The 71,551-nt window shown below is 48.4% G+C and overlaps 1 protein-coding gene across 1 annotated transcript; it reads left to right on the top strand.

Moving 5' to 3' along the window:
• The first annotated feature begins 5,129 nt into the window (after positions 1-5,129).
• Positions 5,130-45,144, top strand: Jcad (junctional cadherin 5 associated). Its single transcript, XM_055629394.1, has 4 exons — positions 5,130-5,201; positions 19,060-19,396; positions 35,174-38,832; positions 42,565-45,144. The coding sequence occupies exons 2-4, from the start codon at positions 19,116-19,118 to the stop codon at positions 42,597-42,599; spliced, it is 3,975 nt and encodes a 1,324-aa protein (XP_055485369.1). The 5' UTR covers positions 5,130-5,201; positions 19,060-19,115; the 3' UTR covers positions 42,600-45,144.
• Positions 45,145-71,551: the final 26,407 nt, after the last annotated feature.

Raw genomic sequence — 71,551 nt, forward strand, 5'->3', positions numbered from 1 at the left:
AACTGAGTTTTTAAAGAAACCAAAGCTCCCACTACAGTCTTGGTCAGCCAGAAGGTAGAAAGTTCTAGGGGATGCTCCAATCATCAGCCTTTATCGGGGCTTCCTTCTAAAAGGCCTGGCCAGGCAGGGCATGGCTCCCTGATGCTTAGTTAGCTAGCATCATTTCAGAGAGATTTGGGAAGTTAGTTGCAACTGCCACTTCTTCCACTGTGAAGAATCCACACATCTTGCTTTATGTCACAGATTTAGCAAAACCTGTCACATATTCTCTCTTAAAGGAAGCGTTATTTGTTTGTTTGTTTGTTTGTCATGGGGCCTCATGTAACCCAGGATGGCCTCAATTTGACTATGTAGTTTATGCCCAAAGACAACCTTGATCTTCTGGTCTTCCAGTCTCCACTTCCTGGAACTATAAGTAAGCTTCCTCACATTAAGTTTTATGCAGGGCTGGAGACTGAATCCAGGGCAAGCATTTTGTGAACATCTCCAGCCCAAAAGCATTCTTTTTGTAAATAATATTTGGTAAACAACTTGGCTCCAGATTATTCAAGGTTTTCCGTTGTTTGCAGTGCTGGGGATGAAACCCAGGGCCTCAAGAATACTAGGTAGGCATTTCACTATTGCACTGCCAGCCCTCTTCAGTTGCTCACATCATTCCCACTTTAATTTTTATTTACATTAATTTACCTTTGTGTTTGTGTGTGTGTGAGAGAGAGAGAGAGAGAGAGAGAGAGAGCACTTGCATGCATGCCACATGTACAGACTGAGGTCAGAGGACAACTTACTGGAACCAGGTCACGCCTTCCACCGTGTGAGTCCCGGGATCAAACCCAGGTTGTCAAGATTGACAGCAAGAGCCCTCACCTACTGAGTCATCTTGCTGACTCCCACATATTTCTTATTTAAAAAATAAAGTCATGTGGGCTTAAAAAGTACTGAACTAATCCTGATTGATTCTTGATTGATTGGCTGGTGTGAGAAGTAAAAGAGGAGCTTGAGGTGCCCCTCTACCACTCATCATACCTCCTTCTGATAAAAGCCACACTGCCAGCATCTCTCTACCCCAGTGGGATACCAGCCAGAAACTACCATTCCCAGGAGGGACCAGCACTCAAGAATTTTCCTTAAGAATCTGGCAAGGAGTGATGGAGTGCAGGCCAGAGGTGCCTGGAGCATCCCACCCACCACTAGTGAACAGCAGCTCTGCTGTGGTGAGTGTTGACAGAGGCTGGGAGACAGGGAGAAGCTGTTTTCTGTTATTAATGTGTAGCCCTATATGGGAAAAATCTGACACCCAGATAGCCAATAATTAAAAATGGCTTTTTTTTTCCTTCTATACTAACCATGTAGATTCAACTTCTTCAAGTTGAATCTTGTCAATCTTATAATTGCAAAGCGTTTACTTTTCTTTAGTCCCCCAAGTTTGTGAATTACGTTTTAGTGTTAAGTCTAAGGCAATGTAGAACACACTACTGTGGGTCTCTTTATGTTCATACGGTGATGCCAACGCCTACTGCATTCCTAGTGTGTGCTAAATGCCAATCATTCCTCTATGCTCTCAACACAGGTCATTTCCAACAGGTCCTTTTTTCTTGGTCTGGAGATTGAACTTGGGGCTCACATGTGGTAGGTGTTTCCAATTTTCGTGTTCGGTCCTTGTCTCTCAAAGTTTGGTGTGTTTGGAAATGATCTGGACATTTGAAGTATGGATTCCAGAAACTCACACATACAGTGGGAACTCTGGTCATGTTCCTTGTCGATAAATCCCACCAATGTGTTAATCAAACCCTTCTAGTGCATCCTGGACTAGAGACACCTCAGGAAAACTGATGTCTAGTCTATAGTAAAGGGTCATGAGACAGAGGAATTACTGTAACACATATTGTTATCTAACCAGGTTTTATGGCACTGCTGACACAAACCCTTTCTTCTCTGTACATAACCACCATTGTTTGCCTTTCCACAAGTCAACAGACAGAAATCAAGCTTTGACCAAGAACATTAATCTTTTTAAATAAACATGATGTTCGGTAGTGTTTTACAGACGAAAGGGGAAAAATCAGAGTATTTAAATTAACCAAAGGACACAGTATGGTCATCAGAGAAGAGCCCTGAAGGAAGGGCACAGGGCGGTTGCTCTAGGTCCTTGAAAAAGCATTGAATTAAAGAAACGAGGGTTTGGTCTTTTTTTTTTTTTTTAATTTCCTTTAGCAGACTCTTAAGTATTCTTTCTCTGGTCATTGCACATCTGCCCCATGACTCAATAATCTAAGTTCCTTCCTGAGTCTGTGAAATCTCTTGTCTAAGACTCGGAGGAAGGTGGGAACACTGAGCATCCAGGCTGTGCTCTCCAGCATGTGCTCTCCAGCCAGTGTTTGTAGCACAGTTGTGATAAAGATTGTTTTCCACCATATCCTACATTTTACAAAGTATAACCAGTGGGTATGTCCTCCCACATTTTAATCCTCCAGCATCAAGCAGATGAGGGAAAAAGAGCTGACAATTCTGGAAAGTGACGGCTGAGAGGCTAGGAGTGTGGGAGAGGGCAAACTATTCCTCTTATGGTTGAAGTAAAATATGTACAGGTGTCTTCTGAATTGCCAAGATCTGCCTCGTGAAGAAATGTCTAATATAAAACCACAATCACAAATGTGTGTGTGCATATAAAATAGACTGCATGCATATATACGTATACTTACTTTTATAAATGTTTTCACAGACTGTTTACATTTTACTTATTTATATATTTATGTGTTTATTCGTTTTCACGACAGAGTCTTATGGAGTTTGGCTGACGTGAGCTAGTCATACTCCTGCCTCCGTCTCCTAAGTGGTGGGGCACAGGCTCTAGATATTTATTAATATATGTCTGTTTTCACACCACATCTGCACACAGGCTACCAGTGTGGAAATTGGCCAAATATGGCTTTCTCCATACCTTTCCCCTTCACCTGTCACCTTTTATACCTTGCTGTTCCGATGGACACCTGGTCACACTCATCTGTTCGTTTTCAACCTTAGCTTCCTATTCTTAGATCTTCAAAATCTCCCCACCTCTGTCCTTGACCCTCTTCCCCAACTCCACCCTGATCCATGCTACTACTGTCTCCTCTGTTAACAGTTTGTCTTCTGATTCTTGTGTGAAACACGGCCTAAGGCACTGCCAGGGGCAAGGGATACGCCAGTTTCAAAGGAGAAGCCAAAGACTTAGAGAGGGCCTAACAGACACAAAAATCTTTGCAATTGTGAAGTTGCCTTCTTTTTGAATGGAAGGATTTCAGTCTCACTTCTTTTCCTAATGGAAACTGTCTTGCCAGTCTTTCTGCTAAACATTATTCTTTATTCCTTTTTGCTCCAGCTTCTTAGTATCTCTTCAATATTGCCTTCTACTGCAACAATGTGGCATCTAAGCTCCATGATGAAACTTTGGTGGAGGTGACCCACACACTCAGTAACATGATGTTGTTTTCTGAGGAGACCCATCATCATCTTGGTTCAGTCACTGGCCTTGCAGAACGCTTGGCTGCCCATGAGCAAGACAGATACAAAGAAGTCTAACAAGGACGTAGGTACACGGAGTCTGTGAATACACACACACACACACACGCTTGTGGTTGTGTGCCTAGGAAAGAGGTGCTTGAGGGTGTGTGCAGAGGCTAATTCTGGTTGTCAACTTGACCACATGTGGAATTAGCTAAAACCTAAGCAGCTGGGCACACCTGCCTGTGAGGGGTTTTTCTTGGTTGGCTCAGCTGAGGTCAGAAGGCCCACCCTAAATCTGGACACACCTTCTGGTGGCAGGCCACGTAAAAGGGCGTGGAAGAAGGAAACTCCTGCTTTTGCCTGCTTGCCCTCACTCCGACCGGACAGTTCATCTGTTCTCCCCTTTTGATCCATTTCTCCACTGGTTTGAGAGCCTATTTCTTCAGAATTCCAGTGTAGACGAGAAATCTGAAGCTCTCTAGGACCTCCCTGGGAGTCCAGCACCACCTTGGGAGCACTGAGACATCCAGTCTTGTGGGCCGAACAACTACCAGACCCTTGGCCTTTCTGTCTGGAGACAGCCATTGTTGGTTGCTCAGACCTCTGCATGCAGCAACCAAATACGTATGTGGAACATTTTAGATTCTTTGAGAGATTTATTAGGTTCCTTCCTAGAGAGCCCTGACTAACACAGCGTCCCACAACAACTTTGTTAGTTCAGTGAGTTGGCGGTGGCATATGCTAATGAAGCGATACTTCCCTGCACGACGGCTTTATAACAAGAAGTGCCAACACTGTTGGTCCCTTGCCTTGGTGGATCTGGGTTAGACAATGTTCCCGCACTCTCCCCAACTCCTCAGCAAGTTCACCATTTTATGTCCTCTCTTTGCCCTCCAAACTCTGAGCCTCAGCAGGTCTGGACTGAAGTTTGAGCTCTCTGCCCTGCTGTTGCAAGAGAGAAATAAGCGGCCAGGCTGGTGTCAGGAAGTGTTCAGTGTGGTCTGAACTCTCCCACAAAGCACCTCCTATGTCCACACCCTGCACGTGGCAAATCCTTCCCAAACTTGTCTAACTGAGTTCTCCAGTGAGAGAATGGGACAGTGGACCTCCACGGCTTTAGTCCCTGAAAGACTAAGCTGATGTCATATCAGTGCTTTCTGCCCTTCATGCCATCGTGTGTGTGTGTGTGTGTGTGTGTGTGTGTGTGTGTGTGTGTGTAGCTGACGCCCATGTCTGTACTTTATGTGTGTCTGTTTATGTGTATCTATGTGTGCATCCGTGTGTGATGGAATATAAGTGTATCTGTGTTCTTGTGTCTCGGTGCATATGTGGATATTTGCCCGGGGTTGACATGGTCCAAACACAAGTGACAGGAAAAGGGGCGGCGGGGGGTGGGGAGAGGACGGACAGCCCTGTGCCATCTGCGCTTTTCTCTGACTTGGTCTCCGAAGCACTCGCACCCAGCCTGGGGCCAGGTGCAGCCTTCTCCTTCCAGATGCCTGCTCAGCCAGGAGGGAACCCTGCCGGGCGGTGGGCGGGGCGAGTCTGGGCGGTGGGCGGAGCGAGTCTGGGCGGTGGGAGGGGCGAGGCTGGCGGCGGGAGGGGCGTGCGGCTGAGCTCGGAGCATGCTCCGCGAGGTAGTAGCAGGCGGGGCAGCTCGCGCTGGTCCCCGGCCGGCCGAGCGGCTGCGGCGCGGGACAGTATGAGGGAACCGCTCGGTAAGTCCCGGCAGCCGTCCGTTTGGCTCGCTCCCACGGCGTCCCGCGGGCCCCGCTTCAGCCTCCCCCGCGCGGCCCCAACTTCTCCAGCCTGGTTGGGTCCCCGTCTCGGCGTGAGGCAGGTCGCCCGCGCCGCGGGTGGCAGCCCGGCCCCACGTCCCGAGGGCTGCAGCCCCCGTTCAGGTGCCCGGCGCGGGGAGGAGGCCCGGCTGATGTTGGCTCCCGTGGGCGCGGGTCTCGCGTGGGCCTCCCCGCTCGTCCCGTGCCGCGACCTGGCGGACCCTCCGTTCCAGGACTGACAGCCCCGGTTCCCACGTCGCCCTGGCCCGCCGGACCGGCCGTTGGACGTCGGGAGTGGCCGCGCCCGCTGGGTCCCCCGCCGGCCCCGCCACCCGCCGGGGAGTGGCTGGCGGTCCGCTAAGCGGCTCAGCGGGACGGAGCCGCCCACGCCTAGACCAGCCACAGCCTCCCCGCGCCACCCCCAGACCCGGTGACCTGGGACCCCGGCCTCCGCCGCACCCGCACCCTCTTGTCTCTGGCCGAAGAGGCTGAGCGCCTCGGGCTCCTCTTGGGGAGGAAAATGTCTAGCGGGAACTTCAGCCAGCGCAGCCTGGCCGTGCCCGGCCGGGTCTCATCCACGCTCCCCTGAGGTCTCCCTTGCCCAAGTCTGCGTGTCTGGCCCAGGCTGGACCACACAACTCCTAGGCTTTTCCTGTCTGGGACAGTTTAATCTGTTTCTCCCACAGATTTGTGTTTTCTTCCGTTGGATTTTTTTTTTTTTTTTCAGACTCGCAAAGAAAAGATATCTAGGGGTTGGGAGTGAGCGTTAGAAGACGGGAGGAGCCCTGAGAGGGAGGTGAGAGGTGAGATTCTGGCATCCAGAAATGCTCTGTATGGGAGATACAAAAGAAAAAGTAGACTAGATTCCCTGGTGCAATCACAGCCCGAGTTGGTAAAACTCCAGGAACCAGCCATTTGTCAGGTGATTTTAGAACTGTAGCTGGCTGGACTGAGACTAACGACAGAAAACACCTACAGAAAGGACTTAGGGAGTGTTGTGGAGGTTCCGTTTCACAGGAGTTATGTTGGACGTTTTCTGTGAAACTGGGAGTTTGAGAAGTTTCTTCGTTTTTCCAGAGTGTTCGTCTGTGTCTTTGGATTTGCCTTGGTAGTATGTCTAACTCCTCATCACCCTTTGAATAAGCTTCCTGAAGGTCTCCCTGTTACTCTGGGCACACTTTCACTCCCCCTGGGGTGGGCAAACAAATATTTGTTGAACAGAGGCCTTTAGTCTGGGGCCTTCCTCCTGCACACCGGCTGCCCTGAGCTGGGAGGTGAAAGGGCCCAGGGAGCCCACGGGACTCGGGGAAATAGGGGAGTGGAAGAAGTCTGTTGTAGGGGAGGGAAAGTTTGTCTGCCCAGACACTTGGAACATAGGCCATGCCTGAGCAGCCACATGCTCCTCCGGAGGGCTTGACAGGCTTAGCAGAGTTATCTGATAACTCATCTGAGAGGTCACAGCTTCCAGAGGCTGGCTTGGGTACTGTTCCCTCACTATAAAATGTTAACTGGCCTTTGGAGATACCCAAGGCAAATAAATACAAGGCAGTTTTTAGGCTTAAAAAAAAGGCACGTCTGAGAAGATAGTAGAAATATGCTTTGTGGGGTGAAATTGAAAGATAAATCCGGTCTTTACTGTCAGTGCTGGGTTCCTGGAGTCAACAGCTCCTACAGATCCCTCTGTCCTTGCTGGGAAGGTGTCTCCTTCTGCAGAAGAGCAAACAGGGAGCGTGGTCGGAGGCCAGTTTCTGTGTTAATGAGCTTGGCGAGACTTGACGGTAATTAATCTGGAGAGTTCAGAACATAGTGTTGGGGTGAAATGATTGTTCTGTTGTGGGTTTTACTTGATAAGCCAAGACTTTATCTCTGAACTCCCCCTGGGCTGTGGCGAAAGTCTCTGCTGCTGCTGCTGTGTTTCTTTGTAGCAGATGTTCGTTTACACCTCTTGGGTGGGGAGGATTAGCTCCCTCATGGAGCCTTATTTCCACAGCCTGGCTGGCTTGCTGAAGCTGAGAGACTCTAGTTTGTTAAAGCCAGCAGCCAGGGAAAGGAAGCCCCATTTTCTGGCTCTTTGCTGCATTCTTAAACACAGAATATAGCCCCTGCCCCTGTTTGCATTAATTTTCATTTGGAGGACCTTGTTTAAAATGTATTTGTTGCTTTTATTTTCTAAAAATACCTTTCCTGATGACTTTTTATAGATGATGTGATTTAGCTACACAAAAAAGTATTTTCAGAATACTTTCTTATATGAGACTTTAGCGCATAACTGCTGAAGCTTGGCTTTTCGGCATGAGCAGGCACCAAGGTACGTGTGGAGAAAAAAGAATGGAAGCAAGCATGTGCTGGGGAAGGTGGGGAATCGGCAGCTGACCCTGCTGTCACAGCGAGGTTACCTGGAACTTCTTCCTTTTACCGAATCATACAAGTTTTGCAATGTTTATTTTTGAAATAACTTCATGATTTTTATAATTAGTGAGTAAAAATTACATGAAATAATTTGAGCCTTCATGCTTTTATAAAGTGTTGTTTTTTTTTCTATTCTAAAGAGATTTTAAAATTAAAGAAAAGAACTAATACAGTAAAAGTGTAATAGAAGCTTGTCCTGGGACAGATGGCATATCATAATGGGATAAAACTAGAAATTTTCAAACTATTTCAAACTTTATATCCCCTCCCCCAACAGCCCCAGGTTCTAGAGAATTAAAAATTAATTCTTCCTCAGTTTTGTCTTTTCTTAATGACATGTAATCTTGCAGAAATGTTAATGAGGTACTTAGGGTCTCATAAAAATGGAGTGAAGTAACCAAAGTATTAATTCTGTGACACAGTTTAGAGGTGAAAGGGAAGGTGTGTGTGTGTATGTTGTATGTGCCTGTGTTTGTATGTATGCATTTGTGTGTGTGGTATGTATGTATCTCTGACCCTGGTAGAGAAAAAGGAAATAAGGAGTTAAAAGAGGCAGCACATATATTTGACACTGTATTCCCCCTTTCTTTTTTCTAAAACCCACTTTCTTAGCACCAGTCCCACTCACCACTCTTAACAGTGTTCAAAGACCTTTTTTAACCAGTTTTCCGTCTGTTTTTTTTTCTTGTCACCTTAAAAAAAAAAGTCATGCCAATGATGCTTGTCTTACGAAAACGTTACATCACAGAGTGCATATGCTTCCATAAGTTGAACAACTTGAGCGCCCTGCCATGGCAGGTCATCACTGTGAGGGATGGAAACAAGTTCATCAGAACTTCTTGTCTCAGGACTTAAAATAGAACTGTGCAGTTATTTATTTAATAATTAAGATTAGAGAAGAAAATGACAGCCTCATTGTTCATGATAAAGCACACAGTTCTACCACTGGAGGAGAAAGCTGCAGAAAGCTTTATAAATGCACATATCATGAGCAACATTTCCCATTCTGGCTTGCTTTCTGTCTTGGCTATTTACCCCTTGTTTAAAGAAAGCACTTTGTTATATATTAATCATAACATTAGACCTAAATGTTGTCAGTTGAGGAAATATTTACACTGAACTGCCAACAGTTTAAGGGACCAATTACATCTTCAGTGTGGAATGTCAGTGGATACAGATGAGGAGTTTGGGGTATTTTTTAGAGAGGAACATCATCTACGGGACTGTTAGAATGTGAGCTGTGATCATGTGTTGGATTACATCATCATGTGATTTGAGGTTTCAGGAAGCAGATAAGGTGCCTCTCACAGACGGGACATATACCAGAACCTCATCATTTCCTAGTCCTTTATTCTTTTCTCCAACATTCCTTTTACAGGCATTGAGTCTTCCTGTTATGAAATATATTCTCAAAGATATCTATAGTTAATTGTATCTATGCAATCTTTTGCTTTCAAAAGTTTTTTTTAACTAGACTACAAACTGAAAATTACTAGAAAAAGACAAACAATTATTCATTTTTCAGATTATTAAAGTTTTTAGAAGTCAATATTATCAGTGTAAACTGCATTAGGAGCTACATTATTAACTTGTTGACAATGTAACTAATTATATTAAACAGCTTACATTGATGTAATTTAAGTTGCAATCTAATGTATTACTAAGTTATAAGTGTGATAACTACTTGTGAGTACTGATTAATGATAAAATAGTATATCAAGGGCTAAAAAGATGGCTCAGGGGTTAAGAACAGTTACTGCTCTTGCAGAAGATCCAAGTTCCATTTTCCACACCAATGTCAGGTGGGACACTTCTATGCTTCAAAAGCCTAAAAATACAATTTTATACATGTTTGTTTGTTCAAACTTCAACATCCCCACATACTTAATGTCCCATTAAGAAGACATTTAATTCCATGCGTTATTATGAATAAAACAAATAACCAGTGTTAAATGTGTATGTATGCACCTCTGCATATGTCATTAGGATAGATCCCAAGAAATGAAGCTATCAATCCTTGGGATATCAGAGCTCTTGCTCCTTATCATCTAGTCATTTGATTATGTTATTTACTGAGAGGGAATCTGGCTGTGTTGTCCAGCCTGACCTGTTGAGCCTCTTTGTCTCAGTCTCCCATTGGCTGTGATTAAAGGCAGGTGTCATTTGTTGGGGCTCCTAATCACTGTTGGATAAGGAAGTATCCATTTGCACAAGCCCCTCCAAACACACACACTCAAAACACAAGATTTCTGCATCCTCATCAGCAACAAACATGCTTTCACGAATGTTTGGGGTTGGAGAGGTGGCTCAGCAGTTCAGAGGATGTCCTGCTTTTGCAGAGGACCCGAAGTTCCCAGCATGCATAGCAGGTGGCTTGCAACTCCTTGACAGCCTCTTCTGGTGCTCCAAAGACACATACACGTGTGCGCACACACATAAGCAAAACTTAATTACTTTTTACACTTTGATAATCTGGGATGTGAGTGGTCACAATTTGGTTTAATTTGCACGTCTTCATCAATTGGCTTAATTTTTATTTCTGTGATCTTAGATGACTGAGTTTCTTTCAGATTCGTAATTGAGTATTTGTTTTTTAATGTTCAGGTCATATTCTAAGCACATTTTTAAAAGAAAAGTTCTGGTTTTGGTTAATGAGTTTATTGATATTTTGTTCCCCTTACTGTCTTGGGAGGATTTATGATTAAAAATATGAGAATAAAATATTGTTATTTTTGGAAATGAGAAGAGATTGGTCACTATTAATTGGCATCCCTTTACTGTTCTGTCCTCCAAGTGATGGGACTTAGCATAATTGAAATAATACCACCAAAATTGTAGCATCATCACCATGAAGGGTGCGGAGGGATGCATAGGTCTTCCTATTTTCCCGGGCCCGGAGCCAGCAACCTGGTGTCCATCATACCTAGTGCCAAACAAGCACCTTGTTGAATTTAGGCTGGAATAAGTATGTGTTAGGGATGGAGAATTGCTGGTTGCTTCTGTTCCGTGTGTGGCCATTTGCCCCTGCTCTCTGGGGTGGCCTCTGCCTGGGTGCTAATGAGGCCAAGGTCAGAGGTTCTATCTGCATGTGACCTATTTAGCTTTGTTCCATGCCATGGCCATAAGCTGTACTCTCCCCGCCCCTGCGGCCAGTTAACTGGGAAATATGTGCTGTTCATCTCACATGAGGGACAGTTTGGAGGGAGGTCCAGATTTCCCGAGCCGTGAAGAACCTAAGTTGTTCAGTGTGCTCTTCGACGGATCCAAAGCTCTGCTTTTCCCCTGCAGTGTCCCAGGCTCCATCTGGATGGACACACACACATACACACACACACACACACACACACACACAGAGAGAGAGAGAGAGAGAGAGAGAGAGAGAGCTTACACACATACACAAAACCCTCTCAAACAAAACATAAAACTCAAACACAGACACTCATGCATATTCTTTCTCACACGCATATGCTCTGACACACACTCTCCACTCAAACACACACCCTTTTTCTCATGCACATACACACTTAACTCTCTCTCTCTCTCTCTCTCTCTCTCACACACACACACACACGGTAGACATACATACACACTCTCTTTCACCCACACCCCTCTAGATGTGCATTGACAGTGGGGTGGTAAGCACAGCTCTATCCTATTGCAAGGACATTGTTAGCAGCTTCCTATTTTATAATTTACTCATTTGAATATTTAGGACACAGATGATATAAAACTCATAAATCTGTCACAGTGGGTTGGTCTGAGTCAGTGGTCTTCAATTTCCTAAAGCTGTGACCCTTTAATGCAGCTCCTCATGTTGTGGTGACCCCCAACTCTAACATTATTCTCATTGCTGCTGCTTAACTGTGATTTTGCTGCTGTCATGAACTGTAATGTAAATATATTTGGTGCTAGAGGTTTGTCAAAGGGGTTATCTGCGTGGACTCACTCAGGTTCTTTGGAGGGTCAAAAACTGATCTGTGATAAAAATGTATTCACAGTGACTGGGAGGAAAAGGAACTTTGGGGGAATGCTGCTGTCTTAGGGTTAGTCTTGCTGCAAGGAAACACCATGACCAAAAGTAACTTGCGGAGGAAAGGCTTATGTCATTCACAGTTCATCATCAAAAGCAGTGAAGGCAGGAACTCAAGCAGGCAGGGATCTGATGCAGAGGCTATGGAAGGGAGCTGCTTATTGGCTTGCTCCTCATGGCTTGCTCAGCCTGCTTTCTTATAGAACCCAGGACCACCAGCCCAGGGATAGCATCATTTAAAATAGGCTGGCCCTCCCCCACCAATCAGTTAAGAAAATGTCCTCCAGGCCTGCCTAAGGCCTGGTCACATGGAGGCATGTTCTCAGCTGAGGCTCCCTCCCCTCAGATGATTCTAGCTTGTGTCAGGTTGACATAAAAGTAGCCAGCACAGGCTGGTTGCATCAAAATCATATGATTTGTTGTCTTCTGAAACAATACTCTCTACAAATGGTTGACGGTTATCTTAGTCACATAAGTCCAAAATATACGCACTTCCCCCGCAGGCTTACCCATTCCGCATCCCCCTCCTCTTCTCTGCCAGCACCCCTGCGTCTTCCAGTGCAGCAGATTTCTAATGCTCGCCCTGCTCATTCTCACCACGTTGGCCCTTCCATTTCCCATCAGGTTCACCATGCACCAGTCTTACATTTCCTCAAGCCTGCTTGCAGGCCCCGGGAGCTCTGCAGGGTCCAGACTGTCGGCATCGCAGGTGATAGTGGCTGTTTCCAGGCAGGCTCTTCGCCCTCTTTAAGAATGCGGCAGGACGTTTGCTGTTGCCCCTTTCTCATCTGGTGTGGATGTCCTCTTGGCTTGTCTCCTTTTCCCAGTTTTACACAATGGTCTTACTTAGGAAGAACTTGAAATCCATGGCAACTTAAGCAGCCTGTAAAGGTCACCATGCAGTTGAAGGGTGTATCTCCGAGTAACTCACTTTGTTATGTTTCCAAAAATTAACCCTAGTATTGCCATGGAGACAGTCATGGAGAAGTGACACGACACGTGTGAAGAGTGACAAGAGCCACCTTTCGTCTATACAGTAAAACTGGAGTTCTTAAATACATAGTTGGAAGCTTGATGGCCCCACATCTTTTTTTTCTCCTTGTTTATGTATTATTTGGTAAATCGGGAAACTAATTAATTGTAGGGAGGGAGATATATATATATATACACACACACATACATACACACATACACACATACATTCATACATATGTAGAGGGATCTAAAATGGTAGCCTGGACTTCATCCTAGACAGACCTGGGTAAGCCTCGCAGCTGCCACTTAGAATTGGTGCAGCCTTGGACCGCAGTACCTCATCTGTGAGGTAGAAATAGCCGTGTCTACAGCAGGTTCTTCCTGGGAATTCAAAGGGAAGTAAGTGTCCCAGGCAGCTAATGGAAGCTCAGTCACCTGCTGGCACTCACAGGTTGTCCGTTCTCTCTCTCAGGTGTCCTGAGATTTACACATTTACAATGCAAGGCATGCGCTCCCCCACTCTTTCTCTCTCTGGTTTATTACTATTTTTAAAGTGTTTTTCTTTTAACTGTGTGTATGCCTGTGTGTGCGCATGTATGTGTATATGCCTGTGAGTGCAGGGGCCCTTAGAGGCCAGAGGTATCAGGTCACCTGCCTCCTCACCCTGACATGGGTGCTGGGAAACGAACTCAGGTCCTCTGTAAAGTCAATAAGTGCCCCAACTAGTGAACCATCTCTCTGTACCTCTAAAGGCTTATTACTTTTCAACGTGTGTGTGTGTGTGTGTGTGTGTGTGTGTGTGTGTGTGTGTGTGTGTGCATAAGCCTAGAAGAAACCATCAGACTCCTAGGGCTGGAGTTCCTGGAAGCCTCCTGACATGGGTGCCTGAGGAAGCAAACTTGGGTCTTCTAAAAAACCAGCAGTGCCATTCCTACAGAGCCATTTATCAAGCCCCATAAAGCAAGGTCTTTCTTGATATTTGTAGAGGGAGTTTATTGGGTATATGGCGAAAATCGAGTAAAGTGTTGTGGACCTACTGAAGGGTGTTTTGAATAGTTCATAGCTGGTCACAAACATTCCCACGGGGGAAGAGTCGGGCAGTAAGATATAAATTAGATCTCATGAGTGAGTTGCAAAGCCCAGAAAGAAAACCCTGAGTCCTCAGTCTCTTGCTTCTCTAAGTCACCTCTCTCCTCCACCTAAATGAGAGCCTGCGTGCTAATAAGCGGTTCCTTTTTGGTCCCATCTCAGAAAGCACAATTTAAGTCAGTCCAATAGAGGTAAACAAAGGATGTGTGGGGCCTAAACCTAGCCTTCCTTCCTACTCAGTGTTGGTTTGCTTTCTGTGTTTGTTTTCCATAGATATGTAAGATTTTTCTCTGTTTTTTTTTTGCTTGTTCATTCTTTTCCTTCTTTCCTTCCTTCCTTCCTTCCTTCCTTCCTTCCTTCCTTCCTTCCTTCCTTCCTTCTTCCTTCCTTCTTCCTTCCTTTCTTTCTTTTGACAAAAGGTCTCATTATGCAGCTCTAATTGGTCTTGAACATTCACAAATTCTCTTGCTTCTGTTTCCCAAGTGACACACCTACCTTTCTTTTTTTTTTTTTTTCATTTTTTAAACGATTACTTATTTGTACTTTATGGGCATGAGTGTGTGCCCACATGTGTGTCCTCCATGAGCATGTCAGGACCTCCAGAAAAGCAGCCAGTGATCGGAATCAGTCACTACCGTTGCCTTTAAAATGTAAGCTTTAAATGCATAGAAGACAGGAATGAAATTCCCAAAGTTTGCATTATCTTAACTATTTTTAGGATAATTACACGCCCAGAATAAAAGCTTTTATACAAGAAAAGAGAATTTTTATAGATCCAGATTTTTTCTTCTTTGTGTATTTTGCCTTACAAAGTTTATTTTAGTGAAAAGGCTTGTTTGGCCTAGTCCAAGTTGTACAAGACCAAACTAGGGAGGACCATGCGGCTGAAGGCCTCAGAGGAGTTCTCTAAGGCAGCATGCTGGAACACCCCTGCTTGCTCCCGTCTATACAGGGGTGCCACAGAGTCGAGCAGTGCTGATTAAGTTCAAATCCTCCCATTCTCTCTTGGGGTAAGTGGCAGATGAGAAAATGAGGCTTGCATATGAAGGCTGCCAAATACATGAAAATGTGGCTTTTTCTGACGTCTCAACACCATATATGCCCTCTACTTTGGCTGCTGAAGCAGAATATATGCAGTAGCTTCTCTCTGAGATGAAAAACAGGGGAACACGAGTCCCTTCACTAGATGGTCAGTTCTCATCTCTTGACTCCACCACAGACATGCAGAGCTTCTCAGTGGCCTTCTCAAGGCAGACACCCAGAGAGAAAGTGGGTTCTTCTGCATGCTGGCTGTGCCAGTCAGTGGTGGCCAGGAGCCTCAGGCTCAAGCTTCAGTGTGTCTCATGGGGTGATGGAGGAGGCCAGTTTTCCTAGGGAGAATTGTCTTCTTCCACGGGTGTTCTGAAGACCAGAAAAGCAGCAGCATGTGGTGGCTGTGCCTTCCCTGAAAAGCCAAATTTGGATAAGTGGAACAACTGTATTTGCTGTTGAGAGGAGAGCAAGGGACTTGCTAGACCAAGGAATTTGTTATGGGGTAATAGCATCATTGAACTTGAACGTACCTCACAGGCCAGCCTGCCTCACACCCTGACCATCAGAGGGATGGCATGCACATTGGTGGACTTCAAACTCGTGGTTTGTGAAGTTATTTAGTAGGGCATGACCAGCATTCTTAAAAAGTGAACCAGTAGCTGTTTTGATCACTTTCTTAAGCATTTCTATGTGAGCATTTAATTCGAGGAAATAAATATAGCAAAATGTATACTTGTCTCCTTGCTGTGACAAATATCTAAGAAAGAATAAGTTTTATTGTGACTCATAAGAGGGCACATTCCGTCACGGCAGTGAAGTCATGCAGCTGCAGGTGCATAAGGCTGCAGCTTCACTACTCAGGCCAGAGACAGGGCGGGGGCTACTGGGCTCATCCTCAAGTTATTCTTTATTCCTCATTCCTCAGAGGCTCCACAGCCTCTCCAAATAGCAGCAACAACAGTTGGAGAAAACTGCCCAAAACACAAGAACCCGTGGGTGATATCTCACACTCAAGCCCTAATGCGAGCCCCTCTCCCACCCCCCACCCCCCAAAAATGTCTTTTTTGTTGGTGCTCTTTGAGATAGGACTCACTATATTTGCTGGCCTTGAACTTAGGACAGTTTTCTTCTCTCAGCTTCCTGGGTGTTGAGGAGTGAGTCACCACGCCTGACTAGGAAGAAATTTATTGAATGCACTGGATGCAAAGTAACACAGAGTGCACTCTGGGCCGGAGTTTGGTTTGACTGAAAGAGAATTGTCTAGAGGCCTTCGCAATCCCATGAGATTGGATAGGGTCTCTTTCCAGTCATCCTGTCTTCATCCATGTAATGGCACTACAACCCCATGGGAGAGGTGACAGGCTCTGATCATGTCTCTGACACACATGTGCCTATTTTCCTACTGTCTGTTCAGCCAGACAGTAAGACCCTTACTGACGGAGAATGTGTGTTCTTCATTATTGGTTCAGAGCTTGGCACATTCTGTGCTCCTAGGAAATGCGTCTTAATGTTTTGTTCTTACAAAGCAATATTCCATTCTTGGTTACAAGTACATGGTGATACCAAGTGATTATGAGGTTGGAAATCAAGAGTAGCGTACCAAATGATACCAAAGAAGGAAAAAAAAAATGGCAAAAGCACGTGGTGAAAATTGACAGTGTGGCAAAGTGTGGTGTTTGCATGGTGATGTGTCTATGTTCTTATTGGCTCTCAGGACAGTGCAGTAAGATTGTTCATTGCCATTTTGTGTGTAGGAAAGCTTGGGGTAGTTACTCACACACTTCCAGTGCTGCATGTGAAAAGGGTAGCGCACCCGGTCTTGAGTCATGTCTAATCCTGGGTTGTTTTGGCTATATTCTTACCTTTCCAGGGTATGAAACAGCCTTTATGACAGTGACAACCTCAGTGTGGGCCAGCTTTTGTCATGTGTTTGTCCTTGTAGCCACCTCTGAGTGACAGAATTAAATGCCACTGACCTACAATGCTGGTATCTTAAAACTGGAAAGAATGGAAAACTCCTTGGGTACTGAGCCCTGTCTTTGGGCCCCCACTGGTCTGTCTTGGAGGCCACTGCAGTTAATATGAACTGCTACCTCCTGACACAGCCCATTTCATTCTAAAGAAGGGTGACATCAAAGAAGCCAGCCCAACAAACACAGGAGGTTTCAGAATAATAGTGTACAGGAACGCGTGAGGAGAGGGGTCAGCCCTTCACATGGGTATGGAAATGATTAGAGGCCAAGCTGCTGGGTGACAGTGAAGAGTATATGTAAGGGACAGAAGTCTTCCATGAACATGCATGGTGGCGGTGCCTGTGAGGTTATGGGTTAGGCCTGTGGGCTGGCCCTTGCCTCATCCCTGAGCACTGAAGCCTGGACTGTATCCCTACTCCCTATGAGTTGCCAGCCCAGAGAGGACAGATAAGACTTTTGAAATCAGAGCTCCCTTGACCTCAGTCACCTGAGGTCATTTTGGCTTTGATAAAGCTGGCTCCCTTCTGAGGGACATATTTGCCTTAGTGAGGGTGGTTGTCCCTTTGGTTTTTCTGAATATAACTGTAGGTGCATAGGGGTGTTGGACTGATCTACCAAACTTCCGTGGGACAATGATCCACATGAAGTTTTGTGAGGAAGGGCTACAGTGTAACCACCTCTACATGAAGATGCAGACTTGTGGGCATGGGGCTTTTACTCTGGACCACCAGAATTCTGTCTCTAAGCCATGGTTTTGCTCCAAGGTCATTATGTCCAGAGTCTGCTTAAAGTACCAAGTTCCCCACTCCTATATTGACATATTCAGTGTATCTATCCAACTCCTAACTATTCTTCAAAATGTTGCCCTGGAGCCCCTTTTCTTAGTCAGGCATCCATTCAACAAGTATTTCCGGGAAGCATATTAAGTACTGGATGCTGGGGACATAGCCAGGAAACCCCTTGGTTAAATATCCTTCTCCCGTGTTCACACAGCCCTGAGTTGTCTTGCTGCCTTGTGATCTCTTTTTCTCTAGTCCTTAGCCATGGTCGTTGCTAAGCCAACTTGAGCAAGTGTTTGTTCCCGTGATCCTTCTTTGCTGTGTAAGTGAATGACCCATCTATGATGTCCTCAGAATCACATAGTAGTGTCAGGAATGGTGGCAGAGGTTTTTCTGTGAGGACACTACCTTCCAAAGCTTTCCAACCTTCGGAAACCTAGAGGGACACCATGGGCAGCTGAGATCTATAGAGTGTGGGCATCCCCATGCTAAGATGTGTTTCTGTGTGTCCTAAGGGGGACGTGTTCCCAGGGGGCAGCAGAACAGTGCAGGGCCCAGGGAGAGCTCCCACTGGCAAGGAGCACAGATGTCTCCCAGCAGGCACTTCTTGACCATCATTCCTGTGGCCACAGTGGCTCCCTTTCTCCCCACAGCTGAAGTGGCAGGGAATGGAACTCCCTGGCCCACAGGACCCAGGCCAGGGCTTGACCCAGGCTCTGGGAGCTGGCAGCCCCACTCGCTTTGCCCTTGCTGAATGTCATCATTTCCTCTCTTTGGTCTTCTTTCCTCTAGGCCAGTGGTTCTCAACCTGTGGGTTGTGACCCTTTTGGGGGTCAAGTGACCCTTTTACAGGGGTTGCCGAAGACCACCAGAAAACAGATATTTATATTACAATTCTTAACAGCAACAAAATTACAGTTATGAAGTAGCAACAAAGATAATTTTATGGTTGGGGGTCACCACAACACAAGGAACTGTATTAATGGCTCACCATATTAGGAAGGTTGAAAACCACCAGTCTAGTGGTGTAACATGCATAAGCATATGCTGGTCTCCAGGCCAGATTTGCCTATGGCCACCCTTGACTGAGAGAGGGAAACTTTATAGAAAATCATTGGGAAGCTATTTGATTCACAAAAATTTCACATGGACCCGAGCTGGTCTGGTAGTATATGTCTGTGATTCCAGTACTTGGAAAACTGAAGCAGGAGGATTGTAACTTTGCAAAGTCAGCATAAGCTACCTAGTGAGATCCCATCTTTTTGAGACAAGGTCTAGATATGTATCCTTGGCAGAAGCCCCTCCTGACTCTGCCCGCAGAGCACTAAAGGACCTGCAGATGTGACAATGTTCCCAAGGGCCAGTGCTGCATCTTGCTGGCCTCTTCTGGAAAGGGTCTGGATGGATGCTAGAATTAGACTGCACACTCTTCCATGTGGATGCTGGGAGGGTGGCTGTCCACGTTGGTGCAGGTAGGGGGCTGTTCATAAGTGCAGCTCTTGTCCTTTCAGTGACGGGTCCTGCCACCATGATGGTTCGAGCACGTGAGCTTTGACGACACTGCACCATGTACAGCGTGGAAGATCTCCTGATTTCTCATGGATACAAACCCGCCCGAGATGTCTCAGCACCACGCAAAGACAAACCAGAGGGATGCCAGTCAGCGAGGACAAGAACCCGAGCCAGCCAAGGCCTATTGAATGGGTATGAGGATGGCTCTGCAGCCCATGCCCACGGTAGGACAGCCCTGAGGACAGGACATGTGAGCAGCTCTGAAAGCCGCAGCAGCAAGCCAAGAGGCCACGGAGAGCGCCAAAGCACGTCTGCTTCTAGAACTCCTGAGGCGGGGTAAGCTTCTTGTTGGTCCAGCATTTTTTTTTTTTTTTTTTTTTTTTACTTAGGAGTTTGGTGTTGGGTTATATATAAGTAATTCAACTCTTCCTATTCGGCTGGGTTGTGGGGGTGGGAGGAAGGAGAGAGAGTGAGAGCAGTGAGCAAGGAAGAGAGAGAAAGAGGGCGCATTTTGATTGGGCTGTACTTGGGACCTGAGTTCCTGCTGTAGTTAGCACAGGGCTGTAGTAAACAGATTCCACCATGGCAAACAGTGCATCTTCTGGCTCTGTTGTCCTCTTGTAAAGTGCTCAGCCACACAGGAAGCATCCTGGAGCTCTGTAGATCTCATTCACATCTACCTAACGCTCTACACTTGCTTCCTCTCTGATGTATCTCATAATTTGTAGAGTTCAGGAAGTAGGAAAGGGACATGTATGTTCACATTGTGGCTTCTTTTACCTTTGCATCCCTGTCATCCTTCTGTGGCTGTCCCTTCTGAACATAGTTATACCTATGGAGGGGTTTCCTTTGAGACAAGTAAAGTAGGTTGGCTCGGGGAATGGTGGTGAGAACAGAATTTCAACCCACCTAAGAAGGAGTTTCAAAACTTTTCCAAGCAACTTCAGTTCAGGCAAACCAATGCCATCTCTTCATCAAACTGTGCTTATCTTGGGACAGGAAATTATAAAGGAAGCAGAGCTCTGGAGTGCTGGATGCACAGTATACTGTGGAGCTGGGTGTGACCAACCTGAAGGGACAATGTGACAGGAGGGTAAAGTGACAAGTGGGTTAAGTGAATGGGCAAGAACTAGCCATCTGTAGTCACAGGTCCAGAGAAAGCCTCTTGTTTGGTCCCCAGCTTTCGGACAGCAATGGCAGGGCTTCGTTGAAGAGCATTAAGTGCTTTAAATGTTGGACAGCACTAAAGCTTGGCAGGTTCTTCCTGCCTGTGTAGTAAAGGCCTGCTGGAGCCGGGCTCAGGAGGCGCTCCAGGCTGCACGTTAGGAAGGGACTTCTTTAACTTTGCTCTTCAATAGCCATGCCTTTGATGGCTGCTTCTTGGGCTTGTCAGCCATGATGCTCCAGAAACCTTTTGCTGTGGGTTTCCGGAGGGAAGACCCTACCCACAAGCTGGTTGAAGGTTACAAGAACTTTGCTGCCAGGCAAACTTAGCCTCGATTTTCTCCTGTCACCTGTTCTTTCTAGTGTTGTGCTGTCTCTGTCTTTCTTCCAGCTTGGCTCACGAGGCACCAAGGCTGGCCCTGACTCCCGTTTCTTCAGTGTTTCCTACAGAGCTTGAACTGCACACACAAGGCTTGTTTGATTTGTAGAAACCCTTTGAATCCTGGACTCAGGACTTTTCCTTCCCTTGTGTAGGAACAGATTCCTGAGACCCATCAGATATCCCTTCCCAGCCTGCACTCAAGTAGGCAGTCTCTCTGTGCATCCTGAATTGCCCCTATGAGTGGCTGTGTGTCATACTGGCAGGTTGTTTTCATGTGGAAGACAAGGATGCCTCTTCTGTGTGTTCCTGAGGTATGCTGATTAACCCAGAAAATAGATAGTGGCTTCTGGATAGAAAGGGAATCTTAGAGAGCCTTATAGAGAAAATTCATCCATGTCTGCGGAAGTCCATGCCAGTGTAGGCACTCTCTGGATGACCTGCAAAGGCTCACTTCCTTTGGCAGCCAAATGATAGGAAACTAGGAGGCAGGCTATAGGAAGCAGGCATGCAGGGAACTGTTTCCCCATCAGGGAGATACTGCTTTGGGAGGAAATAGACAGGTGCCAGTAGTGAACAGCTCAAACGGTTCAACCTAAAGACGAAACCAAGCACACCACAACATGTGTGGATCCTGCATCCGAATGAATAAAGGCTGCTCTGCCAGCTCCCAGCCTTTGGCCCCTTGACAAGTGCAGCTTCGGGCGTGTAGTAAGTCTCATCCCAACAGTGGCTCTGCTGAGCTGGGCTCCAGGTCTGCTGGGCACGTGGGGCTCAGGATGTCCATCCCAAGCTATGCAGAGACTGGGCGCGCCACAGGGCTGCTCTGGTGACTCCCTCTCTGGCTAAGGTCTGACCTACAGCCGTCCGCACATGTTGAGTTAGGGCCTCAGCCCCTGGATAGCATTCTGGGAAATACGGAGTTCAGTGTAAGCCCGTGGCATGATTGTGGGGGCTTGTTTTATTCCATCAGGTTGTAGAGACAAGGAAGGGTGGTAGTGTGGTCTCATAGAAGAAGAGGAGGAGGCCCAGAGAGTGTTGGTGGCTTGCCAACAGCTACTCTGGGTGGCAGTGGAGGGAGCCTAGAAGCTAGGCACCTTGGCTGCCACTCTGTAGCAGTGAAGTCCCTGACCACTCTTCTAGTGCTAGAGACCTCAGCCTGTGAGCTCTTCCTCCAGATGCCAAGCACTGGACTGTCTTCACCTCGTATTCTCTTCTGGCAGGCCAGGCCGTGTCCCTTCCTGTCAATAGGCATTGAAGGGATGCATGCTACCATGCCTCCATTTGATGATCTGTGTAGCCCTGCCCTTCCGTGGACATTGTTCAGTTACATATACATGGAAGGAAGAGGTACCCACAGTCTGGCGCTCAACTGGAATATCAGCCAAGTTTTGATGTGATTAGCGAACATGCAAGGTCCTTGTTTCCTAACCTCGAAGACATTGCCCAGAGCTCTCACCATCATAAGATCAGGCGGTACTGAGCAGACATGACAGGAGCAGGGGGGAAGAAATGTGTGAACTTGCTAAAAAGCTTTTATGCTCAAGTGGCAGACATAGGACCAAAAGTCAATTCTCACATGTACACACTTTATCCAAATTAACCGCTAAAGAGAACTTGCTTTCTGAAGCTGTGTGTCTGGGACTATCCTATGGCTGGATAGCACAGAAGATATGCTCTGAGCCCAGACTGTGTAACCACTCCCAAGGGCCCAGCCTGGCTCTCTGGCTGGAGTGACCACTCTGGCTCCAGAGCATTAGCCTGGGTGTGCTATTCCTGAGCAGCCTGCCTTTCCTGGCCTCATTGGATGACAGCCATTCCCTACTCACTCTCCAGGCTCTCCTACGGTCCAGTTAGGGAGGGACCTTGGCTTCTCAGCACCATGTCTTCAGGTCCAACCCATGGGAATTCCTCTGTCCCTGAGTTCTCTAGCCTGTCCTCTCAGTCTCTGGGATTGCCATGTCCTGAAGGCTGAACTTTATCTGATATATCAGCAGCCCAGCTAATTCCAGTTGCCAGTGCTTTCACTTCATAAAATTCATTCTTTAATAAATTCACCATGCCAGGCTGGCACTTCCATGACTAGGTATTTGTTGAAATACTAAGTATTTCAGCATGTCAGGCTCATGTGGGACAGGTATGAAGGTCTTGCCAGCATTGAGGCTTTCTGGGGAAGCGTCCATGGTAAGAAAGAGGAGTGTTGGCCTCCAAGCTAGGCATCTGAACTGGCCATCTTCCCCAGCCCTGTGACAGGGCAGCTTAAGGACAGGCTTATTTTGTATCACAGTTCCAGAGAGCACAGTTTACATCATGGTGGGGAAGGCATGGAGACAAGAGGCTGCTCCTGGCAATGGGAGCTTTCGGCACAGCTCGTTCGCGTCCTCTTGGATAGAGCACAGTGACTGGGCTGGAGCCCGAAGTAAGTATAACCCAAGATCTCCCAGCAGTCTCATCTGCTGGCTAGCCTATACCTTATAAGGTCCATAAACCTTGCTGGAGGAATTATCCATCCTGCCTATCCTTGTGGGTGGGCTTGACACTCGTTTCTGTGCAATCCCCTTTGCTCAAGGTGATCATGTTATTTTATTACATGATAGTGTTCCTAGTTTGCTTTCTGTTACTGTGATACAACCAACTCTGGGAGTAATGGTTTGTTATCTCATCAGAGGAAGTCAGGGCAGAGGCTTATTGAAGAACCTGGAGGCAGGAACCGAAGCAGAGGTCACAGAGGAGCCGAAGGGCTTACTCCCAAGCACATACGCAGCTCCTCTTTAGCAGCTCCTCTTTATACAGTCCAGGCCCATCTGCCCAAGGATAGCACAGCCCACATGGGCTAGGCCTTAGCTCTGCTGAAGTGCCCTCATCCAAGGTGACCCTAGGTTTGTGTCAGATTGACAGCTGATGATGACGGTGGTTAATGGCAGCCCACGGCTGTGTTACACCTGAGTCTCTTAAATTTTGAGGAAAAATGGGTGGTGTTGGACCTGGCAAGTGCTTCGGGTATGTCCCTTGCTGCAGCCAACAGCTGTGGAGGCTGGAGCTCCCCATAGTGGGCTGTGCATAAGGACAGCTTCCAGGCCACAAGACACTGAGCATATGGTCCCGCTGTGCTGTGAGTGTGGAAAGCCTTTCTGAGGGCTCTGGTGTTTGAGTTCTTAGCCTCTGGGTGTGGCACTGCTTTGGGAGGTTGTGGGACTTTTAAGAGGTGGAGTCCTCATGTCCCTGCTGCCATCTGAGTGGAGAGAAATTGTCTTTTACGTTGCTTCTGTTAGACATTCTGTCACAGTGGAGAGGAAGTAACAAACATAGCCCTGGACACAAACACAACGTCACTCTTCCTAAGCCCGTTTCACAAGCCTGAGACCTGATGTTTCCCCTCTTCATGTCCCTCTCAGAGAGCTGGCCTGGAGGCTGAGGGTCCCTCAGTGGCCTCTGTTAACAGACTGTGGTGATGACACTGCCAGCAGATTCCACTGAAAGTCACTTAAAGAGAAGGGGAAAACCCACAGGCCTCATCCGAAGCTTGCTTGCCAGCACCCTTAGGAACAATCACACACATTCAGGAGCACATACATGTGAGCACAGATACAATGCACTCATGCATGAGCACACACACAGTAACGTGTATAAGCACACTGCATAGTCACACACACCAGCACATATATGAATGAACACACACATTATACAGGGAGAGTGAGTGGGACGCTGTGGGAGAAGCGGCATGCTTCCGGTGAGGTCGATCCTTAGCTCCCATTAAAATATGTGAAGACAGTTGTCGGTCTTCACGGGTTTCCTTAATGTGTTTCCTGTGGAATAGTGTAATCAGAGGAAGCTGTAAAATAACCTCACAGCGCAGAGGCTTGGGTCTGAGAGGCACGCCTTAATGGGCTCTGCTCTGTTTCAGCCAGGGAATTCTGTTTTGCTTTTTTTTAAGTTTTGTCAGTTAACTGTGAGGCTAACTTGTAATTATCCATCAGCATCGGTATCATGACTAATTAGAGACCGAGCAACCAAGCAAGCCTCTGATGTGGTGCTCCAGGCTCTCCTCCTGGGTGGTTTACATCAGGTGGATAAACATCTGTCCTCATTGGTGCTACTGGGTATGGTAAACACTTCATTTGGATTTTTTTCTTTTCAACTTTTCTCAAAGCATACCCTTCTTATAATGGTATTCTAAAAAAGGAGTGCATAGATGTTTAAATTTAACATCAGACTCTGTGTCTGTCTTTCTCCTTCCAAAATTCTAAGCCCACATACTTTATTTATCTTTTGGGCTTGCTTGATTTCCTCAACACAGGGTGTGTGTCTCAGCCTCCTCAAAGGGAATGGTGTAGATTCCTAAGCTAGCATGCTCTTGAGCAAGCAAAGTCCCAGGCCTCTCTGCCCCTCTCCTCCCTTCTCCTTCGCCCTCCTGCCCTCTTCTCCACTCTCTTCCCTTCTCCTCCCCTCTCCTCCACTCTTCTTCACTCCCCTCTCCTCCACTTTTCTCCACTCTCCTCTCCTCCCCTCCAGGGCACTTGTTCTTGTTCTGGGGCAGCACCTGGGTCCCCAGTATCCCCTGCTCACACTGCCACATTGCCTTGTGCTATAGAATTTGCTCAACTGGAGGGAGCTTAGATCCTTGGACCAGTGTCTTGCAGGAGTATAGTGGTGAGGAAGGACTTCTTAAGACCTTCCTATGTCTTTGCAGCCATGGCGTCACCAAAGGCTTGTTCTTGAGGAGACTTGTGTTTAGCTAGAGACCTGGCTGGGTTTTCGAGGCAGTGAATGCCACTGGCCAGCTTGAGCAGGAAACACAGGGCTGAGCAAATGCTGAGCAGCTCTCTGTGCACCATTGCTTTGCCCGCAGGAAGACCATATGAAAGTCTAGGAGAAACAAACAAGCACACAAAATCCCAGGTGCGTTGCAACTCAGCAGTGGCCATAGGAAGCATCTGGGGTATCCCAGGGTCTTTACAGCCTTGGCCACTCTGTGGTCAGCTTCTCTGCTTCTACTCTACTCTGCCTGCTGTGAGCTCTGCTGCTAAAGATCAGAGGTTCGAGACAGAGAGCACCCACACATCGGCTGAGTGAATGAATACATGGAGGAAAAGAGGCTAGGAAATGGGAAGAGGAAGTGAGAAGCTGGAGTGTTCTTTCCTGCCTTCAGTGGCACTGAGTGTATTATACTGGTCAAGAAAGTTCGACTTGGTAAAAGTGTATTCATTCCAAATAGAGGAAGTAGGGGCTATCCTGGAATGGTCTACCTTACCTGTTGGATTTACATGAGAGCAGATGGGTGGACGCTTGCCCTTCCTGTTTTGTTTTACTAAACCAAACATTGGTTTGCTCCCAATTGTCCTGTGGAAGTAGGTGCAGCGTCTTCCTTAGCGACCAGCCATGCTGGGAGGGGCAGCATCTTGTTATGACACTCAGCTGGGTCATCACTTCCTGCTATTGTCAAGTCTGGTGCATTGCAGCATTGAAAAAGAAAACGAGTACTAAAATAGCCATCCCACCATGACTAGCATTCCGACTCCCCCCTCTCCTCAGTGCTTGCTTGTGCCTTCTTTGCCCTAGGATGGGCAGAAAGAGAGTTGACATTACCTGTCATACAAGAATTTACTATTATTGGGTTAGTAACAGCCACAATATTCTCTGTATTAGGTGCCATGTGAGACATTTTGCATTATTTACCTTTCTTAACAAACTCCCAGAGGCAGAATTGTTACTGTCCCTGCTATAGAAGGGAAACAAAGAGGTTAAGAATTTAGCAGAACTTAAGCATAGTTAGAAAGATGGGATTTTGACACTCAAAACCCATGCCATCCTTTCTAACCCAGGCCAGAAGTGCTCACATGCCTGGCATCTTCAGCTTGGTCCATGTGCTTCCTATCTGGTTCACCACCCTAAAGCTAAAACAGAAAGGTGCAGGTAAATACTGAAAAGCCACATTGAAAGAGTGAGCAGAATCCGCCCTGTGGCTCCCTGGTGCTCTGGCTGGGGAGCCAGTGCTCTGGTGCCCATCTCTCCCTGAAAAGATGCCCCAAGGCTGGTTCTTTGGGCAGGAGCTATCTGCCAGTCCACTGGGGCATGCATGGGATTATTTCTCACTAATTGTGAGAAGTTGTGTGCCATTGGCATCCCTATAGGCACAGGAGCCTCAGCACAAGCCCTTGTAGGAAGACTGCCTCGGGAATAAAGCTGGTAAACGTCTCCTTCCCTTTCATTCCCAAGTCATCCACATGCCCTTGCCGTTTGATCCCTGAGGTGACTCCCTGGCATGACTCCGAGGTGGGGCACATGCGAGACAGCCTCTCTTGTTAAGTATGTTCTCGGGAAGAGCTCTTGTTCCAAGATAGCAGACAGCATAGGCACTGAAGCCCACTCTACCTGTCACCTACCAGCCCCAGGGGCCCACTACCTGCTGCCTTAAATTATTTTTTTTTACTGCCCCTCAGGTCTTAGGCCCCTTCTGTGTCTGTATTCCCACCCTACTTACTGCTTCTCTATCTGTTACCTTAAGAATACTTAATTATTCTGTAGTATTAGGGCATACATGCGTGGCCCACGTGAGTGGGAGTCAGAGAACAGCCTTCCATTCTGCTCTTCCACCTATAAACCAAACTCTGAGCGGCAAGTGTTGGTATCCATTTAGTTATCTCACTGGCCCAAGATTGCTCTCAACTTGATACTGCTCCAACAGGCAGTGAGGAGATTCAGGAGAGTCTTGGCGCTGACATGAGAGCAATTGAGGCCCAGTGCTAGCTCAGTATGGAAGAGACACTGTAGCACTGTGGCAGGGATGGCTTCCACATGCCTGTACTTTTTCCCTCCCCAGTTACTCGTGGTGGAGTATATATACAACAACAACAAATCTTGAGAATGCCATGAGGCGCTCTGTGATAGCAGTCGTTGCTCACATTGTGAGAGCAGGCCTGGCGGTAGGGAGCCATTGGTAGCTTTTCACAGTACGCACCCCCGTGCAATCTTCCGGGTGCGCTGGCTGGATAGTGTGGGGCTCTGCTAGTTTGTGCAGGGTTCTCTGTGCAGCCCTTGCTGTACTGGAACTCATTTGTAGACCAGGCTGGTCTTGTTCTCAGAGATCCACCTGCCTCTGCCTCCTGAGGGCTGGGGTTAAAGGTGTGCACCAGCCCTGCCCGGCCACCTGACTGATTTTTAATTTATGCTAGTCTGTAGACTTCTTTCAGTCTTAGCCTTCTCCCCACTTCCTGTTTCCTCTTTCCATTTGCTTTTCTGTGTTGGAGGGCTGCTTGCTGTGCGGTGTACTGAGTGTCTACAGCATGCTAAACAATGGAAGGACAGGCTTCCAGGCCTGCAGAACTCTACAGGGGAAGATGTCAGCCCCCATAACTGTAGAGCAGTGCCATGCCCTCGGCCACATCAGTTCAGAGAAGGGAGCCGCCCTGGGAGGAGAGTATGCCGATACCTAGGCTCCTTTACGTCTAGCTAATCTACTGACCCCCCAGGAAGGAGGAATAGGCTGGCCCAGAGCATGCAGGGGACTACAACAGTAGGCTGTAGCATCTACCAGGCTACACACTTGGGAACCAAGAAGCCGCCAGTGGACCAGGAGACGTATGTACGGCTTTGGGACCTCCTGTCCCCACCCTGATCTCCACACTGCAGAACAACTGACTGGACCTGGGGAGACCTGAGGGAAGACCAGGTTCAGGATGCTGTTCTCAGAGCAGGAAGGTATGACTGAAGTGCCTGTGCCTTCTCTGCACAGAGCACCCCAGGTTAGCCTGCAAGGCAGCACCCCTCTGCTTGTATTTCTCTAGACCACACCTACATCCTGTGCCCAGATGGTCACAAGTCAGTCATAGCAACCTTGGAATGTACTGAGAAGATAATCCTATCAGAGCATGTGGCAGCAGTGAAAACCAGCGCTTTCCTTCCAAATAGTGCACTTGCCTTTCGGACTTTAGCTTGTGTATGTGCTAGATGTGAGTGTGCCCGTACGCAAGTGTGCATGTATGTATGTGCACTTGTATGCATGTATGTATGTTGGGGGCACCGTATGAGGGTGCGTGTGGAAGCTAGAGGTGCATTGTGTGTCATCCTTGATTGCTCTCCACCTTATATGTTGAGCCTGATTTCTTATGTGAGCCCAAAGCTTGGCGATTCTCTGCTCTACATACCCAACTGGCCCATGGATCCTGTTTCAGCCTCCCTACCTGTGGGGTTACAGGCAGGCTGCCACATGCATCCTGCGTTTTTGTGTGTGACTCTAGTCTTCATGCTTGCTCAGCTTCACCTGGATGCTGAACCATTCTCCTAGCTTCTGGGGCTGCTTTTGGAAAGGAAACAGGCTGCCCAAGCAAGATGACTCAGTGGGGAAAGGGAAAAGGCACCCGCCACCAGGCCGAAGACCTGAGCTCAATCTCAGGAGCTCAAGTGGTATCGGGAGAAAACTCTCCCACAGGTTGTCCTTTGATCTCACGATGCGCCGTGACGTACATGCACAGTCACACAGAATAAAGTAAAACATTCTAAAGGGCAGGGCCGGGTTGTGCTCAGTGGGCGCATGCGTGTGTAAAACTGTAGGTTTGAGCCTAGATAGCTCAGAAACAGTGAAGGGAAAATAGAAGAACCGTCTTTCCTCTGGCTGGAAATGAGACCCCTCCTACCCTTTCTCTTAGTTACCTTTTGGAACCGGGGAGTCGGTGGCCAGTTTCCTTTGGACATGCTGTTTTTCAAATGTTTGCATCTCGGATGTTTTCCAGGTAGTTTTATCAGCTGTTCTGTTGGCTTCATCACTCTGGCCTGTGACAACCAAGGGCTGCTAGAGAAGCTTGCTCTGCCTCCTCCCCACCCTGCCCTCCCTCCGGGAGCTCTGTGTCGCTCAGCTTGTCTTCACACCCGGCCTTTCAGTGTGTGCACGGGAGGTGATGGCTGGGTTCGCACTCACTGTGCCACCTCATCTCTCTCCCACCCCCTGTCTGTGTGCCCAGCAGGGTTATGTGAAGAGTCCACTGTGAACATTGTCTGTGGTAAATCATTAGTTACTTACTGTTTTAAAGAAAAATCTGAGCTCACCTTGTTTTTTTCAAAAGCGTTAGTGAGCATCCTTGTAGCTCTGAAGTGATTTGAGGTCACACTTGATTTGGATGGTACAAGGGAGTTGTCTCAAGGCCGGTAGAGAATCGGTGCATGGTGATGTTACGGGACATTCCCTGGGTGGGCTCTGCTAATGCCTGCTGTGGCCCTGCTCAGACTAGCTTCAAGGTAGACAGACAGATGGTACTTAACTTTATAGATTCTGTGGGGATGGGGACAACTTTCAGGAGCTGGATTTCTATTTCCACCCTGTGGGCTCTAGGAAGAAAACTTAGCTCATCGGGCAGCAAGCATCTTTACTTCCTGAGTCCTGTCCTGGCCCTGGCTTGGTGTTTGGAGGCAGGGTCTCACTATGTAGTCTTGTCTTATCTGGAACGCTCAATCCTCCTGCTTCAGCTTCCACGTGGTGGGGTTCTAGGTGTGCACTGCTATGTCCAGGGATGCTTCATAGCTGTCTGTGTCTTGTGGGCTGATATTTAAAATAGATTATCTATGGGGCTGGAGGATGGCCCCACCATCAGATCACCTGTGACCTGGTGTGTCCCTAGCAGCCACACACAGCTGCTCACGTGGCCTCACTCCAGGGGATCCAATACCCTGTTCTGTCCTGCAAACACCTGTACCCACATGGCAGGCAAACGTACAAACAAACATGCATAAATAAAATTATGAAAATAAAAAACAAAATAAGAGTGTTTAAAACCTCTCAGATGGACCTGGATTTTCTATAACTTGGGATTTGGATGTATTATGCAAATACATTTAACCCAGAATGCTTAGTGATTTTGATTAGTTTTGACAAAGTGTGGATGATAGCGTTTTTTACACAGAGCAGACAACTGACCACATCACAACAGTAGGAAGTCACAGTCTGTTTATATTCTTGCCCCGTTTCTGTCATTCTTACCTTTCTTTTGGTCACGATCATGGCGTATGTGTACGCAAACAGCGCCTTGAGATTTCAACCTCCTCCCTAAGCACCAGGCTTGCTCACTGTGAGCCAGAGCCACACTGTGGCTTCCTCCATACAGTCAGCCATGGCAGAGCATGCTCTGACCACTGAGGAGTGAGAAGGTAAGAGACCACGCCCACCTGCTGTGAGGAACTGAGGGAGGAAGAAGGATGTGTCTGCTGCAAGGTACCAGTCACACACATCCAGTCTGACTGCTGCCTGGAGCGTCTTACTGTGCTGCCTCCTGGGTTCCACAGTCTGCTGCCCTCCAGCCAGTGTCAGTGACACCTGTGCGCACGTCTCCTGCAGGTTCCTCAGGGTAGGACTGCAGCTGCTAGAACTACAAGGCTGGATCTCCTGCATGGTGAGGTGGCATTCAAGGACACCTCTAGCAACGGCCTCCCAAGTGAGGTATCCCAGCAGAACCTAAGCTAAGCAGGACTCTGCTGAGCTAGGAGTGTGAAGAGCAAGATTTAGAAAGCAACTGAGAGGTTGACAGCCTACACTAAGCAGCAGTCGCCAAAGCACGGAGGCCTCTCAGTGAGACACCCTTGACCTCCAGAAACAGTCAAGCTGTGCAGACAGTGGCTGCTTTGTCGGTTATTTGGCCGCTGACTCTGTCCCTTGAGGCAGATAAGTAACTCCCATGGAGAAGAGTAGGAACACGAACACGTAGCTTTAGCAAGGACTCCTTACCTAGCAGCCGAGTTCTGCCCAACCCATTCCAGACCTTTATGTGGTGGTGTGCCTCAGTCACACAGGACTGGTGGCTTTTGAGTACCTCCCCGGCCCTCCTGGCCTTCCTCTGCGGCACCTCCAGACAAATGGTGGGAGAGTACATGGCAGCGGCAGGGGTGGGGTGTTACCAGTAATAAAAACAATGTAAATTAAAATAAGGAGAAGTTAATTTTATCTATCTCATGAGGAAAAAATAATTATTAGTAGAGCCAAAACAGTTGTGCAAGTCTGTCTGCTGCCCACACAGCCAGCGGAGCTATACATTGGAGTGGCTTATCAAGGGGGATTTGACAGCCTGTCCCATGACCTCCTCACTCCTCTGGTAACACTTTGTTCTCCGTGAGCTGAGACCTACATTAAAGTGCTAGGAGTTAGGACAGAATCCGCTTGAGCGCCAGCACTGGTCAGATCATGTGTACATTACGGAATACTGTTTATCCATCACAGTGGAAGGCTGGAGGGGATCTATCTTACAATGGAGGGATTAAAATGCAGTGCTATGGGCTTGGTGGTGTGTGCCTGCAATCCCTGTGCTTGGGAGGGAGAGATGTAGGATCAGGAATTCAAGTCCAGCCTGCATTACCTGAGACCTTGTATCACAAATTAACAATCAAAACAACAACAGCAAAAACTCTAATAATGACTAAAAATAGAATGCAGTGGCTAATTGATTTCATTTCTCTGGTTAAAATTCTTTCCAGATTCTTACAAATGTTGGTTGTAAGATGGTTGATTCTTGCAGAAGCTGATTAACCTTTCGGGGCCCTGGTCTCCGTACCTGCCAAAGAGGGAACTAGTGAACAGTGGCGGTGGTAAAAAAAAGTGTAGAGGAGGTAACTATTTGACACACTTGCTGCTATGGGTTGCACAGCATCACTGTCTGATGAATGTCAGTGTTAAGTTACCCCTGTGCCTCAGTTTCCTCCTTTGTAAAAGAGCAATGATGGTCACCTGAAACTCAGGTGAGTATGTAGGAGCACTTGGTGAACCTGGCTGGCAGGCTGAACCTCCACGCCTTAGTGAAGATGCCCGGCATCAGATGCCTGTGCAACTAGATGCCTGTGAAGCCTCAGGCCTCACACAGCTTCTGGGACGGTGAAGTACTGTCTTCCAACATGGTCTTCCAACAGTCATTTCAGCAAGGAGTATATTTTATTTGTTAATTTATGTTTTAAGAACAATGGTTTTAGAGTGGAAACAGTCTTCTGTTTGGCTAATCCACGCGGCCAAGTTCCCTGAACATCTTGCAGGGAGCAGTTTTCTGAGCTGTGCCCAGCTCTGCTCCTCTGTGGGGAGCACCTGGGTACCTGTGCCGAGCCCAGCAGTGCTGCCCCGTGCTTTCTTCAGTTGTGTGAGAGCTGTGATCTAACTCACTGGGTGTAGGCTAGAATCATTTGGGAAGATTTAACCCTCCATAGACCAATCAAATCCACACATCTGGTGAGCCATAGGCACTGGTAATTTTGGATTTGAGGTTTTTTTTTTTAACTTTATTTTTATTATTTTATGTGTACATATGAGGGCCTTAGTGTATGTATGTGTGCCATGTACTGGTACCCACAAAGGCCAGGAAAGGTCATCAAGTCCTGGGACCTGGAGTTACAGAGAGCTGTAAGCCACCACATGGATGCTGGAAACTGAACCTGTGTCATCTACAAGAGCAGCAAGCGTGCTTGACCACTGAGACATCTCTCCAAGGAAACTGACATGCAGGGAAAACTCCTCACTCCCCCATTTAGAAGTAGTTTTCAGATTATCTGAGAATAAGAGTTTCCTGGGGAGGGTGAGGAGATGACTCATGGCTCGGCAGTTAAAGTACACTCCTTGCAAGCTTGAGAGAGAGTTCAGATCCCTAGCTCTCAAGTAAATGGCATGTGGTGGACTGCTTGTAATTCAGCCTTCAAAGGCTGACACTTGGCGATACTTGGAGCTAGCTGGTTAGCAAGACTAGCCATGTTTGATAAGCTCTCGGTGGGCTTGGGAGACCCTGCCTCAGAGAACAAGGGGAAGAGCAATGAGGGATGATTCCCAGTATCAGCCTTGGTTCCCCACATGCATGCACACACGCATGTACCCTCATGAGTTCACACACATCTATAACATACAAACACACACACACACATACCCACATACACACATATACACATATACACATATACATACACATACACACACACATACACACACACACACACTGGAAAAAGAAAAGAAAAGAAAAGAAAAAACCAAACAGACCCTGATGTACTAGTTAAACATAGAGATGCCTGGGTCAGACCAGATCCACCAAGTTGGAATTGTCACAAGGAGAGACTTTGTAATGTGTATACAGACTTGAACCACTTCAAGGTGGACCATATTCAGAGATATATTGTTATTTGTTTTTTGGCATTGTGCAAATCTGTTATGTAGTAGAGGATGGTGCCTCTTAATGACAGCAAGAAGTCAGCGGATACAAGGTTCTGAGACTGCCCCCAGCACAATACAGCTAACCAGAATTACACCTTAATAATGAAATAACTAAAAACCCACACTCATTTATCATCACATAGCGTGTCTCTATATTCGTCCCTGTTCTTCCTTTGTGTGACTCAGGCAGTAAGCACGCTGACATCGGCATCGCCACAAACACATGAGTAACGCGTTGCACCGTAGTGTTGCTATAGCTGTGATGTCGTGGAAGGGCCTCCTGCTCTATTGCAGTCTTCAGCACCACTGTCCCATGTGCAGGCTGGCATTGACTGAAGCATGGTTGTGCAGTGTGGTGATTCTCACCGTCAGAGAAATGTGGGGACTCTGCCCAGGCTGTGCTCCCGACAGCACCAGGGAGGAGCTGCAGGTGCTCTGGTGCCTGGTCACCCTCAAGCGCCTAGATTCTAACATGGCAATGACACACCTGAGCACTGGGATTTTGAAGTCCCCTGGATTCAGAGCGCAGTCCCCAAGGCTTGCAGCATCACCATGTGGAATCTAACCCATGCAAAGCATGGGACCCTCTCTAGTCACACTGAGAGTGCCTGGGATAGGACCCTGGAGCTTGGCAGTGGGCCTCGTAGGTGTCCCTCAGAGAATCTGACTGTGCTGTAGAGCAGTGCTTTGAAGAGCAGACTCCGTCTGATTGCTCAGTTGGTCTGGCCATGCTGGCCAGTGGTGCTGGTGGGCTAGGACCGCTCATTCAGAGAGAACACTATTCCTCCAGGGTGTCCCCTTAACACAGGAGTTTTGAAGCTGTGATGTTCATATCCTCTCTAGTACAGCCAGCATTCCTGGTGTTCCTGTGGATAGTCTGCTGCTGCCGCTTGGCCCTAGGAGACAATAAACAGGCTGTCTTCTAAACACAACTGGTGGGGCTTGTTTTCCTTATAGTCAGCAAAGTTCTGCAGTCGGGGATTGTCTTAGCCACTGTTCTATTGCTGTGAAGAAACTCCATGATTCATATGGAAGAAAGCATTCAACTGGGGGCTTGCTTATAGAGGGTTACTCCATGATCATCATGGCAGGGAGCATCCTGACAGGCTGGCACTGGAGCAGTAGCTGAGAGCTACATCCTGACACACTGGCAGAGACTCTGGGCTAGTCATGGGCCTTTGATACCTCAAAGTCCATCCCCAGTGATGTACTTCCTCCAACAAGACCATACCTCCTAATCCTTTTAATCCTTTCAAATAATGTCACTCCCTGGTGACTCAGCACTCAATTACATGAGCCTACATGGGACCCTTTTTTCAAAGGTGGTAACCCACGCATGCTCTTGAGCACTGATCATTGGAGCAGACAAGGTGTGCTTGCCTCACGTAACTTCTGCCTCTCTGTTTTGCAGGCTTTTTAATCAACCTTCCTCAGCATGGTCCTCTCAGCCCCAGATTGGTAGTGAACACACCTACTGGAGCAGAGGAAGGCAGGAGGGCAGTGGTTTGCTGGGTCCCAGGGACCGGGAAGACCTGGAAGTCAGAGGAATGGCTCAGGCCCACAGTCTGCCGATCCACATGAGAGAGAGTCCATGGGAAGTTGCAGGGAGGACAGAGCATGTGATAAAGAATGTTGTTTGGGAAGAAGACCTGAGGATGCCAGCTCCTGCTAGGTGGCAGAACGTGAGCATGGAAAGCTGGAAGCAGCCGAGGAAGCCAGAGAGGCAGGTGTCCGATGGCGAGAGAGAGAAGAGGTTCCAGGATCTGTACCAGTTTGTTCATGGGGAGCACATGCTGACATCTCAGAACAAAAAGAAATCTCAGTCGTTGCCTCGTGTTCTTTCTCCTGAGAGCCTGAGTTTCACGGAAATCCCTGTTCCAATACACGATGGACACTTAATAGGTGTCCCCAAAGTGCCGCCATACCCTCCCAACTGCCGGCCACCTGTGGAACCCACAAGGAACCTTGAGAAGGCTGGTTCCTCAGGCCCTTTTCCCCGGCCTAAGTTTGGGAAGCCCCTTAAGACTTCATGCTATGGCTCTCAGCCCAGGGGAGAAGACGGATCTCAGGACCACCAGCACAGGGAGCCACGTGGCTCCCACCTGACAAGAAGTAAGCATCCCAGGCATGAGTTGGGTACGCTGGACACTGGCTTGGAGCCCCCAGTGTATGTGCCTCCACCTTCATACAGGTCACCCCCCCAGCACATTCCAAACCCCTACCTTGAAGATCCCACGCCCAGGCATGCGAGCAACCAGAGTCAACAGCAGCAGCTGCCTGAGAAGGCTGAGGCCAGCTGTCCACTTCCTTCTGGCTCCCTTGCAGCTAGGAACCTCTACGATGCAATGCCTGGCTCTCCCCCTCAAGGGAGATACCCCTATCCTGTGGCCGCCCACGGGGGTTCTATTCAATACATTCCATTTGATGATCCACGGATCCGGCATATCAAACTGGCTCAACCTCCAGAATCCTATGAAGAGGCAAAGGCTGATGGAAGATTCTATGACTCTGGTCTCATCCCTGCCCAGGAACCAGCTCTTGGGAGAAGACAGTACAGTGATGGCCTGTCAGCACCACAGGGACCAACACCCCCACCAGCGAACGAGCGGGGCTCAGCCTTTGCCCATTCCAGCCCCCGGTGGCTGCGGCGTCAGCTCCCCATGGACATTGAACATGGAGGATTCCCTGTCCAAACAGAGCCTCCTGTCATGAGGGGATTAGCAGCTGATGTGAGAGACAGCAGGGCAGAAAGCCATGCCTCTTCCCCACAGCCACAGAATGAAGGTACCTGCCAAACCTACACGAAACTCAGAAAGTTTGAAGCCGGGGTTCAGGGCAAGAAAAGTTCAAAGAAGAAAAGCAATGCGACCATATTTTGTTTGGTTTCTGTCCCAGTGAAATCCGAGTTACTTCTGCCAGATACAGATACGAACAACAATGACTTAAAGCCAGGGACTGATAAGATGGATGGGCTGTGTCAGAGTACAGGCCTAGAGGAGCAAAGCCTGCTGAGTATGTCTTCCACTGACCTAGAGCTGCAAGCCCTCATGGGAAGCATGGCTTGGAGAAGAACATCCCCAGGGCAAGGTCTTGGGGAGCTAGAAGATGGTCACACCGATGACCTCAGAATCCTCCACCTCACCAAACCCAGGGAGCTCCGGGCTTCCAGCTCATGGCCAGGCCACCAGTACAGAGATCAGCAGACCCAAACCAGTTTCCCTGAAGACTCCAAAAGCTCACAGCTCCTTCCTGCCACAAGTCCAGGAGATCCCAGCTATGCAGCACTGGCCCCAACATGCCCAGAACCCACTGGCTCTGAAGCACACCCACGTGCAGCCTTAACATCTGGTGATCAAGATCAGAAGCCCAGTGCACCTCGCCTGCGAGGGCAAATGTCCCTCAGCCCGTCTCGAAACAGTGCATTCTCGAGGACCTCCTCAGCCATAAACCAGGCATCTAAGCCCAGCGGGGCCTCTGGCCAGCCCCCTAGTGTCAGCCCTGTACCCAAGCCAGAGGTGGTGAAAGGGGAGCCCACAGCAGGCCAGTGCAACAGCACACAACTCTTCGGTCAGTTTCTTTTGAAACCAGTTAGCCGGCGGCCCTGGGATCTCATAAGTCAACTAGAAAGTTTTAACAAGGAGCTTCAGGAAGAGGAAGAAAGCCATGAGGCTAGTGGTGGGGGCAGTAATGAGGACAGTGAGGCAGAGCAGCCACAGGACTGTGCTGACCCCAGAGCCAAGACGTGGGGCCGCCATGAAACCAGCCAGGAAGCTAGAGCAGAGCAGCTGCCTGCAGTGCTGGCACTAGAGGAGCTGGTGCCCCAGGAAGGAAGACTTGCCGAGTTGGAGAATTGGAGTGAGGAACCAAAACCTGGCCACCCATGTGTACATCCCCAGTCTCTCAGCCAGTCACAGGAGGAAGACAGCAGAGCTGTTCCCATCCAGCGGGCAGATGGAAGCCTGACTGCAGAGCAGCAAAGCCAGGAGATTCTGAATGGAATGTGTGAGCGAGACAGCGTAAGTCCTCTGAGCAAGACTCCCAGTGACACAAAAGCAGCCCCTTTGTTCTCTCTAAAAGAACCAAGAGGAAGTCAAGAACTCACCAAAGTCAGCGATGCATTAGAGTCTGTGCAGCTGGGCCAAGAGATTCCTCCAAAGTTGGATAGCGGTGAGGAAAGGGACACAGAGCTCTTACTGCCCCTTGCTGGCAAATATCAAGGCCTCCCCACACCAGACTTGCAGTCTTTGGGACTCACACTGGGACAAAAGCAGAGTGCCTATAAATCGGAGCCTCTGGGTCTAGAGAGTGCCGTGGAAGTCCTCCCAAGTGAGACTCTTCAGGAAAGGGCAGAGAGGATTCTGGGCATCGAGGTGGCCGTGGAGTCCCTTCTGCCAAGTGCCAGGAGAGGAGGGCAGAGCCCACTCCCTGAGCCCGATACAAGTGCCTACAGCCCAGAGTCATCCAGGGAGGACTCACCACCCAGCTTGACACCACCAGGGCCCCCGACAGTGGCCGCTGATGCCTTCTATGGCAGGAGAAAGTGCGGCTGGACTGAGAGTCCCCTCTTTGTAGGAGAAAGGGCCCCCCAGGTTTCTATCTTCTCAGCTGTGGATGGGCTCTCGGCAAGCCAGGCCACCAGTCCTGAGCCTGAGCAAAAGGATGAGGGGTCAAAGCCCCCTTTCAGGTCCACTCTGTCCCATGTCATGGAGAAGACCACAGGTGCAGTGGGCTCTGAAAAGAGGCTCAGAGGTCCTTCCAAAGTGATTGAAAGTTTACAAGAGAAACTGTCATCACCCCCAAAGAGGGCAGACTCAGTTCGCTTGATAAGAATGAGAGAGGTGAACTCCCTGTCTCGGATGAGGAGCCTGAGCTCCAGGAGTGCAGACTCCGTGGAGGAGCCTGACCAACTAAAGGCCGCCAAAAGTCAGGCCTGGCCGTCAGGAGGCCTCATGTCCCCGACCAGTGAAGAGCAGGCCTGGCAAGCAAGGCATCTGCCCTTCGTCTCTCAAGAAGAAAATGGGCACCCTGAGTTGCCCAGGGAGATCTTGGAGCAGGACTTGTGCTGTGCAGGTGAGGAGCTGGGCTGGAGGCCAGGTGTTCGGGGTGAGTTTGGAGTCAGGTGATCACCAGAAGCGTGACTAGTTGGTGGGTGCTCAGCTTAATGCTGCCAGTGGTTTCATAGATGGTGGCACACGCGTGCAGTCCTGGCATTTAGGAGGCTGATGCAGGCAAAACTTGAAGGCCAGCCGCTGTTACGTAGCAAGATATCGTCCCTTAAAAAAATAAAATAAAAAAGTCTGACAAAGTCAGGGCGAGCTTGGTGACTGAGCCCCGTCTCTGAGACCGAGGTAAAGGTCCTAGGAGAAAGCCCAGGCCACAGTGTTGTGGACCTTCACACATTCACACAAGAATAATGAATACATTAAAGAAATAAACTCATTGTCAAAGAATCACCCAGAAGCCTTCTCAATTAAGAATCCAGATCGTGTCGTGTGTTCTGGATGATTATGCCATTGTGGAGTTTGGCCAAGAAAGCAGCTACATACAGTTACCCTTCCAAACAAGGCCTCAGTGTGAGTGTGCTGCAGAGGTGAGACGGTCCACAAAGTTCTCCAGCCGGGCCAGCTCGGGGCTCCTGCTGCACTCAACATTTCTGCTCCCGTGCTCTCCCAGCATTGTAGACATTCATCCAGATGCCCCTGTTGATTGCTCTTTGCTAACTTTTTTTTTTTTCTGAGACAAGGCCTCTCTCTGTGGTATAGGCTGGCCTCAGTCTCATGGAGTTCTACCTTCCTCTTCCTTCTGAGTGCTGGGATTTACAGCATGGGCCACCACACCCAGGCTTTTTTTCTTTTAAGATTTTTTTTGAAAAAATTTTTTTTCATACAATATAGTCTGAATACTTTTCCTCCCCCAGCTCCTCCTAGATCCTTCCCACATCCGGACTCGTTCAGATTCATTTTTATCTTAAGACTGTGGGTGTTTTATTTTGTGTACCACATGTGTGCTGTACCTACAGAGGCCAGAAGAGGGCATCAGAGCCCCAAAATAGAAGAGCAAGACAGTTGTATAGGTATAAAATACACACCAGGTTTTGAAATCTCAATACAGGAAACTCTGTTACATGTTGAAGTGATTAATATTCTGGACATGGCTAGTAGAATATATTTTGGACATATTTGGTGAAATAAGGTATATTATTAAAGATAATTTCACCGTTTCTTTTGAATTTCTCTTCATGTAGTTCCTAGAAATTTTAAAATAACATTACATGGCTCACACTCTTTTTGTTGGACCTAGACTGTGTGTGAGTTAAAGAGCTTAATGTACTGGAGCAGTGCTTCTCAGCTGACCCTTAGATAATGCTCCTCTTGTTGTGGTGACCTCCATCCATAAGACTATTTAATTGCTACTCTATAATGCAATTTTGCTTTTGTGAATCACCATATAAATATCTGATATGCAGGATATCTGATATGTGTTCCCCGCAGACCCACAGGTTGAGACCCACTGATCTAGAGAATTCTTTCCATGGCTCCCTATGTTGGGTCCTTAGCCTCAGCTTTGGGTCTTGGGATGGAGGTTCATTGTGTGGTGTGGGGATGAGGGGACCAGTTCAGTCCTGGTGCCTGTGTGGTCTGAGCTCAGCCTCTCCCTGCTGTCTCCTCTGGAGTGAGGCACTTGGCACTCTCCTCCCTTAGCGACCCTCCACTGTATTCTCAGTGCATGGGAACTGGCTTCCTCCAGCCCCAAATAGAGCACTGAGCCGTACTGGTCTTCTTGTGTGACTTCACAGGTGTCGCTAAGGGCCATGTCAAGAGGTGTTAAGTCATGGGAACACCACTTTAGCAGATAGCCCTGGGGCAGTCTGTCATGTGAGCAGGCCAGGAGGCTCCCCTAGGGCCGCAGTGTTTATACAGTGCTGCTTATGTAAAAGAGGTGGAACAGCCAAGTGTCTGCCCACAGACGATGAGAAAAGAAAATGTCTATACACAAACACACACACAGCGAACCACTACTCAGCCTCAAAAAGGAGGAATCTGTATTTACAACCTCGGGGACAGTGTGCTGAGCTAAGAGAGCACAACCCTGTGTGGGGCTACTTAGGTGTGGATGCTTTTTCCAAAGTTACACCTGTAGTGACAGAGAGTGGAATGGCGGCCTCCAGGAGCTGGGGGTTGGGGAAGAGAGGAGGTAGGGGGGACTATAAAGTTGCAGCTGTAAGAGGAACAAGTGTCTGGAGGTTAGCAGGTCTGGGTGGGTGTAGTTGACAGTGGGCACACACACTTGAACTCTGCCAAGAGACCGGCAGCTGGTGGGTATGCTAATTAGCTTGGTTACCATACTCAGTACCCAATATCTGGTCACTCATAAAATGCATCTTAAAGACAGTAGTATCTTACCCACGTGCTCAACACCTCAGTGAGGACAGAAAACAGTAACAGCAAGGCTTATCACAGCCTAGAAGATGATTTTTAAGAATCAGGCTGGCATAATTTTATAGGAAAGCAATGAAATGCATCTGGAAAGTGATGCCCTATGATGGGCCTCCAGCCCACCTCCCGCAGCCTAAGGGTTCAGCACCTTCTTTCCCACCTGACCGACACACACCTGGACACAGGCAGTGTGATGGTGAAAGCTAGGAGCGTGCTGAGAGCACTGTGCTGATGCGACAGACCAGAGGGACACTCCTGGCACTAGGGGAGCCTCCTGGCCTGTACAGACACCCGATTTCCTTTCCCAGTAGTAAGATTGCTGGATTTTATAATAGTTCTATTTTTTTGTTTATATTTTTTGCGGGATCTATATGTTTTAATGTCTATCTTGGGCTCTTACAGATTTGCCAAGTACTTTCTCTTAAAGGTTTAGGAGTGTTTCCGGGAACTCGGAGAGCAGGAGGCACGGTTGCCCCAGCCTCCAGACCTGCAAGCTGACCAGCGCACATTTCCCGGACAGTGGCAGACTGGGGTTATCGCCCCTTTGTGTGGTGTTCTATTTTGGACAGTCAGCCCATCTGGGTTCAGTTCGAGCAACCAGTCCTGCCTGTTGGCTGGTGGCAGCAGGTGACAGGAGACCACTTCTTGCTGGCCACGTATTTGACATTTCAGGCAGGAATTTGTCTATAGAGACGCTTTCAATTGACAGAGGAGAGCAGAGTCCTAAGTTCAGATCTCTACAAAAAAGCAAGTTGTCGCAGTGTGCCTAAAATGTCAGTGTCAAGGCAGCCAGGGCTCTGGATTTCTGGAGATCATTGGCCAGCCAGATGAGACCAAACCAGGTTTAGTGAGAAACCTCAAGAAATAAGGAGGCCATGCAGGGGGAAAAATAAGAACAATGTGAAAGCAGTTTAGGAAGATATCTGGCCTCAACACACATTTGCCCTCACCCCACGCATGAAGATACGCACTCACACACACACACACATGCTCATGCACAGGCTCACACATGCATACACACACAGAAAAAAAAAAAGAATTAGCATTAGACCATTAGCATTAGCATTAGACCATTGCAACTGGTTAAGGGCAGTGAGTTTATTATTTTTTATATTGTACTGTGAACACCAGGAAGGGCTGTCCGTATACTGAATAACTTAGCTTTGCCCGTCTGATCGTGCACATTTCTTGAAAACAACATTTCAGCCATGTTTTCTTACCCCCTGGTGAAATATGTTTGCTAAAGTGTCTGAAATCAATTTTCTCGCATGCAAGTTTTGTTCTCTAATTTACCTATAGCCTGAAGATTAAACATAAAACATGGTCAGTGAATGTCCTCCTGATGTTCCGTCCTTCTTGTTTGCAGAGTCGTATGACCCCAGCCGAGTGGAGAGGGTGTGATGGATGCCGGTGAAGCCCACCACCTCGGCTACCAGAGTGTTCTCTGGCGGACCCACCTGTCTTGAGGCTGCAAAGCGCTGGGTTTTCTGTGCCCTGACTCCTCCTTTGCTGTCACCCCCTCCCGACTGTTACGGAGATAAGGAAGTGGTCTGCTGATGCCATCTGTCTTCTGAGCATGGATGTGTAACTTCTGTATTTAGACAAGAGTTTTCACATCAATTCCCCTTCCTGGGGGATTAGGCCAAGCTGGTAAATAACTTGGTGTTGATCTGGTTTTATGTGAAAAATCAAATATGGAAGATGCAATGGGTGATTTTGATTGGACTTGATGCCACCCATTCCCCACCGTTCTTCCCAGCCCATGCTAGGTGTTTGCACACTTAGACTATAAGGGGGATTGTGAGTGAGTATGTGTGGATGACCCATTTTTATTACCCAATCTTTGGCAGCTCCGGGTGACATGTGACTACCTGCTAGACTCACAGTGGCTTCTTCCTGTTCTTGAAGAGCCACCACCTCGCTGTAATGAACCCAAGAGGTAGCTCACTTGGCATTGAAGCAAACATGCTGCGCTCTGCTTTGCACTCATTCCCCAGGTCCCACTTTCTGTGCGAATGTTTAGATATTCTTTATATGAAAAATAATTGCTGGTTTAAAACTAGACCATGTTAACAAAATAACTATATTTCTTTTTATAAAATTGCTATTTTTCTATGATGTATAAACAGTTCTTAGGTGGCAGATTTTTAAGGAAGTGCTATTTTATTTAAGTCTATCCCTGTGTGTGTGAGGGACCCAACAGGGCCCACATCGGCTCTAGAGCCTCTGAACCTGCAGCAGCGCTTCTTTTGAAAGATTGATCACATGTTCATTGACTCTCATGAAGATGTTCCCGCAGATGGAGCTGTGTGGTTACATTCGAAGGCACCCCTCTCACAATCCGCCAGCAAGTTCATGGTCATCTTGCAGCCAGGTCAGCTAGAATTGCCGAAAGCCCATAGTTTCGTCTTCGTGTTTCTGTGGGGAATCTGCCCCAAGAAGAAACTTTTCTCCTGCCCACTACCTTGCTCTTTTAAGGAAAGCTATATTTTTCTCTAGAATGACCCTGGTGGATTTTCTTGCATATTCTAAGAAGTGCTTGGAAACAGTGCGTAGGGCTATGTGTGCATCTCGCACGACGGAAGTATAAGCGGCCCATGGCCGCACTGCTGCCTTTGCCTGCGGAGCCCATGCAGTTTGCAGTATTTCACCCTTATGTCTCAGGAGGTATCCTTGTTAGCTAACATTTTCCAAAGTGTTTGTCCCCTTCCTTCCTTCCTCGCCCTCTCCCTCCCTTTCCTTTCTTCTCCCTTCACCTTCCTACAAATTTTTTTGACACATTTAGTTAATCTGTTTTCAGACATGCCAGATTCCTCCAGTGTGAGGCCGTGGCTGCTCCGTCCTCTGGCCCTAAGCTCACAGAAAGGAATTTGACTGTCTCTTATCTATGCCACATTATTTTACTTCCTGAGAACCTCACACACTCTGACCGGACCTCACAGAACAGAGTCCAAGTAGTCGCAGCACCTTCCCAGATGCACACGGCTTCCGTCCCCTGTTGCCCATGGCCGTCCTTGTCCGGAGCATGGCTCTCATGGGAAAGGGCGTGGGCTGCAGGTCTCTGGGGCAGTGGACGAAGGCAGAGCTACCGACCTGTCTGCGGGGCTGTGCTTCCCTCTGTGAAAACAGTGAAAGCGGCCATGTGCCTGTGCACCCCCGTGAGGACCCCAGTGTAGGCCCTGTGCACACTGGCGCTGTACTGACTTCGTGTCAGATGACACAATGCCATCTAAAGACTTTAAGAGAAAGAGAAGGATCCTGAAGGAAAGCTGTTGTGCCTTATGTATCTCAGGCTGAAACGGGATGTGCTTCCATTTTGTCTTGCTTGAAATCAAATCATACTTCTCTGCAGCCAGTCAGTAAAAATAATGAATATTTATACTTTAACCTTAAAAGTTTCCTGGAGTCAAGCCCATAAGCAAATCTTTTGGAAGTAAGTGGTAACATTAGACCTAGCAACTTGAAATTTTGACCTTTAACTTTTCATATTCCTAAAGTAACATGTATCTGACCAAAAATGGCTTTGCTGAGGTCTTGAGGTCAATGCTAACCATCATTCCTATGTAAATTTCATATGAACCCATGACTATTGATGGAAAAAGTTTCCCATATTCTGTATTTGTAATTATTTTTCTCATTACACGTGTTGGTGTTCAATAATTTGGAGCTTTCTAATTTTGACCATTTGAACTAAAAATTATGGGAAGATTTGTGCCTGTATTGTTTCTGGAATTTGCAGAAGTGAGGAGAAATGTTTGTCTTGGCCTCTTTGAAGGAAATTTCTTGAAGGATTGAAGATGAGGTGTCTGTTACCATATTCAGCTGTGTTTCTGTAAACCCTGGAACCGTCTGCTGGCGCCCCTGGCTCCTGGAAGGAACCCTCAGATTTATTTCCCTAGTTATAAACACTATTTCCTTTATTAATAAAGACCCTAAATGTGCATCACCCCTCTTGTATTGTGACTCCCTTACTTGGGACAGCGGATTAAGCTCTCACTAAGTGGAAACCCACAGGACTGATAGGCGCAAAGGCATCGCCGCCCTGTGTCTCCAGAGCGTCTGCCCGCATTGAATTTACTGTTCCTTCGAAATGATTAGATGCTATGCTGTTGTCAGCCCTGCTCCTCCAAGGTGACAAGGACAGCAGAAGTCTTGTTGAGGAGCACAGACTGTCGGGGAGCACCAGCTGCCGGCCCAGCTATTCTGGGGCAGCTGAAGTCAGGGTGCGGGTGGCAGTAGTGTCAAAGCTGTAGCAGCCGGGGCTTCATTTCCTTCCATTTGTTTTTGACTGCACATTCAGTACACCTGTGTGTGGGAGGAGAGCTGCAGCTCAGGACAGGATCTAAGAGACACATTCCAAATGGCCTTTGAAAAGTCTGAATGGTGGGAGGTCCTTATGCCAGATGGGTTGGTTCACTCTGTGACCCTCAGTTGGAAGGAGAGAGAAATGATCAAATACAACCTTACAAAGACTGGTCCCCAGCCTGTATGTTTTGTTAAAGAGAAGAATGGTGGGCTCAAGACCATAATTCAGAGTTCGGCCCCTTGAAAAGGTTCCCGTGGTCTGACCGCCTGCTTCCTAGAACAGTCCAGGCTTTGACAGCATCGTGGGAGGCAGCCTAGACGCCTGCCTGCTGGTGGCCTTGGCTTGGAGAGCCTCTGTCTCAACTGGAATCATTAATGTAACAGGGGCCAGAGAGGGGCGTGTGTGGCTGCAGACAGCCTAGTCTACAGCGTTGTCTCCCAAGATGGCGCGCCCTCCTGCTGCTGCAGCACTTCTCATGTTTACCTGCCAGAACCCACACCCCCCCATCAGTGCCCAGCTGTGTGACACTTGAGCAAGAGGGAGACCAAGGCGAGTTCAAGGTGAGAAGCAGCACTCGGCAATGAGGACCATAGAGTCAGAGTCAGGGAGGTCTGTGATTTCCATCCAGATTGTAAACATTAGGGAAGTCCTTATCATCTGGGTCAGCTGCCACTCCAGCCCCAACTGAGACCTATCCGGCACACTGAGCATGCCCCAAATCATAAAATTTAGTAAGGATAAGGCTCTGGATCCCAGAGGAACCTCGTGTCTGCTCATTCTTTTGTTTAGCTGCATTAGCACTTAAGGCTTCCAGAGCCTGCCCTGTGCTCACCTCCGGATGGGACAGTCAAGGACACTCTTGAGTAATGGGAGGTGAAGACAGGAATAGTCTCTTGGAGCAAGGCAGAGCACAGCAGAGTAGCAGGTGGAATGGCAGGATGGAGGCCTCCACGGACCATGCTTCTCTACACAGTAGCTGCCTTCCCTGTCCTGGGCTAGATAACCTGCTCCTAGCCTGGGCTCCAGATAACTGCTCCGCAAGCCCTCCTGTGTTGACCACCTAACTGTGGCACAGACAGGAGCTGCCTGGGTGCCACATGTGGGCACTGCAGAGACAGGGGGCATACCCCTTCACTGTCCACCAGAGCCCAGTGGGGCCGAAGGTCCTGAATGTGGCTTCCCTCAAAAACTCTTGGACTCAGTGACTCCATTCCAAAGGCTAGGTACAAATTTCTAGTCACTCATGGACCACTTGTCAGTTGTTAGCTTTCTGTCTACCTCTCCTGCATGTGACACAGAAGCATTCCTGGTGTGGAGAGCATAGCCAAGCTTGGGAGTTACGAAGGTCTGTTAGGGCAGCTGGCAGGCTTTAGATCTGGGCCCTCATTTCCCCCCCTCGGGGATTCTGCCTATCTATAAAGATGGTTCTGAAAGCAGATACAGCTCCATGTCCTGTCATGCTCTTGGCTTGTGGTTGCTGCTAGTTAGACCAATAAACCAAGCCGCTGTTCCTCAGTTTAAAAAAAAAAAATGGGGGCCAGCAAGATGGCTCCGTGGGTTAGGGTGCAGTGAGCCTGCTGACCTAACTCCACTTTCTGTGACCAGCATGGTGGAAGGAAAGAACTGACTCATGCAAATTGTCCTCTGACTTTCACAAATGTGGAACACACCACACACACACACCACACATACATCACACACACACACACACACACACACCATAGACACACACACCACCGACACACAAAATGTAATAATAACTGTAAAGAGAAAGAAATCCTTCCAGCTAGAATTTCTGTCTCTCCCATTGGCTCTTGCAGGCTGCTTTCCTCTCTGTGTTGACGTGTGTGTGTGTGTGTGTGTGTGTGTGTGTGCGCATGTCTAGCTCGAGCTTGAGTGTTCTAGCCCTTGGAGGCCATACAAAATTTCAGTTCACATTAAGATGTCCATTTCAAAGTAAGGACTTTCCCTGCTTGGTTGATAATTTAATTCACAGATAAGGTACAAATGAAAAGTCCCTTCACCAAACAACCCTGTAAAATGAATAGGGACTGGCAGTCCCGCCGTAAGCCTGGCTCTGAGAGGACAGTTTTCAGGCCCTTGAACTTGACCACCCACCCTGGAAAGGGAGAAGGGGACTGAACTTGCTATGGTTCTTTCCAGCCCTGAGATAGATGGATGACTAGTTTTTGGCAAGTCTGGAATTCATAGGGATCCTTGGCCTGCCTGAGAGAATAAGATGGTGGGAAGCGTGGCTGTGTGGGAGGGCCGGAGCCTTGCTTTTGCTCCTTCAGCCAGGGTGGTCTTTTTCCCACTTCCTTCCCTCACTGTGACCGCAGCCCCTCAGGGCCGGTGATGCTGATCCTGACCACGTGTTTCTCTTCACTTGGGCAGGCTGTGGTGGTGTTTACAAGCCTGGCTGCATCCCACAGCACAATAGTCAGCGGCCTCTCCCAGAGTGTGGATGTGAGGTCCTCATGTGCTCCTTGGTGTGGTGTTCCCCGGACCTGTTAGTCAGGCTCCTTTGACCCCATGGGTGGCCTCCTTTCTGGGTGTTCAGCCAGTAGTCTGTAGGCTGTACGTGTTGGCAGGACCCTGGGGACAGTGTTGGTCCACGGGTCCTATGGCCCCTGGTTTGGTTTCAGAGAGACAGCCCAGGCACCCCATTTGCTGTTTCTTTTCTTCACTCTGTGTCCTGTGCTTCCTACAGCCTTGGCCAGTGTGGGAATATTCACCCCTACTGGAATATTCAAGCTTAAGGTAGTAGGTCCAGTTTCTGCCGAGACCCTGTGCCTTTACGGAGTACTTGCTGGGTCAAATACGCAATCTGAAGACACGGGGGAGACAAGGAAACAAACACCACCAATTCCACATCATGTGCCATGAATATCACGTGTGTTGACTAGTGTAATGGGACACAGAGTGGACTCAGAGAGGGTGGTAACTGCTAGTTATCAGAGAGCTGCACAGAGCTGGCAGCCAAGGAATCATCCAAGCCTGTTTGTACAATCAAGTCCATGCTGGCCATCTTAGCTTCCTGCATCGTAAGATAAGAGGAGGTTCCTACAATAGAGTATGTTTTTGATGACCAGCGGCATCTATCCATGCCAGGACTGTACTCAACAGTGTCTTAAACAGTATGGGAGCTTATTTTTCTCACCCTTTTAAGGAACCTAGTAGACAGGCTAGGCCAGGCAGGTTGGTTCAATGGCTATTCTGTTTCAGAATTGTCATACAGTAGCTTCATCCTAAAAGAACCTCATAGGCCAAGAAGGCAGTTAGAGTGCCAGCCACCACTAATACTTTCTAGATAGCTGTTGAGAATTCTCCCAAGTGAATTAACTCTTTTTAAATGGTTTTCCAGGAAGTGCCACACTTCTAAACCCGTATTCCATTTCTAAGAATTTACATGGTCAAACTAGCTTCAAGGAAGTCCAGAGATTATAGTCTGTTTAGCTGGGCACCGCCGTGGATAGTCAGTGTTCTGTAACTAATGAAGACAGAGGCCATTGGCATTGCCTGGCACCCAGCGGGTTTGTCATACTTTCCCTGGGGCAGATTGACATGGATCTGCCAGTAGGGCAGAGGAGCCTGTGTGTCAGGTGCTGGGGAAAGTCGGTGAGACAGTTCCCTCCCACCCAGACACACCGTAGATCCATCTCATCAACAGCTGAGCGTGCTCAGAGACAGTGGTGTTTCACTGGAGCCAAGGAAGAGCTATGGGTAAGAGCACCAGTCCTGAGCACCTGCCTCTGCAGGCTGCAGGGACTGTGGGACACAAACCCAGGCCGCTGGACACATGTGGGCTGGGTGGTGACCAGCAGCAAGCCAGCAGAGCACGGAAACCCCTCAACCCCGGAGGCCCTCCCCTCCAATGCCGCTCCACATCAGCAGGAGGTTGCAGGGTCCCTGCTCCTGCAGCAGTGGCTCGTGACCTTCTTCAGGGTGGAGTGACGCCGTCTAATCCTGTCACAGGGAAAACCTCGAGTTGGTTTGCATGACTTCACCGAAACCACTTAAGTCTATATAAATCCTTGATAGCAGGGTTTTGAGGAGGTGAGAGGCTCAAAACAGAAACCCCTCACTATTTAGGACCATGCTGACCTTGAACTTGTGATCTTCCTGCCTCAGCCCGCTCAGCTGGGATTGCGTGTGTGCGGCACCAAGCCTGCCCCCATTATTTGCGTATCTTCCCTTTCTTGTTTTTCTCTCCACTTCTCTAACTACTCCTCTTCTGCCCCCGAGTCTGTTTGTTTGTTTTGTTTTTGGAGGGAGGGTCTCACTGTGTAGCCTTGGCTGGCATAGAACTTACTAGTTAGACCAGGTTAGTCCCAAACTCACAAAGATCTGCTCACCTCTGCCTCCAGTCTTGGGATTAAAGGCATACACTACCACACCTGGCCTCCTAACGTTTTGTTTTTATGCATTTGAAAAAAGGCTGTTATAGTCATTCTTTTTGTTGAGTCAGGCTTATTTCTGTGAAATCCCATACAGCTTGCTTTAAACAACAGGGCTTATTCTTCATGGCTGAATAATATTCCATTGTGTATATGTAACTCATTTCATGCATTCTTCTACTAATGGCCCCTAGGCTGACTCCATGACCTGGTTATTGTGAATAGTGAACAAGGCCAAACTTTGTCAAGTGATAAGCAAGACAAAAAATGATGGTGTGTGAATTCTAAAGGCGGGTCATGACAAAAAAAAAAAAAAGGGTTGCTTTCATCTTGAATACTTCAAAACTAGCTGAGGGAAGCCAACTGCTGTGTCACAAAAACTCAAAAGCAGTCCTGTGGATGTCCCAGCTCACAATTGGGCAGGGGTCTTCAGCCCTGGACAGATCTTCAGATAACATCTTGAACATGGTTTTATTCAGACCTCCAAGCACCAGGCCCCCAGAGGCGATGCGGGTGTTAGAAGTTGACGGCGCCTTTAAAGGAGGAACGGTCTACACAACAGCAAGAGAGACCAGAGGAATTCGCTCTCGTAATCTGCTGTGTGAGGTCACTAGTTTTGTGGAAGTAGAAACTGTATTTGTGATGTTGGGCCTTGAATCTGAGAAAGTTAGAAAACAAAAGGAAAACTTATCAGCGCTGTTGGGGAAGGTACAGAAGTAAGGCCACAGCCTGCTGCATGCCCTCTCCTCCCTCTCCCCTTCACTTCCCACCTCCTTCCCTAGGCCCCTGGGCCCTATGCTAAGCAAGTTCTCCACCACTGAGCACCCTAAGTTGCCCTGAAGAACATGCATGTTGGTGGCTGAATCATTTTGCCCGGATGTCCACCCTTTCTGTCTTAAACTCGGGAAGAAGAGCGAGAAAGCTGGTGAGAAGCTGTCTGGGAGAGGCCTTTTATGTACAAGCTTAGCTGCACGAACATGGCGGCACAGTCCACAGCAAAGTTTTAAAGTGGCTTTTCTGCAGAGGTGTTTTCCCCTGAGCATCTCTTTACAGCCGTGCTGCACCCATATCTTGTCTGGCTCAGCTCCCTCCCACGCATGAGAGGTTTCATTCCCTTTGCGGTGGCCATCGTGATGGAGTCTGCATGCTGCCAGTGGACACCTCTGTGGCTTCATTTACTTTCTAATCAAGCAACAGAGCCATTGCTTGCTTCAAGGGTCCTACATCACACACCGAAGGAGTCGCTTGAAGAAATAGAATGTATACGGTCAGGTGAGTCTCATCAGTACACCTTGACCACCCTGCACCTGGACTGAGTTTCTCCTGTTACCATCGACTTGTGAGAGAGGGCTGCTATCTGATGGCTTGCTTCTGAATCGCGCACACACACGCGCATACACAGGCATGAATGCACACAGGACACAAACACAGACACACACACACACAGGCGCACACACACATGCCCGTGATTTGAGACAGTCTTGTTATGTAGCCGAGGCTGCCCTTGGGCTCAGGGAGGTATGCCTCAGGCTCTTGAGTGCAGCACTCCCGTGAATGCTCTGTACCCAGCGTTAAAAAGGATTCGGTTTCTAACAAGATGGACACCAGAACATGCATTTGAGTTTGTGGAATCCAAGTTGCAAATGCAGCCTCGTGCCTCTGATATACATAGACGAGCATATGCAGACACTGGCATTCGAGTGCTTGCTCCTTGGTGGGTGGCACTGTTTGGGGAAGCTTAGGAGGTGTGGCCTCGCTGGAGGAGGTTTGTCCTGGGTGGGGGGTGGGGGAGCTTAAAGACTTAGACCGTTTCGAGTTTGCTCTTTGGGCTTATTGATCCTATTGATTGTCACGTGTGTTGTGTTTACAGCCACACCTGCTGTCCGTGTCCCTGCCGGGATGGTGATGGACCCTCACCGTTCTGGGTTACTAACACAGATAGCCACTGGGATACCTGGTGCCTTTGGTTAAGGTTTCCATGACAAAAAACCAACTTGGGGAGGAGAGGGTTTATTTGGCTCACAGTCCACTGGGAGAAGTCAGGGCAGGGACCTAAAGCAGGAACCTGGAAGTGTAAACTGAAGCAGAAACCATGACCACTGGCTTCCTGCTCTCTGCCTGTTCATCTAGCTTATACACCCCAGAACCCCCTCCGGGGGGCCCCCCCCCCCCCGGGGGGGGGGGGGGGGGGGGGGCCTCCCACACCAGTCATTAATCAACACGTCCCACAGGTCTGTCCGCAGGCCAATCCGGTGGAGGCAACTTCCACTGAAGCTCCCTCTTCTCTAACGGCTCCAGCTTGTGACAAGTTGACAATAAGTAAACAGGACGCGTGGCTTCAGAGGCGACAGACACAGGGAACTGGTGCACAAAACCACCTCCAGAGAAAACACTTGCTCTGTAGAGCAGAGCTGCTGAAGGTGAACAGCAGTCCTGTAGGGCCCCGGGAAGCCAGGTTATGTCATGAAGGAGGGGCTGCTGGGAAGCAGAGAGTTCTTCAGAGCTGGACAGTGCTGGGCCCCCAACTGGGGAAGAGGAGGACCACCACTGAGCACTCAGCACAGAGGACCTGTCCTGCTGCATCTAAACGCTAGAGGGCAGCGTATGCTTGTGCCAGGGAGGGTCTGGGGCCAGAGGCACGGAGAGCCCTGCTAGCTGAGGTCCTGGGCCACCACAGTCTGGCACGGAAGAAAGGCTTTTAGGGATCTGTTCTCAGACTCCTGCCTGCTTTGGGAGGTTTGTTCCCTGCTGTAAGCGTATCTGTGCCTTGCAGTAAATGGGCTCTTGGGATGTCTGCGGTTGCCAGTGTATAGGAGGTCCTTAGCACAGTGTCCAGGCAAAACCCCAGTCAGTGTGCTAAACAGGACGTGAGACTTGTTGTAGTTGGGGTGAGTGCCCCAAAGCCCCATGTGGTGAAGGCCTGGTCCCCAGCTGGTGTGATTGGGATGTGCCGTTAGACCCTTACAAGGTGTGAGCTTCAGGAGGCTGAAAAGGCTGGCAGTGAGGTCTAGCCTTCTAGGGCACTGCACCCGACTCCATCACCAACCAAGCCATGTCAGTCTCCAGCCTCGCCCCGGTCAGTCCCGGGCTTCTGTCTTAGGCATGCAGGGCACAGTGGGCGACAGAGGCTGGGGTGCTGTGCTAAGGACAGGCAGGAGAACAAAGTGATGAGGGCCGCCTAAGCACATTTGCAAGTGTCATGGGCACAGTGGACAATGAGGGGACAGGTGGACTGGGGTCAGAGTGTCATGGCTGTCCCATGTCACTGCCTGCTATGTTTGCTGCTAAAAGAGACCCAGTAAAGATTCTGGGCTCAGATCTCTCTCTCTCTCTCTCTCTCTCTCTCTCTCTCTCTCCCTCCCTCTGTCTCTTTGTCTGTGTGTGTGTGAGAGAGTACAATACAGTTACACATTTGAAAAGGAAAAAGAAAGAGGCTTGCCTGGATTTGATGTTTGTATGGCGATATTAACCTATCCGAGTGGGGTTCATTTTGTGAAGTCTTGATTTGTTTTTACTTTCCCAAAATAAGTAAATTTTAGAACCCTCCTGTTTGCACTTGCCTCAGGGCATGTACAGATGCCAGACAGATGACAGACACCTTTGGGGCCCGTCCTCACCTGCCACCTAATCTGTGGCAGGTCCCATTTACTGCTGCGTAACCAGCTGGCTGACCCTCAGGCTTCTGGTGGGTCCTGGGGGTCCGCACAGCAAGGGCAGCAGCAAGCACATCACCCACGCAGCCATCTCTCCAGCCCCTGCGCGGATAATGTTTCAACAGTTCCTCGAGATGAGCTAACAAACCGTGAAGTCCTGGGTTCGGAACTCCGCAACAGCCAAGGTGTTGGCGGCCGTCCCCTGTCCTCTGGGACTAGTAAGGTGGGCGGCCCAGCTGGAGACGCCTACACTGTTCTCAGCGCTTCGGGCTAAGGTCCGTCGTTAAATCACGTTCACCTTCCCGTTCTCTCTGTGGAGCGGCATTGCTAGAGGGGTCAGAGGCCGGCGTGGCTCTCCTTCACAGCACACCTCTCTAACGGGCCGTTCGGCTCGGGAGGCGTGCCACGTGACGAGAAGGGGCGGAGCCTGCTCCTCATCACAGCCGGGGACAGTGGCAGAGCTGCCCCTGACCACACAGAACTCTGAATCAATTCTTTTTTCCACTCGCTTGGAGAACTTTAGTCTTGAGTCTTAACCTTTTTTTTTTTTTTGTTCCATGTTTTATTTATTTTGGGTGTATACAAGTGTGAGCCACGGTGAGGATGTACGACAACTTGTAGGAGCCAGTTCTCTTCTTCCACCGTTTGGATCCCAAGGGTCAAGTTCAGGTTGTCAGGCTAAGCCATCCTACTGGCATTTTGAGTCTATGGCCCAGGCTGGCTTAGAGCTTTCGATAATCCTGCCTCGGCCCCCAGAGCCTGCCGGCCTGCACCACTCTACCCAGACAGAAACGTAATCCTGGGAGACAACAGAACTATTTCTGCTTTCTTCATCACTAGAAGCCAACAGACCCAGTGCCTCGCACTCGGTAGGCCCTGGCTGTCACTAGGGACGCAGCTCAAATTTCCCAGCCTGTCCCCCGCGGGTGTTAAGATGGGCTTTAAAGGGTTTGCAATGCTGCCCCCTGCTGGCTAGTTCTTGAAATGCTGCGTGAGGTCCTTCCGGAGCGCGGGGTGTGGCTTTAGTGTGTGAAGGCTCTGCAGGCATGTATACTGTGTGTTGTAGAAGATTGCCTGTTACAGGGATTACACCGAACACCCGGCCGCCGTGTGTGTTACACACCTTGCCTGTGTATACTGCATGTCTGTGCTGAGGTGTGTGTGTGTGTGTGTGTGTGTGTGCACGCGCGCGTCTACTATCACTTTTGCTAGCTGCTAATCCCGGAGGTAGCCTTCCTCACCCTTCTCCACTCCTATAGCTGCTAAGGATCCGCCTCTGTATCTACAGGCGATGTGGGAGGAAGCCTCACAACCACAAATCAGGGTTCTCATGAGTGAGTCTGCTTTCCTTGCAGTGACAGCCCCCACGTGTGTGAGCCTCGGGAGGCCTAGAGAGGGAAAGCTGGCTCTAGTTTGTTCTCGTGTCCTGTGCGCATGAAGAACGGCGTCTTTTCAGCCTGGGGGCTAGCATTTCTTGGGGAAGGGGGTGGTGAGTGAGTGGGAGCCTCTGGCTGAGAGAACCGGATTCTCCAAGGTGGAGGTGGCCCTTTTCCCGTGCTGCTCAGAAAAGGATGAGACATGGAGGAGTCCTGAACACATCGCCCACAGGGCCCAAGGTATAGTATCAGTGTTCTTCCATTAGTAATGCCTGTGCTGGGGCTGGAGAGATGGCTCAGAGGTTAAGAGCACTAGCTGTTCTCCCAAAAGTCCTGAGTTCAATTCCCAGCAATCATATGATGGCTAATAACTATCTATAGTGAGATCTGGTGCCCTCTGCTGCCTTGCAGACACACATGCAGGCAGAATACTATATAAATAAGAAATAAATCTTTAAATTAAAAAAAAAAAAAGAAAAGAAAAGAAATGCCTGAGCCAAATGGTCTTCAGACTGGAGCGGAGGCAGGTTTAACACACAGGCGGGATCAGGCATGCACAGTCTCCATTTTCATTTTCGTACGAGTAACGAGTAGCATGGACTCACATTTCTCTCAACACCACACGGACTCCCAGGATCCTCTGTAGAGAATCTAGTGCCAAGCTCACAGGTAGCCAGCCTAGAGGTGTCCACATGGCAAATGGCCTTGCTCAAATCTTCTCCGTCCCGAGCCTTTCCTTATCTACCTGGGAGGAGGAGGGGAACAGCATAGCATCCTGGTTGCCAAGGGCCCTCAGCCCCTGCTGTTCATTTGGCTGTCGGCATCCATGTCCATGCCAATTGAGTTTCTGCTCCTGGGTGGATGAGGACAAATCCCTCCTCCACCGGATGGAGCCGGGGGGTCTCCACAGAGGGCACAGCTGCTGCACGGAAGCGCTCCTCGGCAGCAGCTGGCTTTCTGGTACTACAATGAACACCTGCGATGATCAGCTTCAAAAGAGAGCAGGTGACTTGGGGCTCCTGAGGTGAAGCAAACTGTTCACCCCACAGCTAGGGAGCCAAAGACAGAAAGAGGAAATGGCTGGGGTCCCGCAATCTCCAATGACACACCCTTGACCTCTTGCAGGCCCCACTTCTGTAGGTCCCATAACCCTCCAGGAGCTGACTGCCAATCACAGGGCTTTAGGAAACGCTTAAGCTCCAACCCAGAGAACCTTTTTTCCCATGGCAAACTCTACCACGTGGGAAATCCTGTGTGTCAATTGCATGTGGTAGCCAGAGACTCTACAGATAGAGGGTCCAGGTGCTCTGGTTGTGCCAGGCTTCTTGGTTCTGTTTTGTGTTGTAGTAAATAAAAAAAAAAATGAGTGTTGGGCTATATAATGTTTATTATTAGCCCTAAGATTATCATGGTGGTATTATTTAACCCGCCATCACAAATAATAAGACATAGACACCGTTAGATTTTATCATTGCCTTATTTACCTTGGGCCAGGGAGGCATTTCACTTACACTGTCTCAATAACCTCACCATCCACCCCCCAGCCCCCATCCGATGTCATCCTCCTTAACCATCCTCATCTGAACTATCTTCCATCCATAATCTTATAAATACTTGCTTTTGTTTTTCATCTGGAGTTTTCCACAACATTATTGGAGTCCTTCCTCCAGGCCCATGTGATTTCTTCTTCACACTAACCCATCATGGCATCCTCCTTTCTCCTCTCTTCCCATCCACCTCATTTCCGTGACTCTCTCTCTCTGCCTTCCTAGAGCTGGGATTAAAGTGTGTGCTACCACCACCAGGTCAGACTCCTTGCTTTTAATCTACCTTTTTTCCCAAACCCACGGTTGGAACGAGGGTCCTATGACCAACACAGTTCCCACTACTTGTGGCACTTCTAGAAGCAAGGATGGAGCTCTGACTGCTGTGTGAAGATGGTTAGAAGATTAAGATCTATCTTACTGAAGTTAGGTTCAGGCTCCAGAGACCTGACTGTGGTCGGATGAAGACCTACTTCACCCCCGGGAAACAGAAGCCTTCAGACAGGCTATATAACTCCCAGATGTTTAGATTCAATTCTCTTCCCCCATCTCCACTCTGACCTGTCCTCTGTCCCTGCCCAGCTGATTTTTCCTCCTAACACCAAGCTCTCAGAATAATGACTTGTGAGACTCAAGATAAGCATTTGCAAATACCTGGGCCACATAGCCAGGCTCTTCTCTGACTTGCTCATAACTTTAAATAATCCATTTATTCTACTCTGCATTCTGCCACATGGCGGGTTACCTGAGCTCAGGTACCATGCATCCATCTTCCTCACATCTTGGCAGCTGCATCCTGAATGCCTGGCTCTATCCCAGAATCCCTCTGCCTGCCAGATGCCCCACCTATTTCCTGCCTCAGCCATAGACCGCAGATCTTTTTAATTGACAGGTGTTACATCCATACAATACACAGGAGATTCCTGTCACATCACCTCTTCCCAGACTCGAGTCTCAGGCTCTTGCTCTGGACCAAAACCCAGAGCAAAGAGGGGCTCTTTTGTTTTTTCTTTTTAATTGAGGTTTTTCTTTTTTTTTTTTTTTTTTTGACAATTTTATACGTGTGTACAGTGCATTCTAGTTATTCTCGCTTCATGTCTCCCTTTTGTACTCATCACACACACACACACACACACACACACACACACACACACACACACACCCTTCTCCCTTGCAGTCATTTTCCCAGACTCATGACCTTTGTCTTGATTTAACTGGGGCCATCTGTGAGGCCACTGACTTGAGAATATCCACTGGAGCCTGGTGAGATCTCCACCGGAAGCAGTGACTTCCCTTTCCCTGGCTGTATCTCTAGGAAATAGTTTGTGTGTTCTGAAGGATACTGGAACACAGCATCCCATAAGACGTCAGTTTTGCATATTGATTTTTGGTAGCTGATAGGATCTGAGAAACCATCTAGTCAGACAACCCTACCCCCCCACACACACATACACAGAGCTGTAAAGCATCCAGGTAAATCAAGAATCTAGGATCATATTTAGCTGCACAGTGAGTTCAAAGCCAGCTTGTATAACCTGAGACCCTGTCATAAATAAATAAATAAATAAATAGATAGATAGATAAACAAACAAATAAATAAGTAAATAGAGGGTATGCGTTTCCTAGGAGAAACATGCCCTTGTTAGGCCAGGCAGAGGACATTCTGAGCTGGGACATTGTTGCTGAGAGGCCTCTACAGGAAGGAGCCTTCTAAAGTAGCTCTCACCATCTGTCAGTGGCTCCTGTCACTCTCCCCACTTTCCCAACTCACCCAGGTCCTTTCTTCCTTCTTTGCCACAGTCCCAGGATTTATTGTTCCTTGTTAAAACACTATATAAGCTCCCAATTCTCACTACATCTTTGATTTTTTTTCCACTTCATTTTCTGAAACCCCCATGCCCATATACAAAGATAAATAGCAAAATAGTTCGGAGTTGCCTTCTGCTGATAATCCATCTCTTGCAAGTTCAGCTTGCAAGTCTCAGTCACAGAACTGAGGAGGCAGCTTCTTCCCTGCTGTTACCTTGGGCCTGTGCAATGTCTAACATTGGGGCATTTCTTTAAGGAGCCCACCTCAGCTTTCTTCTGGCACGCCACATTCCACGTATGTCCATGTCCCCAGGGCAAGGCCTCCTTCAGCCTTCTTGGCAAGAGTACACATAAGCGTTTGTGCACCCCTTCGGGAGATGGGTGAAGTCAGTGTGAGAGAAGAGTAGACGTTCGTGAGTCACGTGCTTGAAATTCCTCCAGGTGGGAGATGGCCCTAATTATTTCACCCTGACAGCCCAGATGGTGTGCTCAAGACACCCAAGGGGCCTGCATTTATGTAATCATTTGCTAATAAAACATAACCTAGATATGTAATGGAAAATGCACAAGAATGTGTTTAGGGGGATTCCTTTAGTGAGGGGGTTCACATCTGTAGGTTCTTATCCCCAGGGCTGCTGGCTTGATGCTGCTGTTATGTTAATCGCCCTCTCCCTGCCTTTGTAGCTAGGATGTACAAACCCTTCCACCAAATATACAACCCCGGCCCACAGGCCCAGCCAGCCTCATTTCTCCCACAGGGGGACCGTTGCTCTTTTACATGTGTGTACTTGGGCTTTTCTGCTCTGCTTTCTGCTTAGTGAGCAGAGCCTGAATATCTCCACACCTGCAACTTATTCTCTCTGCAACTCCAGCCAAAGGGCGAAGAGGCTGGTGTTGGGGGGAGAAGCGAAGTTACGTATAGCATGGAAGTCTGGAGGACCTCTTAGTGTTTCTATTTCCTGTGAGATGAGGCGATGGAGACCAGCACCTCAAAACCCATCAGTAATGATGCTGTTGTCTGACTACTAGGCTCACCTTCGTACAGCACTGGTGTGCCGGCTGCTTCCTCCCTTGCTTCTCCTAGCTACTGTGACCCTGTCTCTCACTTGCTTCCCTTGATCTGGTACTTTGTTAGAGCGATAGACAGTGGTCCTACAGATGGGTTTATCATGAAGTGGGCATTGAACTGTGGCTTATAGAAGGTACAGCTTGGTCATTTTCCTTGATGGAGGGCATTCCTGAAAAATGGAGCACCCTAGAAAGTCATAGCTGGTAGCCAATCTCCTTCACAGATGGCTTGCTTTGTGCCAGTGATAATTAAGTGCTGTTACTTGACAACCTGCTGCTAATCTACTGAATTATTCATCAGGCCCTGGACTAGCTCTTTTCATCCCCAGAACTCCAAGAGAGGCAGAACTGTGATATATAACTTTTATTGTTGGGGGTAGGGCGAAGAAAGTAAATAAACCAAAGTGATAAAGAGATTTGCTCAAGACCACAGTTGTGAAGTTAGAACACATTTCAGAATCCCCTGGGAGGCTGAGAAAGCCAGATTGCCATATCTCACAGCTGGAGCCCCCAGTGAGCGTGGGGAGGGCTTTGAACTTGCATTTCTCAGTTCTCAGATGATGATGATTCTCACCGGGGCTCCAAGACTTCAGAACTGTATGGCAGGAGAGTGTAGCTATGTTTCTTCCGCTTCCAGTACTGCGTGCGAGCCGATGGACACAAAGATAGAAACTTGGCCCACCACTGTTCATCAGAACAGTGCTGTTCCCCTATGGCTGGGCAACATTCCATAATACATTGGTGGAGGGGCATATATTTCTCTCCTTCCCCTCAAAGCCCCAACGGGCAGCTGGTTCTCAGGAAAGCTAGAATTATCCAAGGTGAATAGTTTGTGGGGTGTACTTAATTCCAAGGTGAAGAACCCCGGGGGAACGTGATGGGCCACCTATTCTGTCTGTCACACTCTGACCTACTTCACAGTCATGGAGCTCAGTTTGGGCATGACTTCCGGAGGCTCCTCTCCTGCCTGTAGCAGCCAACGTTCTGCCCCTGGAATCATGCCCTAGGACACCCAGCCATCTCCTTTAATAACTGGGCCTCCACCCTCAGCTCCAGACGAAGCCAAACGATACCTGCTTCTGTAGTTATGCCAAAAAACAATATGAAATCCACTCACTGTCACTAAGCATCAAAAAGCAGGAGCGGCAAGGGCCATCAGGGCCACGTCAGCACTGCATCAGCATGAGGGCCCAGGGGCCCAGGGACTGCAGTGTGCTTCCAAGAGGTTTGGTTATTACACATGAAGAAAGCTACCAACTTGCTGGCACACGTGGTCAAAAGACACACTGCACACACAGGCACACCTATATATGGAAAGAATCACTGACACATGCTAATGCATGCATGTACATGCATAAATATCAATATGAACTGATACATGTACCGACACTCACGTGCACACGTGTGGACATGCCAGCACACACATACTGACACACACGTTCAACTGACACATACAAATACAGACATTCAGTAGTTCAGTATACACCTTTGCCATGATGCAAATAATTTTCAATTGTGTTGTTTTGACTGTTTAGAGGGTATTTCAATTTTGTGATGAAGAATTATGCCTCTTCCCTCTGTGTCTGTCTGTCTGTCTGTCTGTCTGTCTGTCTGTCTGTCTGTCTCTCTGTATATGTGCGTATGTGTGTGTTAGACTGAGGGACAGGCCCACTGAGGTCAGAGGCCTGACAAGAAGAGGTCTGTTTGAACATTGCTTTCCTGGTCTGTGGCCTGTGCTTGTGAGGGCTGAGAGCCCAGCCTGCCTGACCACAGACCACCATGACTGTGAATGCAGACCATGACATGAAGCTATCTTCGAGTCTTTCTTTGTTTTCACTTTCTCCATCTCTGCCAACCACAACTGGTACTCTCTGGTTCATGTTCTGGTGAATGTCATTATGAGCCTGTTTTTATTTAAATTTTTGGTATTTTATCATAGATCCTTGCATGTTTTTATCATGCTTCCTGAAAATCTGATTCCTCTTACATGGGGCTTTTCGTGCCCCTGTGACTTTTGCTCGTGGGATGGTACCTCTCTCCTCTCCTTCAATCTGGCTTGGAGTTTGTGGGTTACTCTGCCCCCCCATCAGTAATGAACTTCTAAAGCAGCTGGTCTCAACTTGTAGGTCACAACAACCCCTTTGGAGGTTGAACAACCCTTTCACGGGGTTCACCTAAGACCTTGAGAAAACAGATATTTACAGTACATAGCAAAACTACAATTATAAAGTAGCAACAAAAGTAATGTTGTGGTTGGGGTTACCACAACATGAAGAAGTGTGGTAAAGGGTCTCACCATTAGGAAGGCGAGGGCCACAGCCCTAGAGAGTGGGTGGGGCGGGAGGTCTGCTATGACCAAGCCTTTTGGGACACACAGAAAGTGCCACTGTGGGGCCCCTGGACACTCCCTTGGGCACTGAGAGACTCAGTGTACTGTCCAGAACAAGGCCAGCCTACTGTGTGACATGCCCGAGACATACACAAGGAGCAACCATCTGACAAGGTCAGAATCGCAATTCTCCACACTTTGCAAGTCAAGAAGCCAAGGTTTTGGAGGGGTGTCAGTACAGCCCAGATTATACATCGTATGTTCCCAGCAGTGACTTCTCTCTAATTCTATTGTCACATGCCACTGGAGGATTCTATCCCTCAACATGTTTTGTCCCCTTGCCTACTGGTGCCAGCAGTTGCTACTCCTTGGAAAAACCAAATCAAATAACTCTATGATTAGATGTGCTTGTATTTCATCTTATAGGACATGAACAGATTTATACGTCAGGTGGCTGCCAAGTCACCCGCTTCCCCTTTGAGAAATGTGTTCCAGCCTGAGCTGTTTTCCAAGCCTGTTCTTAGGAGCAAAGGCATGATGTACTTGTTCAGTGGTCAGCTCCTCTTTCACCCACAACCTCCCCAAGGACAACTGATACCCGCCTCAGTCAAGCTGTATCCCAGCACCAAGAAAAAGCCTGTCATAGAGTAGCTGGTTACTTAGTCAAGGGGTAACTTGCCCTTTCCCCAGACTGATGGGGTGTATGTTGCTAATAGAAAGAAAAGGGTCCCAAGGTGGAGGTAACAGAGAACCCAAGAGTACTGTCTGTCTTAGAGATGTGGAGGGGGCCAGAGCAGCACGCACAGAGAAGAGGAAGGCTGGAAAGCGCAGGCTGAGGGGCAGCAGGATGGCCTGTGGGAGGATGGGTTGAGAGCCCTAAGAGAATGGGAAGCAGACATCTGAGTCACAGCTAATAGGTTTTACCACAGGTCAGTGACAGGCTCCGAACCCATCCCTAGCAGCTATACTGAGATTCAAAGGCTGGCCTTCAGCCCTCTGGGATCCTAGGTATACAGTTGACCACATCTTCAGGGTTGTTTTTTTTTCCTCCACATCTTCAGATACCCACTGAAAATGGCTGATGTGAGCTGATGGCAGGAAACCCCCAGCCTGACTCTCAACAGCCATCTAAACCCTGCCACCACAGCAGTGAGATGACTAGCCACGCCGTATCCTCCGCTTCACCTGTTAAAGTGAGAGGTCAAAGTGCCCTCCTCAAGGAGCTGATAGGTAGACTACGCAGTGCGCTTGGTAGAGAGAATAGTACAAATGTGAGCACATCGCTTGAACTGAGTCACGCATGTCACCATCACTGTTTCAGGGTCATACACCATGGGGCCAGATTGGAGCAATGTCCAGGCTGTGTTTGGAATCCAGGAGTTCTCAGGTCTCTGGTGCAGAACAAAACTTTTGATCTACTCTACTACCACGGGCAGAAAGAGCTGGGGGGGGGGTGAGATCCGTGGAAAACAAACACACCCCTTTCCTCTACCCCCGCACTGTGGCTTTTCACCCTCCCACGGCAGAATCACAGCTTCCTCTGGGCCTCTGAGGCGACCCACTGTCAAAGCTTGGGGGTTGGAGCATGTCTTTGATCTCTGTCCCATCCATTCTGCCCCAAATCATAGACTCTGGACCTCCCACCAATTCCTGATCTTTTGTCCCAAGTCACTTCATGAGCACTCATAAATTGCTTTGAAGATAAAAGCCCCACATCAGGGCACCAGGACACAGTGGTTATTTTAATAAGTAGAGCCTGAGCATGTCTTCCTGACATATGAGCTGTTCCAAATATTTATCTTGTTTTCCAGTTGAGCTGCATGGGGAAAAATACGTGCAGTGTCTCTTGTGTCCACCCGCCATCCACCGTGATGTGCGGGGAGCCCTGGTTTCATAAAAACGTTTGCCTTTTCTCCAATAAAAGAAATGGATGTTTCTCTTGGGAATAGGTCTCTGTTTGCCAAACCCGAGTAATTCTTTTTTAGAGATATGCACTTTTAAAAGTATCTAAGTTATAGCAATGCTTACGAATGCCAGCGAAACATACTATAATATCCAAAGGGCTAACAGAGGTCAATGCACATTGAAAGGAACCAGGAAGGATGTATGTGGACATGACCACGCGTTCACAAACATGCGTGAGACGGTCATGTTAGCAGAGCAGGAAGAGGAGAGAGCCCATCGCTTCCGCTGTGCCTGGGCCGGGAAGACCTTTTGGCAGGAAGTTCTTGGGAAACACCTTTTGCTATGCCAGCGCACACTGCTGACCACCCCACTCACCCTGCGCCGGCGTCACCCGAATCTCATGAGTTTTTATCTGCTTTGCCACAGTGGTAAGTGCTAGCGCATCATGGGGCAGAGCAGCTCATCTGGGCAGAGACAGTGGGCTCAGAACCTCTGGGCCTGGGCCAGCATCTGGGAGCATCCCCGTTATCTGCTGTGGGCTGAAGGTTTTGTCATTTGGACTCCATTCCTAGTCATACTGCTTTTGTCTCTCTCTGAAAGATGGAGTCCCTGGTGTGGTCTACAGGGGAAGACATGACCCCTGCAAAGCAGACTAGGCCACAGCTCAGTGCTTTCCCAGCCTCCTCTGCTCTGGGCTAGGAGTTCTAGCTACAACCAATTTCTGCTCCTGTTTCCTTCAAACGTTTTCTCAGAAGTTGACTTAGCATTTCACAGACATGGCTCCTTACATTGGCCAGAGGCCTTCCCCCTGTACAATGGCTGCCTCAGCTACCCTTATCCCACCCTCCCCACCCCATCCCCACCTTGCCCCATTCCTCCCCCTGTGCAAGTGAGCCACTGTCTGTAGCCCTCCTCCTATCGCCCCACCCCCACCCCCCTACTGGTTACCTACCTTCTGGGAAACCTTTCTCCCCTTTACCCTTTGGAAGAACCCACTGCCGCCCCCCACTGGAATCTCTGTGCATCGACTTGGAGCAGCTGGGGCCTGGCAGCCTCCGTGATTATGATCAGACTTCCCATGGTGCTCTGTTTTCTCCACTAACTTATGCCAAGCAGGGAAGGAAGGAGCAGCTTGGCTACCTCCACTTTCAGGAATCTCAAGATGTCTCATTGGGCCCTCTGTCTCCCAAAAATGTCAGACCAGGCACATCCTGGAATACTTCACACTCCCACAAGGCAGGAATGTGCTCCAGAATACTCCCTAAAATGCCTACCTAAGGAGATCATCTCCACTTGGAACAGAATAAGCGAATGCCTTCAGACGTTTTTGACTAGAGCAAGCTGACCCAGGTGGTTCCTGCTCATCATCCCACACCCTCCTCATCAATTTACAATGTGGGATAAAGCAAGAACTGACGTCCTGAAGTCAGGCAGGGGCACAGCGTGAGGTCCCTTTGTGCCACAGGATTCTGGGGTTCCTGACAGCTGATTTTCGCTGTGGAGCCACAGTGGTTCACTGGGCATTCCTCACATCTGGCCAGACCTGTCTTTCAGCTTGATTAGCACTACTGAATCCATACGAGGATTCCCCACACCCTCCCTCCTGCTCTGCCCATTGTAGTCTTCAGGGTCAGCTGTATCTGCATGGCGTGTGTGTGTGTGTGTGTGTGTGTGTGTGTGTGCACTTGTATGTAAGGTGCACACAGGAATGGCTGTCGGAGACGGACGTGCTATTCTCTTTTAATCTTTCCACCTATTCCTTTGAGACACGGTCTTTCACTGAACCTCTCTTTCCCACCTTCTAGTCCTTCATGTCTCCCTCAGCTTGTTGTCACTAAGCCCCAGCCTTTCTCTTGCACCCCCTCCCTGCTCCTGACACCAGTGCTGGGGTTACAGACCACACTTGGCTTTTTGTGTGGATGCTTTGGTTCTAAAGCTCAGTGCTGGAGTTTGTGACACTCTCACCCACTGAGCCATCTTCTCAGCCCTTATCTGGCTGTTTGTTTTGGCCTTCTGGTCATCAGCATACTTTACAGCTTTGCTAACTCAGTGCCTGGAGACCTTTTTCCTTGGGGCAAGCCACAGTCTGCCCAGCCAGCCTCGCTGGCAGTTCTGCACATTGGATGCCAGATCTCAACATAGATAGGCCCTGGCAAGCCATTGGCACAGGTCCCAGTCCCCACAAGCCACAGTGTAGAACCCTGGGCCTCCTCTCCAGATAGCTCTCAGCTGCACGGCCCAGGAACACAGACACTTAGCCTTCAGTCATAACTGAAGACATAATAAGCACTGCTTTGGCTGCAGGAGAAAACATGATATGACATAACTCATCCGGCCAGGCCCAAAACAGTGTTGAGATCCAAAGTTTAAAAATGATGACTGCTCTTAAAGGCATCACCAGATAAGGCATTCTGCCTGTATCACATCCCCTGAGGCTGAGCAATCAGCGAGCCCTGGCTCTACCCAGGAGACTAGAGACGGAAGGAAATCACAGCATCCAGGGGACCCAGATGTGCCAGGCAACACATGGCTGGTATGTCCTCTCACTTACCCTGCTGAGCGGTGGAGCAAGCACCTTGGCGCAGACCTTTGTTCAACAAATTGGGGGACCGAATCTGTAGTCTGCTTGGCAGCTCTAGCCAGATAGCACAGTTGGAATCCATTGCTCTGGGTTCTGGGTTCTGGGAGTCTGAGCTGAGAGCGTTGCATAGTGTTAGGAGGCTTCCTGACCCACAGATGGCAGAAGGGCATGTGGCCCCTCTCATGGAGTTCCACTCTCATGCCCTTAACAATCTCCCAAGAGGCTCACCTTCATATGCCGTCAGTTTGGGGATCATGTTTTAATGTATGGATGTGGGAAATACAAATGTTCATTCGAGAGCCCCAAGATTCACAGCAATGAGTAATCTGCTCCTGAGAGCGTGAGAAGCGCATGGGTCTGCCAGGCTGTGGGTCTCCCTGGTTTTGTTTCAGTAGTTATGACAAAACACCCCGACGAAAGCAGCGTCTAGAGAGAAAGGGTTTATTTAGCTTCTACTTCCAGGTCAATAACCCAGCACTGTGGAGGAGTCCCTTCTTCTACTCTTACAGTTGGTTCAGCGCCCAAATGGTGCTGCCTACCATCAGGCTGTCTTCCCACACCAGTTAACATGATCAAGAAAAGTCATCCACAGATAAGCCCACAGGCCAACCTGATCTGGCCAGTCCCTCACTGCAGCCCTCTTCCTGAGACTGTGTCAAGTTAGCGATTTACATGAGCCATCACAGCTTTCCTCTGACATCACGCAGGTGAAAGGCGATGGGAAGGACTGGGGCCCCACACTTTCGAGACAGGAAGCCTTGGGGAGCCCTAGTGATAGTGGGGAGCCTCTTAGCAGGGAGCAGAGCTGGACCTGGCAGCCTCCATGATTGGCTAGGCAGGTAGCAGTACCCTCACTTCAGGGCGGAATAACAGAACCTAGGAACCTGGCACCTCGTAAGGTCACTCCCCCCCCCCAATCTCAGCGTGTTCTCTCAGACGTGGCAAGATGTGTGTGCCGATGATGCCCAGTGCAGGCACCGCACACAGGGCCTCCATAAGGCTTTGTGTCTTTACGCGTTCAGGGTGGTCGTCATCCTTTGCTGCTCTCAGAAATACTTGCTCTTAGTACTTCCTAAGCTAAAGCTTTGTCGGAAGTTCCAGTTCATCGCATAGCAGTACCACTCGGGGAGACACCGTCACTGAGAGCACGGCTCTGAATCCTCTTTCGAATTCCTTGCCACCTAAAGTGTCTCTCAGTCCTGCCAGCCAGGACTCCAGGCCATCCAGACCTTTGGTCCAAAACCAACCAAAACCTTCTTACGCTGGATGCAGAGGCACCTCCTGGGAGATGGCTGCTGAGGCTGGTGTGACTGACATCTGCCATGCACAAAGTGAGAGAGGACACTCTCTGGGCAAGACTGAAGATAAACAAACAAACAAACAATGTGTCAGCCCTCCTGGCTGTGTCACTGTGACTGCAGCTTAGACTACACAGCTCCCTGTCGCTCTATGAGAGCAGTTGAACCAGAGGCAGGTAGGGGAGGTATGTGGGTTGAAAGTGAAATGTCCATCCCGGGATCATGAACTTAAAATACCTAGTCCCCAGTGTGTGGTGCTGTTTGGGAAGGTTGTGGAGTCTTTCGGTGGTAGCACTTTGCTAGAAGAAGTAGGCTCCTGGGGACTGACCTTCATGTTTCCTAGCCCCACTTCCCAGCTACTGTCTGCTTCTCGGCTCTAGCTGCAATGCAGCCTCCCTCTCTTCCCTGCTGTGGGGGACTATGTGCTCTTGCACTGTAAGCCAGAACACGCTTCTTTTCTTAAGTTGTTTTTGTTAGCTATTTTGTCCCAGAAAAACAATAAGTGTAACACAACTGAGAAGGAAGGCAGTGGGGAGGGAGGATCTTACTGTCAGAGGCATAGACAAAGGGTCCGACCAAGAGTGTCTCCTTCCTGTAGTGCTGCGCCAGGGATGCCAAGGAGCTCAAAACAGAAGTTTCTCCCCACTTTAAAAACATGCCTAAGGTTTTCAAATCCAGGCTCAAAGCTAAGTAACTGAGGCAGCTGAGTGGAAGGGTTAGCCTGTCAGAGAAAGTCCTCTCCTCTGTGGATTCTTTCCCCACAGAAGGGCTAGGAGGGGAAAGGTGAGGATGCACGGAGCCGAGCAGAGGAAACGGTAGGAGGGAATGCTGCAACGCGTGCTGTTTCCCAAGGAGGGCTCCCCCACGTGTTGTTCCTGCTGCTGTCACAGAATACTTGGGATGGGGAAATTTGTAAAGAACGCAGATTTATTTCTTGCTGTTCTAAAGGTTGGAAAGTCCATGATCAAAGAGCCCATATGTGGCAAAGGCTGAATCCTCCCAAGATAGAAGGTAAGGACCCCAGTGAGAGCGAGTGAAGCCTTTCCAGCTCAATGATAACGCCTTAATTCATTCATGAGGACAGAATACCTCATGAATGGGTTAGAGACCTCAACATAGAACCAGATACACTGAACCTGACAGAAGAGAAAGTGGGGAGCAGCCTAGAACTCATTGGCACGAGAGATGACTTCCTGAACAGAACACCTTAGCACAGGCTCTAAGATCAACAGTTAACAAATGGAAGCTCAGGAAATTGAAATGCTTCTGTATGGCAAAGGACACCATGATTCAAACAAAGTGCGGCCTACAGAATGGGAAAAGATTTTTACTAGCTATACATCTGACAGAGGGCTAATATCTAAAATATATAAATAACTCAAAGAACTAGGAATCAAGAATAGAAATAGGGGCTGGAGAGACAGCTTAGGGGTTAAGAGCACTGTCTGCTCTTCCAGAGATCGTGAGTTCAGTTCCCAGCAACCACATGGTGGCTCATAACCATCTATATTGAAATCTGGTGGCCTCTTCTGGCATGTAGGTGTATATGCAGATAGAGCATTCACATAAATAAATATAAATATTAAAAAAAGAATAAAAATAACCCAATTAACAAACGAGGTAGAAATACAAACAGAATTTGCAGAAGAAGAAACTCAATCAGCTGAGAAACACTTACAGAAATGTTCAACACCCTTAGTCATCAGAGAAGAGCAAATCAAAACTACTTTGAGATTTTTTTCTTACCGCTGCCAGAATGGCTAAGATCAGTAAAACAAGTGACAGCTCGTGCTGCCGAGGATGTGGAGAAAGGGGAACACTCATCTGTTGCTGGTGGGAGTGCAAACCTGTACAGCCACCGTGGAAATCAGAGTGGCAGTTCCTCGGGAAGATGGGAATTTATCTACCTCAAGATCCAGCTATCCCACTCTATACCCACGGGTCACTTCATCCTTCCACAGGCACCCTTGCTCAACCACATTCATTGCTGTTCTATTCGTAATAGCCAGAAATTGGGAACAACCTAGATGTCTCTCCACAAATAAAGAAAATATGCTACATTTACACAATAGAGTATTATTACTCAACTGTTTACCAAAAATGAAATCATGTAACTCACTGATAAATGGATAGAACTAGCAAAAAGTCATCCCGAGTGAGGTAACCCAGACCCAGAAAAAGAAATGTAGTATATGCTCACTTATAAGTGCTAGGTCAATGATAACCAAGTTATAATCTGTAGAACCACAGACGTTAGGTGTAGAGTAGAGAATCGGAGAGCAAAGATCTCCCTAGGAAAGTGAAACAGGACAGTTAGCTATGGGTAGATGGGAGGGGGACTAGAATAGGAGGACCTAGTGGAGAGGGTGCAGGAGGAGGGGAGGAGGGAGAAAAGACAGCTAAAATTACGGGTCATTTTAGGAGAAGTATGGAAACATAACACAGTAGAAACTTTCTAAAACATATATACATATACAAAGGTGATCTAAATGAAATCATCAAATATTGTGGGAGACAGATCCCAAAATGGACATCTCTTGTGACCAAATGAAGATTTCAGTAGTAGAAATGGGTTAAATCTAATTGAGTTGTTGGCCAAAGGGATCCCATGGAAACCCTCCCAAAACCCAGGTTGTTTCTAAGACTAGAGCTCGCTCTCCACAATCTGACAAAACTGACAACAAGGCTCTGTTGCTGAAGACAACACCTGCACAGCTCACTGAACATAGAGAAGCCAGCATGGTGCCTACCCAGAGCCTTGACCCCTGTGTGTTGGTGTCTTTGGTATCGGAAGGTATCCTGCACACCACCAAAGGAAAAATGCAAACACCAACACAGCCAAAATCCCTTTGATCTACAAAGCTGTCCTGCCTGCAAGATATGTTAGGACAATGGTGGCACAAACCCAATACCGATACCCGCTTTAATTTAAGACCCACACATAAGGTGTAACCCATACCTGACACAGCTTGAATGACCAAGGACCTGAAACTATATAGTCCCCAAGACCTAGGGTAAAACCAAATACCACTTTTTTAAAAAAGTAGCCATAAAATTACTCCTCATGACATTCTGCTATATGCATAGATCACTGCCTTGCCCAGCCATCACCGGAGACACATCCTCCTGCTGCAAATGGGAATAAATACAGAGATCCAAAGCTAGACCTCATACCGAGAATGAGAGACCTTAAAACTCTCAGCCCTAAAGGGATGTCTCCATCAAATCCTTCCCTTCAGGGCTCATACAACACCCCCCTCCAAAAAAAAGGAGGGGAAGAGAGTTGTAAGAGTCAAAAGGATGAAAGACACCTAGAAAACAAGGTTCTCTAAGTCAGCAAGATAGATGTGCAACGGTACTCCCAGAAACCGCTGCGGCATGCAGGCCTGGGTGATTCTGCATCAGATGGGGTCCTACAGCTGAAAGATGTGGACACATGGCCCCCTCCCTGACAGAAGCAATCTCCAGCTGATAACCACTTGATACAGTTTCCTCCAAGGGAGTCTCTCTGGGGAAACAAAGTACTCTTCAGAGCAGGCTGTGTGCTCAACAGAAAGTGAACTCAGTGGCAACTGGGGAGGTTCCTTGTCCTCTAATGTCATGTCAGGGCTTTTCCTTTTTATTATCTTTAATTTTATCTTATTATTTTTTATTTTTATTTTGTTTACTTATGTTTTTGTCTCTTTTTTTACCCTACACGTCCTTTCCATATACATTATGGCTTTTAGCTTAGTGTTTCTGTGGGATCCTTGAATGTGTGAGTAAATGGATCTCTGACTCTTGTACCTTCTCTTGGGCTTTTTCCTTCTGTGTTTGTTTGCTTTGTTCTATTCCAAGGTGTTACTCTTTGTTTCATCTTACTATATTTTATTTCATTATTATCCCTTAAAAGCCTAGTCAAGCCATAGTCAAAACAGGCCTCCACAGATGAGCCACAGGCCAACCTGATCTAAACATTCCCTTATTTCAACTCTTTTCCCAGTTGATTCTAGACTGTGTCAAACTGACAATTAAAATTAGTCATCACACTTCTTGTCGCTGCTCCCCTAGATTAAAAGCATAAGCCACAAAACCGGGATTTTTATGT

The sequence above is a fragment of the Psammomys obesus genome, unplaced genomic scaffold, assembly GCF_907164565.1.
Source record: "Psammomys obesus unplaced genomic scaffold, mPsaObe1.curated_primary_1811, whole genome shotgun sequence".
In the NCBI taxonomy this organism is placed as follows: domain Eukaryota; kingdom Metazoa; phylum Chordata; class Mammalia; order Rodentia; family Muridae; genus Psammomys; species Psammomys obesus.

Excerpts from the sequence above, each read along its gene's own strand:
- Jcad (XM_055629394.1), top strand. The coding sequence starts at position 19,116 with ATGTACAGCGTGGAAGATCTCCTGATTTCTCATGGATACAAACCCGCC. Across the intron at positions 19,397-35,173 it reads TCTAGAACTCCTGAGGCGGG|GCTTTTTAATCAACCTTCCT; the intron begins GTAAGCTTCTTG and ends TCTGTTTTGCAG. Across the intron at positions 38,833-42,564 it reads GCAGGACTTGTGCTGTGCAG|AGTCGTATGACCCCAGCCGA; the intron begins GTGAGGAGCTGG and ends TCTTGTTTGCAG.